Source organism: Oncorhynchus clarkii, chromosome 19, assembly GCF_045791955.1.
Source record: "Oncorhynchus clarkii lewisi isolate Uvic-CL-2024 chromosome 19, UVic_Ocla_1.0, whole genome shotgun sequence".
Taxonomy (NCBI): domain Eukaryota; kingdom Metazoa; phylum Chordata; class Actinopteri; order Salmoniformes; family Salmonidae; genus Oncorhynchus; species Oncorhynchus clarkii.
The window spans coordinates 42,231,884-42,298,829 of NC_092165.1; the positions used below are offsets into that span (position 1 = coordinate 42,231,884).

The 66,946-nt window shown below is 41.7% G+C and overlaps 4 protein-coding genes and 1 pseudogene across 5 annotated transcripts; 1 reads left to right on the plus strand and 4 right to left on the minus strand.

Moving 5' to 3' along the window:
* Nucleotides 1-14,774: 14,774 nt before the first annotated feature.
* LOC139374273 (prospero homeobox protein 1-like) lies at nucleotides 14,775-21,917 on the minus strand. The gene is made up of 4 exons (XM_071115305.1): nucleotides 20,366-21,917; nucleotides 18,543-18,652; nucleotides 17,275-17,469; nucleotides 14,775-14,942 (listed from the first exon to the last, which is right to left on the minus strand). Exons 1-4 carry the CDS (start codon nucleotides 21,915-21,917, stop codon nucleotides 14,775-14,777), a joined length of 2,025 nt encoding a protein of 674 aa, XP_070971406.1.
* A 3,827-nt stretch (nucleotides 21,918-25,744) lies between these two features.
* On the plus strand, nucleotides 25,745-39,617 carry LOC139375225 (dihydrolipoamide S-succinyltransferase). Of its 2 annotated transcripts, none has more exons than XM_071116821.1 (15): nucleotides 25,745-25,903; nucleotides 27,039-27,072; nucleotides 28,658-28,697; nucleotides 28,815-28,876; nucleotides 28,981-29,055; nucleotides 29,173-29,228; nucleotides 29,387-29,495; nucleotides 29,733-29,894; nucleotides 31,518-31,594; nucleotides 31,813-31,910; nucleotides 33,086-33,216; nucleotides 36,514-36,587; nucleotides 38,095-38,178; nucleotides 38,261-38,428; nucleotides 38,568-39,617. In XM_071116821.1, the coding sequence occupies exons 1-15, from the start codon at nucleotides 25,841-25,843 to the stop codon at nucleotides 38,700-38,702; spliced, it is 1,368 nt and encodes a 455-aa protein (XP_070972922.1). In that variant the 5' UTR covers nucleotides 25,745-25,840; the 3' UTR covers nucleotides 38,703-39,617. The 2 variants fall into 2 exon arrangements, with proteins under 2 accessions (XP_070972922.1, XP_070972921.1); XM_071116820.1 differs by having other exon boundaries at nucleotides 25,759-25,903; nucleotides 28,604-28,697.
* A 1,025-nt stretch (nucleotides 39,618-40,642) lies between these two features.
* LOC139375226 (ribosomal protein S6 kinase-like 1) lies at nucleotides 40,643-49,340 on the minus strand. The gene is made up of 12 exons (XM_071116822.1): nucleotides 49,270-49,340; nucleotides 48,326-48,448; nucleotides 47,852-48,025; nucleotides 46,958-47,082; nucleotides 46,454-46,546; nucleotides 46,149-46,196; nucleotides 45,312-45,444; nucleotides 43,559-45,076; nucleotides 43,352-43,441; nucleotides 43,108-43,190; nucleotides 41,073-41,168; nucleotides 40,643-40,920 (listed from the first exon to the last, which is right to left on the minus strand). The coding sequence occupies exons 3-12, from the start codon at nucleotides 47,985-47,987 to the stop codon at nucleotides 40,810-40,812; spliced, it is 2,433 nt and encodes an 810-aa protein (XP_070972923.1). The 5' UTR covers nucleotides 47,988-48,025; nucleotides 48,326-48,448; nucleotides 49,270-49,340; the 3' UTR covers nucleotides 40,643-40,809.
* A 923-nt stretch (nucleotides 49,341-50,263) lies between these two features.
* Nucleotides 50,264-52,005, minus strand: LOC139374274 (olfactomedin-4-like; annotated as a pseudogene).
* Nucleotides 52,006-55,428: 3,423 nt separating this feature from the next.
* LOC139374275 (leucine-rich repeat-containing protein 74A-like) lies at nucleotides 55,429-59,617 on the minus strand. The gene is made up of 13 exons (XM_071115306.1): nucleotides 59,479-59,617; nucleotides 59,172-59,347; nucleotides 58,609-58,716; nucleotides 58,285-58,378; nucleotides 58,130-58,179; nucleotides 57,950-58,031; nucleotides 57,724-57,809; nucleotides 57,417-57,611; nucleotides 57,236-57,331; nucleotides 57,010-57,153; nucleotides 56,676-56,780; nucleotides 56,431-56,516; nucleotides 55,429-56,102 (listed from the first exon to the last, which is right to left on the minus strand). The coding sequence occupies exons 1-13, from the start codon at nucleotides 59,585-59,587 to the stop codon at nucleotides 55,487-55,489; spliced, it is 1,947 nt and encodes a 648-aa protein (XP_070971407.1). The 5' UTR covers nucleotides 59,588-59,617; the 3' UTR covers nucleotides 55,429-55,486.
* Between the last annotated feature and the right edge of the window lie 7,329 nt (nucleotides 59,618-66,946).

The following is a 66,946-nucleotide window of genomic DNA, read 5'->3' on the forward strand; positions in this document are numbered from 1 at the left end:
ATGATTTTTAAGGTGATGAAATACATGCAGCTTCACATGATTTATTGTTTACCTCACAGTTAATATCTTATAATAGGGGAACATTTAAAAGTTTTGAGGACAGGCTCAGGTTCAGTATTGTGACTATAAGGACTATGGCACTTTCATTAACAACATGACTGTGTCACTATATTTAATATCAGATTGTTTAAATACGATAACACGTTAGGAGAATAATGCTGTATGCATGCTGTACTATCATATGTATAATCAACTGAAAATTCAAACGGCTTAAAGCTGGATCTTGCGCAATAGTCCCACCACCGCCTCTCTACAGCATGTTACTTCAAAGGTCCACTAGATGACACTGTTTCTCTACTGAGTCTTTATGTCATTTTGTAAGGCTTAGTGATGATAATTATGCTTTCATTTGATTTTCATGCTTGATCTTCAACATTGTATAACATTTTGAAACATTCCCCTTTCCATTCAATTTCTCTGTTTTTATATATATATACTCTATCGAAGTCTCAATAAAGATGTAGGCTACTATACCAGGTCATCACAATAACACAGTCCATGACAGTTCCAACATGTAAATGTAGGGGCATGTTTTCATTACATTGTTTCTCATAATTGCTTTTTGACTAGAGGGTGTTCTCATAATCAACAAACAAGAATAGCTATCCCCCCATTGTCCCCCGTCTCAAAAATCAATGCGAACTCTTATTAGTATTTGGGGAAACAAAACAGTATTTACATATCAAATCAAATCAAATTGTATTGGTCACATACACATATTTAGCAGATGTTATTACGGGAAATGCTTGTAAAGCCTGTTGACATTACACAAACAACACAACTATACCAAAATGTTATGGGTTTTTTTCTTACTTAGAATGTCTTTTGATTTTCCGTATAGATGCGGTAAAGGAGTCATTGGAACGCAGACCCTGGGGGATAGAAGATAGACACCATATTGGGACACATTCATCAAATCTGATCTAACAAAGTGGATATTCGTCAAATCTGATCTAACAAAGTGGATATTCGTCAAATCTGATCTAACAAAGTGGATATTCATCAAATCTGATCTAACAAAGTGGATATTCATCAAATCTGATCTAACAAAGTGGATATTCATCAAATCTGATCTAACAAAGTGGATATTCATCAAATCTGATCTAACAAAGTGGATATTCGTCAAATCTGATCTAACAAAGTGGATATTCATCAAATCTGATCTAACAAAGTGGATATTCGTCAAATCTGATCTAACAAAGTGGATATTCGTCAAATCTGATCTAACAAAGTGGATATTCGTCAAATCTGATCTAACAAAGTGGATATTCGTCAAATCTGATCTAACAAAGTGGATATTCATCAAATCTGATCTAACAAAGTGGATATTCATCAAATCTGATCTAACAAAGTGGATATTCGTCAAATCTGATCTAACAAAGTGGATATTCGTCAAATCTGATCTAACAAAGTGGATATTCGTCAAATCTGATCTAACAAAGTGGATATTCGTCAAATCTGATCTAACAAAGTGGATATTCGTCAAATCTGATCTAACAAAGTGGATATTCGTCAAATCTGATCTAACAAAGTGGATATTCATCAAATCTGATCTAACAAAGTGGATATTCATCAAATCTGATCTAACAAAGTGGATATTCATCAAATCTGATCTAACAAAGTGGATATTCATCAAATCTGATCTAACAAAGTGGATATTCATCAAATCTGATCTAACAAAGTGGATATTCATCAAATCTGATCTAACAAAGTGGATATTCATCAAATCTGATCTAACAAAGTGGATATTCATCAAATCTGATCTAACAAAGTGGATATTCATCAAATCCGTGATGTATTAAATACATAAAGGAAAAAATTCAACCCTTCACCATTACAATTTGTAGACATAGAAGAAAAGCCGAACCGATATCATTTGGGATGCCTTGAAGACGTACATTAGGGGAATGATAATCTCATACGGCAAAAGTAAAATCTGATTTAGAAAATAAATGAAGGATAAAGGATCTTAGAAAAAGTCCATACATTTCTGAACTTAAGCAGGAATACAAACTTTTACTTCTGAAGAGAGCCAATGACTACAGGTTAAACTCAAATAAAGTACAAATAAACCTGATAAATATCTCACAGCTCTCACAAAACAAATACATGCTAAACCAGTTATATATGTTTAAGATAAAGATACAAAAGCAGTAATTAGAAACAACAATGCAATTAATAATTTTTAAAAGCTTCTATGAAAATGTATATGAATTGGAATAAACAATGGTTGAATGGATCCTATAGCCTTCTTTGGCTCAACAACTCTGAAGCAACTATCAGCAGACAAAAAATAATCACTAAAAACAGATCACCCAAGTGTCACGCCCTGACCATAGAGAGCCCTTGTTTCTCTATGGTGTAGGTGGTCAGGGCGTGACTGGGGGTATTCTAGTTTATTATTTCTATGTGGTGTTCTAGTTTATTTTTCTACATTGGTGATTTGTATGATTCCCAATTAGAGGCAGCTGGTAATCGTTGTCTCTAATTGGGGATCATATTTAGGTAGCATTTTTCCCACCTGTGTTTGTGGGATATTATTTTGGTGTTTTGTGCATGTGCACCACGTAGTCATGTTTCGTTGTTAGTTTATTGATTGATTTGTTTTGTTCTTGCTAAGTTTCACTTTATAATAAATATGTGGAACTCAACATCCGCTGCGCCTTGGTCCGTCTCTCCTCACGTACGTGACACAAATAATAAATATTAGATACTGTTAAAACATTAGCAGGAGAAAAGCACCAGGAATTGACGGCTTTCCCATAGAATTTTATGTAATATTTTGGGACAAAGTAGCCCCCCTATTTACACAAATGACAAGACATGTCCCTCAATTCAGTACTCCTAGTTCCATGTATCAAACTGATTTTTCAGTTATATTAAAACCAGGAAAATCTGGAGTCCCCTGCTGATTAAAGACCCATAAGTTTAATAAATTGTGACGGTAAAATAATAACAAAGCTTATAAGTAATAGAATGGCAAAGGTCTTACCAGACTTGATTAAGTCCAGCAGGGTTTATAAAAATAGACACAAACAAATACAAGAACAATGTTTGAGTTGAATACAATACCCCAGAAAAACAAGATATAGATTTATCAAAAAATTTATTTTGATGCAGAAAAGGCTTTTGACATTCTTGAATGGCCCTTTCTATTCAAAACTTTGGAAGCTTTCTGTCACGGTCGTCCTCCTCTTCATCTGAAGAGGAGAGGCGAGATGGATCGGAAGACCAAAATGCGGCGTGGTAAGTGTCCATGGTAAATCTTTAATCAAGAAAGGACTGAACACTGAAAACTATACAAAACCAGTAAACAAAATAACAACCGTGAAGCTAATGCGAGCTGCGCTGAAACAAGCCGTCAACATAGACAATCACCCACAAACAAACAGTGCAACCCAGGCTACCTAAGTATGATTCTCAATCAGAGACAACTAATGACACCTGCCTCTGATTGAGAACCATACTAGGCCGAAACATAGAAATGCCCCAAAACATAGAAAAACAAACATAGACTGCCCACCCAACTCACGCCCTGACCATACTAAATAAATACAAAACAAAGGAAATAAAGGTCAGAACGTGACACTTTCAACTTTCCAGCTGCAATAATACATTTTCTAAAAATAGTGTATAAATGTTGTAAAGCTAATATACAAAAATAATACATTATCTGATGAATTTGCTTTTAGAAAAGGGGCACAATGCAGGGATATCCCCACTCCCCCCTCCTGTTTGTACTGGCAATTGAGCCGCTTGCAGAAAGAATTAGACAGGACACAAACGTAACAGGTAAACATGAATATAAACTAAACTTATTTGCCTGACATACCTGACCAACATTGAAAACTCAATGTCCCCTTTGCTAAAATATTTTCAGAATACTAAAATGATCTCAGGTTATAAAATTAAAGTAGAACGTTGTATTTATTTAGGAAAATCTGAAAATAATGGCAATAGGAAAAAGAAAATAATAACTCACGATGTACAGCAATCCTTTAAGTGGACCACAAAAAATATGAAATACTTAGGATGCTTAATAAGTGACAACAAAATACAAATATATAAATAACTTTATTCCATTACTCCACAATATGAAAGCAGATCTAATTAAATGGAACAATCTTCCCATAAATCTTACAGATGGAATAAACCTCTTTAGAATGTTGTATTTATTTCAGTAAATGCATTTACCCCACTGAAGACATTATTTAAAAAGTATAATAGGTGATGACAGACTTTATATGGGCAACTAAAATTCATAGAATAAAAAATAAAGTTATACATCTTCCCAAGTCTGGGGGTGGTTTTAACTTTCCAGACTTGGAATTGTATCAACTCTGCCCAACAATGCCCTATGCAGAAATTGCTCCGCCATTTCCTGGTTGCTAAAATTCTAATAGTTTGCCTAATATCACTTTATGTGACAAATCAAGCAGGTATAGTGTAGAGAATTATTGTACCATCTAAACCCATTTGAAATATATTTTCCACAACCAAATATATTGTATTTTCAGCTGTCTGAAGCTGGTGTAACTTAACACCGGAAAAAAAACACACAAAAAATTGAAGTCGATCAATCCGCTATCATTGACACAATGGAAAAATCAAATGATTTAATATTGAAATGGCATGGGTGACCAAGAAAAAGCAAATGGAATAAATCATTCGGTCAAGTCGGTCCTTCTCCTTGTTTGGGCGGCATTCGGCGGTTGACGTCACCGGCTTTCTAGCTACTGCCGATCCACTTTTCATTTTCCATTAGTTTTGTCTTTGTTTCACACACCTATTTTCAATCCCACAATCACTTGTTCATTATTTAACCCTTGGTTCCCCCATGATTTTTGTGAGTGATTGTTTATTTTGTATTTTCGGTCTGTCATGGTGTACGTGTATTTGTTACCTTGTATACTTTACATTTTTGAGTAAAGTACGATTGATTACTCATATCTGCTGTCCTACGCCTGACTCTCTACACCAGCTACACCTAGGACCCATTACAATTAGATTTTTCCATTGTGTCAATGAGGGTGGATTGATTGATTTCCAAGTTTTTAGTATGTGTTTTTTTAAGATTAGTGATGAGAAGAGAAACACCCAGCCCATTGTGTATCCTACTACACCCCCATATGTCATGTCTTAGTAGTTATTGTTGTTTTGGGGCTGTATCGCTTTGCTGTATTTGAGCACATTGCACAGTATTCTATTTTATTTATTTTTATTATTCCAAGATTTTTGGGTTTCTGTACAGCACTTTGAGATATCAGCTGATGTACGAAGGGCTATGTAAATACATTTGATTTGATTTGAACACCTTTTATTTATTAGGTTCAGAGGAAAGTAATATTGAATTGCGTGTGGGCATTCCTTGTCAAGTTACTACAGTAGTCAAAGTCGTTTTTTAACAGTAATACAGTTGATTGGTGATGATGACATGAACATGTGTTGGGGTTGACATCCAACAAGCATTATACTCTGATTTTTATCTGAACATAGTGTGAAATGCACATATAAAAAACAGCCTAAATGTACAGTGCCTTGCAAAAGTATTCAATCCAATCCAGTTGGCATTTTTCCCATAATTAATAACCTGTAATTTAAATTGATTTCATGTAACGGACATACACAAAATAGTCCAAATTGGTGAAGTGAAATGCAAAAAAATTACTTGTTTCGAAAAATTCAAAAAAAGTAAAAACAGAAAAGTGGTGCGTGCATATGTATTCATGTCACGACTTCTGCCCGAAGTCGAAGCCTCTCCTTGTTCGGGCGATGCTCGGCAGTCGACGTCACCGGTCTTCTAGCCATCATTTATCCATTTTTAATTTTCCATTGGTTTGGTCTTGTCTTCCTACACACCTGGTTTCAATCCCATTCATTAACTGTTGTGTATTTAACCCTCTGTTTCCCCTCATGTCTTTGTCAGAGATTTTTTGTTATTCAGTGTTGTTGTTTTTACAGTCAAAATCACAATAGAAAAATCGATGAACAGTGTGTGTAACTGTAGAAGAGGAGGGAGGTAAGGCAATAAATACGTCATATAGGCGAAATAATTTCAATTTAGGATTAACACTGGAGTGATAGACGTGCAGGTAGAGATACTGGAGTGCAAAAGAACAAGAGGATAAATAACAATATAAGGATGAGGTAGTTGGGTGTGCTATTTACAGATTGGCTGTGTGGAGATACAGTGATCTGTAAGCTGCTCTGACAGCTGATGCTTAAATTTAGAAAGGGAGATAGATATAAGACTCCAGCTTCAGTGATTTTTGCAATTAGTTCCAGTCAAAAAAAAGCGGCCAAAGGAAGTATTGGATTTGGGGATGACCAGTGAAATATACCTGCTGGAGCACGTGCTACGGGTGGGTGTTGCTATGGGGACCAGTGAGCTGAGATAAGGCGGGGCTTTACCTAGCAAAGACTTATAGATGACCTGGAGCCAGTGGGTCTGGCGACGAATATGTAGTGAGGGCCAGCCAACGATCATACAGGTCGCAGTGGTAGGTAGTATATGGGGCATTGGTGACAAAACGGACGGCACTGTGATATACTACATCCAGTTTGTGGAGTAGAGTGTTGGAGGCTATTTTGTAAATGACATCGCCGAAGTCAAGGATTGGTAGGATAGTCAGTTTTACGAGGGTATGTTTGGCAGCATGAGTGAAGGAGGCTTTGTTGCGAAATAGCAAGCCGATTCTAGATTTAATGTTGGATTGGAGATGCTTAATGTGAGTCTGGAAGGAGAGTTTACAGTCTAACCAGACACCTAGGTGTTTTCAGTTGTACACATATTCTAAGTCAGAACCAACCAGAGTAGTGATGCTAGTCGGGCGGGCGGGAGCGGGCAGCAATCGGTTGAAGAGCATGCATTTAGTTTACTAGCATTTAAAAGCAGTTGGATGCCACGGAAGGAGTGTTGTATGGTATTGAAGATGATTTGGAGGTTTATCAGCACAGTGGCCAAAGAAGGGTGGATCAGAGAATCACCAGCAGCAAGATCAACCTCATTGATATATACAGAGAAAAGAGTCAGCCCGAGAATTGAACCCTGTGGCACCCCCATAGAGACTGCCAGAGGTCCAGACAACAGGCCCTCCGATTTGACACACTGAACTCTATCTGAGAAGTAGTTGGTGAACCAGGCGAGGCAGTCCTTTGAGAAGCTAAGGATGTTGAGTCTGCCGATAAGATTGTGATGATTGAGTCGAAAGCCTTGGCCAGGTCAATGAAGACGGCTGTACAAGTACCGTTTTTTATTAATAGCAGTTATGATATCGTTTAGGACCTTGAACGTGGCTGAGGTGCACCCATGACCAGCTCGGAAACCAGATTGCATAGTGGAGAAGGTACGGTGGGATTCGAAATGGTCGGTGATCTGTTTGTTAACTTGGCTTTCGAAGGGCTGGATGGATATAGGTCTGTAACAGTTTGGGTCTAGAGTGTCTCCCCCTTTGAAGAGGGGGATGACCGCGGCAGCTTTCCAATCTTTGGGGATCTCAGACGATACGAAAGAGAAGTTGAACAAGCTAGTAATAGGGGTTGCAACAATTTTGGTAGATCATTTTAGAGAGGATCCAGATTGTCTAACCCAGACGATTTGTAGGGATCCAGTTTTTGCAGCTCTTTCAAAATATCAGCTGTCTGGATTTGGGTTAAGGAGAAGCAGGGGGGGGGGGGGGGGGTTGGGCAAGTTGCTGCAGGGGGTGCTGAGCTGTTGGCCGGGGTAGAGGTAGCCAGGTGGAAAGCATGGCTTGCCGTAGAAAAATGTTTATTGAAATGATCGATTATAGTAGATTTATCAGTGGTGACAGGGTTTCCTAGCCTCAGTTTAGTGAGCAGCTGGGAGGAGGAGCTGTTATTCTCCATGGACAGTGTCCCAAAACTTTTTGGAATTAGTGCTACAGGATGCAAATTTCTGTTTGAAAAAGCTAGCCTTAGCTTTCCTAACTGACTGAGTATATTGGTTCCTGACTTCCTTGAAAAGTTGCATATCATGGGCGCTATTCAATGCTAATGCGGAACGCCACAGGATGTTTTTGTGCTGGTCAAGGGCAGTCAAGTCTGGGGTGAACCAAGGGCTATATCTGTTCTTAGTTCTACATTTTTTTGAATGGGTTATGCTTATTTAAGATGGTGAGGAAAACACTTTTAAAGAATAACCAGACATCCTCTACTGATGGAATGAGGTCAATATCCTTCCAGGATACCCGGGCCAGGTTGATTAAAAAGGCCTGCTCGCTGAAGTGTTTTAGGGAGCGTTTGACAGTGAGGGTGATCGTTTGACCGCGGACCCATTACGCACGCAGGCAATGAGGCAGTGATCGCTGAGATCCTGGTTGAAGACAGCAGAGTTGTATTTAGACGGCAAGTTGGTCAGGATGATATCTAAGAGGGTGCCCATGGTTACGGATTTGGGGTTGCACCTTGTAGGTTCCTTGATAACTTGTGTGAGATTGAGGGCATCTAGTTTAAATTGTAGGATGGCCGGGGTGTTAAGCATGTCTTAGTTTAGGTCACCTAACAGTTTGAACTCTGAAGATTCACATATGATGTCCAAGGCACAGCTAGGGGCTGAAGGGGGTCTATAACAAGCGGCAACAGTGAGAGACTTGTTTTTGGAAAGGTGGATTTTTAAAAGTAGAAGCACAAATTGTTTGGACACAGACCTGGATACTACAACAAAACTCTGCAGGCTATCTCTGCGGTAGATTGCAGAGTAGATTCTAGATTATCGGAAAATGTTATAGTTAGGGATGGAAATGTCAGGATTTTTGGTGGCCAGGATTCAGACACAGCTAGGATATCCAGGTTGGCAGAGTGTGCTAAAGCAGTGAATAAATCAAACTTAGAGCGGAGACTTCAAATGTTAACATGCATAACCAATGCTTTTATGGTTACAGAAATCAACAAATGAGAGCGCCTGGGGAATGGGAGTGGTGCAGGGGGCTGCAGAACCTGGGTTAACTTCTACATCACCAGAGGAACAGGGGAGGAGTAGGATAAGCGTAAGGCTAAAGGCTATAAGAACTGGTCGTCTAGTGCGTTCGGAACAGAGAGTAAAAGGAACAGATTTCTGTGCGCGGAAGAATAGATTCAAGGCATAATGTACAGATGTATGGTAGGATGTGAGTACAGTGGAGATAAAACCTAGGCATTGAGTGACGATGGGAGAGGTTTTGTCTCTAGAGGCACCAGTTAGGCCAGGTGAGGTCACCGCATGTGTGGGGGGTGGAACAGAAGAGCTAGTTAAGGCATATTGGGCAGGGCTGGAGGCTCTACAGTGAAATAAGACAATAATCACTAACCAAAACAGCAATAGACAAGGCATATTGACATTAGGGGCATGTGTAGCTGAGTGATCATAGGGTCCAGTGAGTAGCAATATATGAGTCAGGGAGCTAATTCAGTAGTGCTACTACGCTAGGTGAGCTGGAGACAGGTCGATTCAGACAGCTAGCGGGCCGGGGCTAGCAGATGGGCATCCGGGGACGTCGCAACGGAAGAGCCTGTTGAAACCATCTTGGACGGTTACATCGGCAGACCAGCCATGATGGATCGGCGGTGCGCCGTGTCGACAGTAAATGGTCCAGGCCAATTGGCAAACGTGGTATTGTAGCCCAAGAATTGGCTGATGGACCTCTTCGGCCAGCTGGGAGATGGGCCTAGCTCGAGGCTAGCTCCAGGCTATCTGGTGCTTGCTTCAGGACAGAGACATTAGCCAGGAGTAGCCACTCGGATAGCAGCTAGCTAGCTGTGATGATCTGGTGTAAAGGTTCAGAGCTTCCAGTAGGAATCCGTAGATGTGGTAGAGAAAAAGCAGTACGATATGCTCTGGGTTGATATCGAGCTGTGCAGACTGGCAGGAATTGACCGGGCTGAGGCTGGCTGATGTCCGAGTTAACGGTGATGACCGCTAGCAGTGGATAACTGACTACTAGCTAGGAGCTAGTTAGCTGGCTAGCTTCTGGTGGGGGTTCCAGTTCTAATGTATAAAAATATCAGATCCATACCACATTGGGTGAGGTGGGTTGCAGGAGAGTATGTTCAGTCCGTAGATGGAAATTGAGAATATATACATACATAATATATACATATATAATACATATATTGAAAATATGTGAAATAATATGTGAAATATATACAAATAAAACTATATATACACGGGACAGGAAGGGACAAGACAAAAACAGACGTCTGACTGCTACACCATCTTGGATTCTGGTGCAACCAATTACTTTCAGAAGTCACATAATTAGTTAAATAAAGTCTACCTGTGTGAAATCTAAGTGTCACATGATCTGTCACATGATCTCAGTATATATACACCTGTTCTGAAAAGCCCCAGAGTCTGCAACACCACTCAGCAAGGGGCACCACCAAGCAAGTGGCACCATGAAGACCAAGGTGCTCTCCAAACATGTCAGGGACAAAGTTGTGGAGAAGTACAGATCAGGGTTGGGATATAAAAAATATACGAAACTTCGAACATCTAACGGAGCACCATTAAATCCATTATTTAAAAAATGGAAAGAACATGTCACCACAACAAACCTGCCAAGAGAGGGCCACCCACCAAAACTTATGGACCAGGCAAGGAGGGAATTAATCAGTGAGGCAACAAAGAGACCAAAGATAACCCTGAAGGAGCTGCAAAGCTCCACAGCAGAGATTGGAGTATCTGTCCATAGGACCACTTTAACCCGTACACTCCACAGAGCTGGGCTTTATGGAAGAGTGGCCAGAAAAAGCCATTGCTTAATGAAAAAAATAAGCAAGCATGTTTGGTGTTCGCCAAAATGCATGTGGGAGACTCCCCAAACATATGGAGAAGTGTAGTGGGGTGCAGGCGCAGGAGAGCAGAACTGGGTAATAACCGGAGATTTATTAAGCAAAACCAGCGGCATCCAGAACAACAAGATAAATGGGCACAAAAATAACCCGTCGTGCGCTCACGGGGAACGTGCACAAGCACTACAATAAACAATCCCACAAAAAGACATGGGGGAACAGAGGGTTAAATACACAACAAGCAAATGAGGGAATTGAAACCAGGTGTGTGGAAAAACCAGGCGATGGCTAGAAGACCAGAGACGCTGAGCGCCGAGCGCAGCCCGAACAAGGAGAGGACCCGACTTCGGAGGAAGTCGTGACAAGAAGTTACTCTAGATAGATAAGACTGAAATTGAGCTTTTTGGCCATCAAGGAGAAACGCTATGTCTGGTGCAAGCCCAAGACCTCTCATCACCCCGAGAACAACATCCCCACATTGAAGCATGGAGGTGGCAGCATCATGCTGTGGGTGTGTTTTTCATCGGCAGGGTACTGGGAAACTGGTCAGAATTGAAGGAATGATGGATGGAGCTAAATACAGGGAAATTCTTGAGGGAAACCTGCTTCAGTCTTCAAGAGATTTCAGACTGGGACGGAGGTTCACCTTCCAGCAGGACAATGACCCGAAGCATATTGCTAAAGCAGCACTTGAGTGGTTTAAGGGGAAACATTTAAATGTATTGGAATGGCCTAGTCAAAGCCCAGACCTCAATTCAATTGAGAATCTGTGGTATGACTTAAAGATTGCTGTACCCATCCAATTTGAAGGATCTGGAGATGTTTTGCCTTGAACAATGGGCAAAAATCCCAGTGTCTAGATGTGCCAAGCTTATAGAGACATACCCCAAGAGACTTGCAGCTGTAATTGCTGCAAAAGGTGGCTCTACAAAGTATTGACTTTGGTGGGGGGGAATAGCTATGCATGCTCAAGTTTTTGTTTTTTTGTTTCTTGTTTGTTTCACAATAATATTTAGCATCTTCAAAGTGGTAAGCATGTTGTGTAAATCAAATTATACAAATCCCCCAAAAATCTATTTTAATTCCAGGTTGTAAGTCAACAAAATAGGAAAAATGCAACGGGGGTGAATACTTTCACAAGCCACTGTAGTCTAATTTTGCTGGGGGGCAATGAGATGATTCAGGATCTTTTCCCCACAGCCTTTTCCCACAGCCCCCACGCGTTTCCATGGCAATTCCATTGTTTTGGTCGAGTTCGATTGACCTATTTACCTTCCTATTTCTATGTTGTCACAATGGGAGCTGTAGCATTGTAAACCCTGGGGGCAGTTGGACATTTGAGACAATTCTCTTTGTTTTATTTGATCATATCAGACATTACCAAGTCTTGTACTGAAAATTTGAAGACAAATTGACTTGAACAAAGCACTTTGGTTCAACCGGTGGCTTTTAAATTTAGTTTACATTTTAAGTAAATTTATGGAGGAAGATGATCTATTAAATGATTACCTCCGTTTGTATTCCCCAATCCTCCTTATGAAGCTAATGAAACAAATGTTTTAATTTCTTTAATGTTGTCATTTCAGATGCAATTGGTGCTTGGGTGTCTAGCAGGTTTTTCAATGAAATGTTTGTTTTGTGAATTGTCACATTAACATTAACATGAAACAGTTGACTTTAATAAAAAGCTTCAATTCTCAATCTATGCTAACTCCTTTTGGATTTTTAAAATTCCTATTTATTTATGTTTATAAGAAGTCAAAGCTGTGGCTACACCATGTTTATTCGTACATTTAAGGGTATTGTAATGATAGTCTTTTGATAGATTTATAATCAATCATCATGGCTGAATGTCATGGCAGGTTTGAAGTTGAAAGGCTTGGATTGAGCTAACAGCAGGCGGCTCTCTATCAGATAACAGGGAGAGGAACCACACCATTCATAGTTGTGGTGTCACAGTGTGTGTGAGCGTGTGTGTTTGTAAAGTGACTAACACGCTTTGAGCGGGCCGGTGCCTGGAAGAAAAAGTCAACGGGTTTGTGGAATTTTGCTTTGGTGGCACAACTCTGATATGAGGTCACATTGGGCATTACTCATTAGTAGGGAATGCATTGTGTCTGTTTTTAAGACAAGGCAGTTGTTCGCATCCGCGCTGCCCGCAGAATGAATGCAGGCCTTAGAAAGTTGACTTGTATTGGCTTCAGTGAACAATGTGAGCAACATAGTTTGTAGGACTTCAAACAGCTGTCTTTAATGACATGGATTAGAGGTACCTTAGTGGTTCAGAATTGAGGCAGAATATTTTATATGGGTTGTTACAAACATTAGTTCTTAAAATGTAAAATATATTTACTAAATGTTTGGTAATGCCTGAAACTAATTGTGAAATAATTCAACAAAATAAAATTGTGCTTGTTTACATTTAAGTAATTTTAGTAGACACTCTCACCCAGAGCAACTTACAATCAGTTATAACGAAACAAGACGTCACAAGATGAAGTTAAGTGCAGCTTTAATCTATCAATTGGACTATCAAATAACCACTCAAAATATGGTGTCTATGGAAGTAAGATGACAGTAGGCCATAGACTATAGCAATAGGCACACAAACATCTAAACAGCTTTTTTTGTACATGTACGTTTCTGGTCATTTGCAATATTTACATGTTATTAGGTTATTTATTTGGTCTTAAACACTTTAGAGTATCCAAATGTAATTGTAGCGTATTTACATTTACATAAGACACTTGATACGAATGAATCTTTGTCTCACCTTTAGAGACGATTAAATCCCATGTCCATTGAGGAAGCATAAGTAAAATATGTATAAAAAGTACAAATTTCTTAACACTTGTAAGTCTACCAGACCTAGCAAGTACACTATAGTACTGAAACACTGCCTTTAAATATCAGTAAATCTACAAACATGCAACTACATATTGTATTAATTGAATCCACATGGAAACACAACGACACAGTAATAACATGTGCACTCAGTCTTTAAAAAAATTCAGTAACACTTTACTTGACACCCACGGTCATAACCATGTCATAATATGTCATAACAGCTGACATAACTTGTCATAACCTGTTATAACATGGTCATAACACTGTCATGACACATATATTTCAACCTGTTGTGACACGTATTGCGTTATTTTATGGCTGGTTATGACACCTTCATAATAGTGTCAAAACCCACAACCTACCACACAAGGCAAAAACCTACCACACAAGGCAAAACATTCCATAACACCATAGCCTACGTGTCAACAGTATGTTTATGTTATATATATATATATATATATATTATTTTTTTTAATTGAACATATTGAATTATCATTGTAATTGCGCAAACATTGATGTCAGACATGCACCTACCCCAATGCTCTGTTGATGATGACTGGGCATGTACGTGATAGGCCTTTTTGGCTTATATGATTATGATGGTCATAATGCTTCATGACAGTGTCATAAAGTGTATTTTCCACAAGTTATTTAAAATATGATGAAAAAAAACATGACTAAAGAATTCATAATAACAACAGAATATTGAAGAAACAAACTTTCAAATAAAAGGAAACTTTTTGGCAGGAAAAAAAAAGATTTGAATACATGTGGGTTGTGACCCTCTTATGTAGGTGTCATAATCAGCAGTTGTGAGATATTATGACATGGTTATGACCTTGGTGTCAAGTATGTGTTACCAAAAACTCATAGGAGAGAGCTGAAGCAGTGTTATAATGTGTTTACTGAGACGGTAAAAAGTGTGTGCCATAAGTAGGTTCCTGCAGTGTATCATGTTTTTTCCAGAATTTCCTCACTAAAATCCAATTCATTGGCAACGGGTTAAAATCAGAATTTATTGTCATTGCATGACTTCAAAATGTGCTTCCTTCCTTGAGCATGGCTTTTGCTTGCTCTGTCTATAGGCAGGTGGATGATTTGAACTCATCTGGGACATCACTGTCCAGTTTACAGATGACCTTGTAGATTGCCTTCTTCCAAGAGGGGTCAGAATCTTTAGCAGTTGAAATGGCGTTGAAAAACTCCTGAAGAGTAATTTCAGAAACCTCAAGGAATCTCTCAGGAACCTGTTGGTAGAGGGATCAAACACAATGTTGTGCTTAAAGTCAAGTGTCATCATAATCACCTGCACTGGTAGCAACAAACATCTAAGCCAACAGCTTAGATGTTGTGAGTGGCAAACCACTTCAGTAGATGGTAAGTGTGTTGTCTCATTGATTTACATTACTGGTGCTCTGTGTAACGTCTGCTTCCAACTCACACTCTCAAACAAGTAGATCCCCTGAACGCAGCTCACTCTCCAGATCCCAATCACCTTAATTCTGATCACCTGTTCACACACCTGTATGTCATTTACACACACTATTTAGTTCAGTTCTTTGCACCCCATCATTGTGAGGTATTGTTTGTTTTGATACACAGTCTATTCTGAGCTCTGTTTATTTCCGTATTAGTCCTCCTGTGTATCGTAGTTTTTTGGCCATCCTCACTAACGACGCCTTTTTGCCTATTCCCTGCCTGTACTTTTGCCTATCAGATTTCCTGTCGTCAACCTCTTGCCTGATCTCCCTGACTATGTTATTAGCCTTTCCCTGCCTGTACTGTTACTGTTTTGGCATCCCTGTGTGTGACCTTCTGCCTGTCCCTGGACAAAGCTACCTGCCTCTTCCTGTGGTCCTTTGCTAATAAACACCTGCTGCGCCCTGCGCTTAAAACCAGCACTCTGTCTCCCATTGTCTCTGAACCAACACTGTGGAACCCAGACCTACGAGCATGTTTTTCAAAAATGGACAGCTCCTTGTTCTTTGTCCTCTCTGTCCGTTCCGAATCATTAGTCGTCTGTGGTGGGATTCTGCTTTGACTTTGTAGCCTTAAACTTAACTGTTCGGAAAGAGAGAAAGCACCAAGCCTTCCCAGGAATTGTACTCTGCTCTCAACAAAGATCATCAGATCGAGGCTTGGATGTTGGGACAAGGATCTATCCGGTGCAATTATTTCCCATAGACCAGCTAACAGTCAAGTTCTTGGCATAACTTGTTTTTTTTTGCCCTCATCTCCCAACACAAAGCATCCCTGGGTAAGGAATGTCTTGGTCCCAAGGTAAAGAAAATGGTCTCTGCTCTTTCCCACCAAACAGCTTTCTCCCTCTGAATTTAAAGCGTCTTTCTCAGCATTCCGCGTCAGTAGCAATCTGAGCCTCGATCAGGCATACTGGTCCTCTAATCCCGGGTTGTTTTAGTGGGATTCATGCGGCTTCCTCTTCCCACAGTTTGATAACACATCGCTCTAGAGTCTAGATAATGGCTGTGAAGCCACAGGTGCAGAGTGACACATGGGTCAGGGCAAGGACACGGTCATACGTGGCCGCAGCCACAAAGGTAGGAGTTAGCTGACCAGACCAGAATCACAGAGGTAGGAGATAGCTGACCAGACAAGAACCACAGAGGTAGGAGATAGCTGACCAGACCAGAATCACAGAGGTACTGTAGGAGATAGCTGACCAGACCAGAATCACAGAGGTAGGAGATAGCTGACCAGACAAGAACCACAGAGGTAGGAGTTAGCTGACCAGACCAGAATCACAGAGGTAGGAGATAGCTGACCAGACCAGAACCACAGAGGTACTGTAGGAGATAGCTGACCAGAACCACAGAGGTACTGTAGGAGATAGCTGACCAGACCAGAACCACAGAGGTAGGAGATAGCTGACCAGACCAGAACCACAGAGGTACTGTAGGAGATAGCTGACCAGACCAGAACCACAGAGGTAGGAGATAGCTGACTAGACCAGAACCACAGAGGTAGGAGATAGCTGACCAGACCAGAACCACAGAGGTACTGTAGGAGATAGCTGACCAGACCAGAACCACAGAGGTAGGAGATAGCTGACCAGACCAGAATCACAGAGGTAGGAGATAGCTGACCAGACCAGAACCACAGAGGTACTGTAGGAGATAGCTGACGAGACCAGAACCACAGAGGTAGGAGGTAGCTGACCAGACCAGGAACATTTAACACCTATGTGTTCTCTGATATGCTAATGACGGTGTATTACATTTATATTACATCACACACACAATATATCACATTCATGCCAAAACAACTGTATTTTTTAGCTCACTTTAATACAAATTGTAGTTTCCAATTGTTTCTCTCAGGACAAAAAACACAGAATTGGCTGTATAAACTGAGGAGTGTTGATGAAAGCAGAATGAACACACTGTTCCCATACATAAACATAATTCACTCAATTTACTTTGGAAAGGGAGGGTGTTAATGTAATATCTAATGATTTAAAGGTCATGGAAAAACATTGACAAGCTTATATACAGTATATAGTTACATTGGATACCAGGGGAGGAGCTGACCATATGGTAAGATACAAATATTTTGACTTACCTGGAAGTCATTGGCTTTGTTGTAGTGCATGTTGAGGGCTCTGAACAGCTCAGAGTCTCTGCTGATGGACATGTCTTTCACATCCCTGACCCCGTCCACTATGGCCTGGCGGGCAAACTTCTCCATTTGGATGTAGTAAAACTCCCGGAAGTTACTGAACCACTTGATGAGCTGAGAGGTGATGCAGCGATTGAACTGGGGACACAAGGTCAACAACAAGTTTGAGAAGATGGCCTGATTTTGTCATTATCAACCAAGTCATGATCAACTTGATATCAAGATGTTTGGGGGGAAAAACGGTCATATTTATTTTTCATTATTGACTTGTAAAACCTTTCACAAGACAATAAATGTATGTATGGATTGTGTGTTTAGCCTTGGTCTGTCATTTTATTCTACGTTAATTACTCTGATCTTTTCCCACCAACTTACTGAATGAAAAAAACATCTGTCAAAGCCATGTATTTCTAATCTCAGTCTTGACATTAGCCTTCTTATTCTATCTGTTCATCCAGAAAAAAAGAAAGAACAACACCCAAGGGCTGGGCAGGCATGAAAGACCTTTCTTTTCTCTGGTGTTTTCGGACGGTGAGAAAGCCGCAGAGCAGCATAAGGACAGAAGGAAGCTTCCCTCTCAATGACTCTGCCTGATAGGATTGATACAGACACCCGGATTAGAACTGTCTTTTGTTCAGTGCCACTTCCCACCACAGGGTCGTGGGCAAGGAGGAGACGCAGTGGGCTGCTGGCTGCAGGTCTCCCCCATGACCTTAGGGGTCAGACAGAGTAGTGAGGAGGCCTGGGCCAGACACGGACAGGCTCCAGTAGGACATGTCCCGGCCATGGTGGAAGGAGAGGAAACATGAGAGGAGACACACAGGGCACACAGACATACGGAATACCGTGGTTAGGCCCAGAGCTCACCTCACAGCCTGCCTGCCTGCATTTTAAAAACCTGCCCTGTGTTGAGGCCAAATGACAGTGGCTTTATTACAGAGGCTTTTGTCACTCCATTTGCTGACTGGAGTGGCTTTTAAAATAAATAATGCCTCTCTATCTCCCTGGCCTATGCCCCAGGACATGCTACTGGCTTAACAGCTTTGTTTTTCTAAACCGTGTGTTCTTTTGTTTCCTTCCTCCAACCCACTTCTCATTCTGCCCCAAAAATACACCCACAAGTATTCTATAGGCAAATATGGTGAACGTAGAACAAACTATTCATTCTAGCAGGAAATACTATCATGTTAAATGATAATGTGATTGCTTACCTTGACATCTGGAAAGAAGGTTTTCAGCACATTGGAGCTGGGGTAACGGGTGTAGAAGAACATCAGCTTAGCTTTCTTCAGATGGTTGGGGGTTAGGCCTTGCTGGATGTGTCAATGTGTTAAGTACTTTCAGTCAATCACAATACAGTTCAAATTCAGTGTTCAAAGTGTTAATGGACTAGAATACTAGGTTGCTTCTGTCTCCAGTTAAAATGGATGACACTAAATAACAGCTCTGCGGTAACCAGGATGTCAACAATGACCCTACAACAATATTCATTCGATTAGGGATTTTAATTAGTGACCGGGGCTCTGTTGCAGCTATTTCATTAAACTAATCAAATGTTTAACATTTAAAAACACATTTTTGTCACTGCATTGGTATTTTCATTAATTCTATTTTATATCATCCCTCTGAACATTAAAAGATGAGTAGTTTGGGAGGAACAACTTAGTCTTATTAAATGAAATACATCATGTAACAAATAAAATGTCTCATATTTCAACGCTATTTTTCTATGCATCTAGATCTTTAGAGGTCTTTCTCTCTGTAGCCCACAGCCACACCGTAGGTAATCCTTTTCAGCAGGTCACAGCACACCATACATTTATTAGGGAATCCTACCTTGAAATAAGGAAGTTGGAATGAAAGATTGATGAGAAATTGTTCAAAGAGAACCATAGCTCTTTACACAGTAAAGATAAAACATATCCTGAGAGAGAGCTGATAATATTCTTCTCCAGATACTTACAACCAAGGACAATGACCACTTCGGAGCTTGTTAAGGATCTTCACATAACTTTGAGTTGTTCAGTAGCTTACATGCATATCACACAGGAGCTGCCTTACAACAGTTTACCTGTGATGTCTCTATAACATATTTGATTTTTGAAAAATGATCCCCAAAAAATTGAAAAATGACCCAAATTTGTTTTATGTAATAGTGATTATGGACATAATTATTATTACGCTGCTTATGATAATGTTATTATATTAATAATTATCATTATAGTTATCATAATCATTCATTGAAATAAAATGCAGAGTGATGTGGTTGAAAATATTCTCACTGGATTATATTTCTTGGATTGCTTGTCTCTTATTTTGCAAAAAAATTATTTATAAAATGTACTCATTCATGTACTTTATAAATCTATATATTTGTTTAATGGCTGTGTATGTCTGCTCAAGAAGACAAGTGTTCTGCTAGGGAGGCACTTCTGCTTTCCACAGGCACTCAGCTCTGACCTTTCAGATACACCCCTATCACACTGATGATAGAGAAATATATTCTGTACCTTTTCAAGTCTGAAAAAACACTGTTTCCTGGACAGAAACTGATGCTTTCTCTGCCTTTGAAAATTGGCTTTTGTTCCTGACAATTCTTATCAAAGCATTGTATTCCTTTTTATTTGTCTTTTTCTAGACTTAAAGTCATTACTCTGCTCAGATTAAAGAAGATGCTATCATTTTCTGTGTGGTTAGCAAGATCAAAGAAAAGAAACATTTCCTTGAAGTCTGTTTTACTGGAATTGCTTGTGCTGCAATGAACCTCCACAAGTCTTTGTTCAACTGGGAAGGCAAAACACAGGGAGTTTGAATACTGAGGTACTGGATACTAAGGTATATATCAGATAACAAAATATTACTAAACATTTAGGTTTCAGTGTGTATGTAATCCTCTATAGGTTATCTTAGTGGGGAAAAATATAATACCATTTTATTCATACAGCCATTAATTATATCAAATCCTACGCAATTATAGACGTTAACTGGGACACTATGAGAGTAAGAGATTTTTCAGGCCAGTAAAAGGATATATTGAGAGACATGTAGGAGTTTCTCTCTGCTATGCTCTGCAGGTCCCCACACTCCATCTTGACATGAGGGAGACACAGACTGTCCACGGTCACTGGACCCAGGCCTGATGGGTGATGGTGGTGGGCCAGGTGGCTGGATGTCACTTTGGACCTCATAGACCAGGGTAAGTCCACCGAGTTTGGTGAGGTTCTGTCCATGGATGGGGGCATGCATGGGAGACCTCCGAAGTTAGTGTGGGGCCCGTATTTGAGGAGGTGTTCCAGCATTTGACTGTCATGGAGAGGTGTGCTGTAGTTGAACTGGAATGGAGACTGGTGTAAGGGATAGGGCCTCTTCACCGTCGGGGTAACTGAGCTAAGCTGGCTCAGGGGCGGCTTACGGACCACTAGAGACAGAGCTTCGGTCTGATCCTTAGGACTGCAAGCCTCACTTCTCTCATAGTGCTCTAGAGCCTGGGGTTTGACTGGCTCCTCAGTGTGTGATTGCTCCTGGTTACAGGGTACCTGGTTCTTCCTCTCAGCTCCCATAATGACGTGCTCCGGGGTGTGACACATGCGCTGATGAGATGACTGGTTGAGCCCTGTGGAGGAGAGTTTCTTGAACACCCTATCTACACTCTCACTCATCGCTTTGGAGAGCTCATGCTTCAGAGTCTCCTGTAGGTTCTTGCCTCCCCTTTGATGTGTCAGATAACTTCTGTCTGTCTTCACTCTGTCCTTACAGCCCCCTTTACCACTGTCATGCTTCCTCTCTAACTCCTCATCCATGTTTATACGGAACATGAACCCAGACTCTTTGCTTGGTGTGGTGTCATCATTTTCAGGAGGGCTGGCTGTGCCTGTGTCATCTCTGTCTTCGTGCACAGCGTCATCCTGGTTATAAACCTGTAAGAACTTATCCTGGAGCTGTCTCAGGATTCTCTGCATGCTCTGGAGCTGCACCTTCAGTTTGTGGCACTCTTCATCCTTACTGCTGCTGCTGCTACTGCTGCCTCTGTTAGCTGGAGCTGCCGCATTGAGACTGTGCTCCTGATGCTGGGGGAGCATCTGTTTACGTTTGTTCTCCCTGTAGGCCTCTCTAGCCTCCCTGGTGTCTGACTCAGCCCTTTCACTGTCCCCATGGAGCCTGCTGTTGGGAGACCCCGCCATGCTGCGGATGATGTTCTCCACACGGGCACGCTTGGCCTGGAGGTGATCACTCAGGGGCCTGTCCTCCTCAGGGCTGACCCTGGTCAAGAGGTGCCTGCCTGGGGATGCAGACTCTGCCGCGCTGTCCTTGGATGAGACACTGCTCTGGTCCTCCTGACTGGAGTCAGCCATTGTGGAGCTGGACACCGTCGATGTGGGTAGGTAGAAATGGCTTTCGTCCAGAGCCTTCTTGTTGTGTATGGTTTTGCGCAGGAGGTGAGAGATGATGGATCCATTGGAGTATGAAATTAGAGGCTCATCGTACATGTTTCTACGGAAGCAGGGGATCATGAGCCCAGCCTTGTTATCCTCCAGACCACCGTCACTGGGGTTGTGCATGTTCTGGTCAGGGAGGCTCAGGTTCATGCTCACTGTGCAACCTTTTTACTAGCTGTGTCAGGACACCTTGGAGTGAGTCAGTATGAGATGACTGGACCTCTCACTGCTCTAGAAAAAGTCAGGGGAAAAAGGAATATACCGTGAATCTCTCATTCTGTACACTATCTATAGTACAGTATATATGTGAACAGTATAGCACACTTAACAATATTTTTGATTCATATGGTTGTGTTTTGGGGAAAGTAGAAAGTTAAACATACAAAACATAGACCAGAGGACTTGCACCAGAACACTTCGACTACTAAATGTTAGTAGACAGCTCTCCCTCATTTCTCTACTACATACCACTTAGATTCAATCAACTCTGTTGAATATAATGTATGTAATCATGGTGGGAAACAATAATCTCCTCCCACCATTATGCTTATGACACCTGAGTTAGGAGCTTAAAGTAGTGATGTCCACCAACACATTTTTATTTATTTAAATCAGATAAAATATAATGCAATAGCCTCACATTTTTAGAACATGACATTTAATCCGGGATCTTATAATGGCTACCTCAGCTAACAAAGTTGTTATTACATATTTATAGCATGGAATATCAAACGACCCGTCGCTCATTATATGAAGACCCTCAGATTTATAAGTGAAATCTCTAAGATCTCAAGGCACAGGGGAGTGCACACTAGTGTCTCCCTTTCATCTTGGGTTGGAGATAGTCAATATGAATGATACAAAGAATAGCAGTTTTATACTCATGAAAGGTATTCTTTAATCAGTATATGAAAGGCAAGAAAAGATTCTGAAAAACCACACAAAGGTTCAATGTACAGGTAACTGCCAAAATAATGGAAACACTTGAGTAAATGAGGGATACAAAGTACATTAAAAGCAGGTTCTTCCACACAGGTGCGGTTCCGGAGTTAATTAAGAAATGAACATCCCTTAGGTTCATGTATAAAAATACTGTCCAGGCCCTTATTTTGGCCATTATTTTGGCTACCATGGCTATGCCCCCATATGATGACAATGTTTCCATCCACAGGGCATGAGTGGTCACTGAAAGGTTTAATGAGCATGAAGATGATGTAAACCATATGCTATGGCCTTGTCAGTCATCAGATCTCAACCCAATTGAACACTTATGGGAGATTCTGGAGTGGCGCCTGAGACAGCGTTTTCCACCACCATCAACAAAACACCAAATGATGGAATTTCTCATGGAAGAATGGTCTTGCATCCCCCCAATATAGTTCCAGACACTTGTAGAATCTATGCCACGGTGCATTGAAGCTGTTCTGGCTCATGGTGTCCCAACACCCTATTAAGTCACTTTATGTTGGTGTTTCCTTTATTTTGGCAGTTATCTGTATATTATTAAGAGAAAAATAAAGGGATTAATATTTTAATCTCTCAGTTGCGTTAAATTGTAGTTTCTTAGTAAGTGGATTTTATTCCGATGTGTGGACCATGTATGCACTGTTTTAAAATCTCTATAAAAACAATAGGTTAAGTTGGCTCGTAAAAAATGTATCCTGGTGAAAACATGCATGGATCGAATTCACCTTTGACTACAAATTACAAATGACAGAATTTCAGTCTATAAAAACAAAACAACTAATTTGTGAGAGATCCACATTTTATACATTTCTATTTCACCTATTCCTCACACCATAAACCTCTACTTTTATATAAGTCCAAAATAACCATAAGCCTCGAGCGAAGAACATGAACCATTTTTTACAATAACAATTTATGAGAAGACAAAACAACAACAAAAGTTGTAAAAAGAGGCATCCTCAATAAATACAGTGAAGTCATTCATATTCCACATACAGCACCTATCTCAGGTGTCATAATTTACAGCACATTCCATATTGTATACCTGGTATATGACTGAAGAGCAGATAGTCTCTACACTTGATTTACAGTTTAAATAAGGATTATTTCATCATTATTTCATCTAATTTATTTGATGGAAACCCTCCTTGCAACTTTTAGTAAAGCGAGCCTAATTAATATATAGTAAGGTAACGCTATCTAATATGTCGTATTCTTTAGGCAACTCATGATGAAAGGTATATTATGAAGTACTTTTCTTTTGATCAATCCTTAACGAGGCAAGATATTCTACCATAATACCAAACAGCCTATACATCAATCTGCATAGAAATGACGAAACAATCCAAAAAACTGTAATCAATATAATCAATATGAATATATTTTCACAAGACAAGCATTACAAACTGTTACAGTGCAGCTTGTATCTGTCATGAAAAGTATATGTACTTATTGATGATGAGCTAAGTTGAGAGTTCTTGTCCATCAAATGTTTGATAAGTTAGTCTAACATCACCTTAAAATACCAAATAAACGTGCCTTTATTCACTGAATTATTGATAGAAACAAAAAAAACGTACAGATTTCAACATTGAAATCATAAGCAGCCAAGTTATTTGGACGTGGACAATGCTGTCCATTATTGACATCAACTAAGGTCAACCAACAATCAATCATAGCCATTAGTTTTGAAAATGCGGATGCATCTGAGTTATTTAGACTTGGTTGTCTTCATGAGCATGTGCCAAAGTAAAATAACACAGAGCATGTGAACCTTACCTGTTACGTTGAGTCGGGTCGGGTCGGGTTATACGCCGAGTGAAGAGATGAGAAGAGTGCGGGAGCGACTGTCATTGTATCAAACAAAACAGAGGCGTGGCCTCGGAGTTGACTCAAACAACTGGGAAAGTGAAGAGACAAATATATAAAGGATTGTCATTCAAAAGAACTCCTCAATACAAATGAGTTGAGCTCATATTAGTTGCATTTAGATTAAAAAAAAATATATATAAAAAAAATTACAACAAATCTATGGATTGGCATAATAGGCCAATATTTCAGAGCGATGAGTTAGTACAATTTGCAAGAAAACTGATTATGGAATTTGAAAACAATATAGGCTACAATTTGTGGTGAACTCATAGTTTGTTTTAGGCACTAACTTTATTGAGTGTAGACTAGAATAAATCACATTGTCAACGATTCGATTGGCCTACCATACGTAAAATGTATATACGCATTACTGTAAATCGCTTTGGATAAAAGCGTCTGCTAAAAGGCATATGTCATGTTACCATTTAAAAAAAGTTATATTACACATTAATAAACTGTCATAAAAATACACATGTATAATAATAGTATTATGAATTATATTTAGCCAGTCCTAGATGAGTAAATATAAAACATACATTAAGCTATTTTATTGTAGATCATTCATTCCCACTCATGCCACTAGCTTTTCCACAGTGAATCCTCTTTGGGGTAGCCTTTGATCACTCCCCACTTTAGCTGGTTCCTCCCAGTCCCACACTGCTTCCGCTGGATCTAGCAATTTTGGGTTTCCACTAGTTACCTTAACCGGTCTGGTTAAGGTTAGCGTTAGGTTTAATAAAATCATAAGATAATTACCCTGCGAAACATTACCTAAAGAAACTAAAAAAACACATGCACATTAACTGTGCTTTTTGTGTTGAGCATCCAGAAACAGTTTTGCATTTATTTTGGCATTGTCTACATCTAAAGAAATTATGGCAAGATATTTATAGTTTTATAAATTCACAAATAAAAAAATAATTTCCCATGTTTTCTATAAGGAATTCGAGCAGTACTTTAAGACCATTATACATTATTTCAATAAGAAAGCTGATAAAACAATCAGTACGTGCGTATCTTTTACGGTATTTGTATAACCTGTAATTTGTTGTATGTTATCATTGTCTGTTTGTATGCTTATTGTATGTATCCTGTTGTTTCTGAAGAAATCACAAGAAACATTTTTAAAATAGGCGGGGTTCATGACTCTGTGACTGTGGTAACTAGTGACGACCCAACTTGGCCTGCTGAAGGAGATTCCCTTCCGCGGACAGGTTTCTGTCACTTCAGCCGCCATGTTATCCCACTCCCGGTGTGTCACCCGGAATGTTAGCCGTTTTATCGCTGTCATTAGTCAGGTAAATATTACACCATTGGCAAGCTTGAGTGTTTTCTGTGATCGCATGCGTAGATTCATCCATGCTGCTGCCAATGCTAACGTTAGCTCGCTAGCTAGAGAGTGGCGCCGCCGGTGCGATCAGTAGGCCGTGGTAGGCCTTCTTCGCATTGTCAAACCAAGGACAGCCTGACACCCTGTTTGGTTCAAACCTATTTTGAATTCTAAAGTAGTCTCCCCCATGTAGCAAACGTTAATCTGATTTGTTAGCTGACATGTTGGTTTTACGCGCTAATTTGTTCGTTAGTCAACCAGTGGTTTATTTAGCTAGCGTGTGTCTTGGAAACAATCTGAGGTCATTTGAGAGTTTTGGCTAGCACACATACCTGTAACTATTTGTGTAACGTTAATGATAAAGACTATTGTACGTGGCCTAGCAAGTTAGTTATATTTATCTTGAACTATGTCATCTTTTATTGAGATTAACTTTACATTGCACATGATGTTCGAATTCCCTCTTCAAAGTTCCATCACCCCTCAATTGACTGTCCAATCTTAGTATAAGATAAACAGACCGGTTTGAAGTTGAACTTTCACACACAGATAGCCCTCTATTCAGTTTATTTTCACTTGGTCATATATTAAATTATAGTAGTATGATAATGTAGTTGACCCTATGTCTACATTTGACTGTCAGACTGTTCATGTGGACAGGGGTGCAACTTTAACGTTAGAAATTGGGGAGAGACATAAATTATATATTTTTTATCCAGTCGGATTAACACGCCAAACAGTCTGCTTGGAGGCGTCCGCATGGTCCTAAAGCAAACTGTTGACTCGTTTTGTGTCACATTCCCAATGATAAAACTGGGGGGGCGGCATGTCCCCAATGAAAGTTGCAACCCTGCATGTGGACGTTTTAAAAACATGGTCCTTGGTAACAAATACCTGTTGATTTTATGCATATTCAGTCCCTTGTTTTGGAAGAGGGGAATACAGCAAGTGGCATATGATATGAGCAATCTGGGTACTTCCAACTTTTTAAAACTATGTGAATTGTACTGTAAACCACCTGAACAACATCACATCATGATATTATTTATTGTTTAATAAACACTTTATATTGATAGCTAACAGGTTGCTGTTTTCTATGACAGGGAAACAATGTATTGGCACGGCAGGCTTTGTCAGGTGAGTGTGTTTTGAAACCGCATTTAGAAGTTCAGACCTCTTGACTTTTTCCAAATTTTGTTACATTACAGCCTTATTCAAAAATGTATGAAATTGTTTTCCTCCCTCAATCTACCCACAATAACCCATAATGACAAAGCAAAAATAGATTTTTTTTTAAATGTTTGCAAATTTATATAAATTAAAAAGATGAAATATGACATTTACATAACTATTCAGATCCTTTACTCAGTACTTTGTTAAAACACTTTTGGCAGCGATTACAGCCTCGAGTCTTATTGGGTATGATGCTACAAGCTTGGCAGACCTGTATTTGGGGAGTTTCTCCCATTCTTCTCTGCAGATCCTCTCAAGCTGTCAGGTTGGATGGGGAGCATTGTTGCACAGCTATTTTCAGGTCTCTCCAGAGATGTTCGATCGGGTTCAAGTCCTGGCTCTGGCTAGGCCACTCAAGGACATCGAGACTTGTCCCAAAGCCACTCCTGCGTTGTCTTGGCTGTGTGTTTAGGGTCGTTGTCCTGTTGGAAGGTGAACCTTCGCCCCAATCTGAGGTCCTGAGTGCTCTGGAGCAGGTTTTCATCAAGGATCTCGCTGTACTTTGCTCTGTTCACCTACTTCCCCGTAGGGATGGTACCAGGTTTCCTCCAGACATGATGCTTGGCATTCAGGCCAAAGGGTTCAATCTTGGTTTCATCAGACAAGAGAATCTAGTTTCTCTTGGTCTGAGAGTCCTTGGTCTGGGTGCCTTTTGGCAAACTTCAAAGCAGGCTGTCATGTGCCTTTTACTGAGGAGTGGCTTCTGTCTGACCACTCTACAATATAGGCCTGATTGGTGGAGTGCTGTAGAGATGGTTGTCCTTCTAGAGCTCTGTCAGAGTGACCATTGGGTTCTTGGTCACCTCCCTGACCAAGGCCCTTCTCCCCCGATTGCTCAGTTTGGCTGGGCAGCCAGCTCTAGGAAGAGTCTTGGTGGTTCCAAATTTCTTCCATTTTAAGAATGATGGAGGCCACTGTGTTCTTGGGGACCTTCAATGCTCGACATTTTTGGTAGCCTTCCCCAGATCCCTGCCTCGACACAATCCTGTCTACTGACAATTCCTTCGAGCTCATGGCTTGATTTTTGCTCTGTGGGACCTTTTTATATAGTCAGGTGTGTGCCTTTCCAAATCATGTCCAATCAATTGAATTTACCACAGGTGGACTCCAATCAAGTTGTAGAAACATCAAGGATGATCAATGGAAACAGGATGCACCTGAGCTCAATTTCGAGTCTCATAGCAAAGGGTCTGAATACTTGTGTAAATAAAGTATATGTTTTTTATTTTTAATACGTTTGCAAAATAATCTACAAACCTTTTTTCGTGTTGTCATTATGGGGTATTGTGTGTAGATTGCTGAGAAAAAAACATATTTAACCCATTTTAGAACAAGGCTGTAACTTAACAAAATGAGGAAAAAGTCAAGGGGTCTGAATGCTTTCCGAAGGCACTGTAAATCACAGTAGTTCAATCCAGCTCTTGCCTGTATGAAGTCGTTTTAGATTCTGCACGAGAAGGGAGTGATTTACTGTTGTCATCTGCTCCAGGACTGTCCGCTAGCCGTAGTGTCACAGTCAACAACCCAGCGTAAGTATTATCAATGCACCATTGACCTCCGTCTTCTCATTAGAGCATGGCTTCACCTGTGTTTTAGCCTCGTTATGTGCAGTTGCACTTTCTATATTGACACCTTTTTATGTGTAGGAAATGCGGAGCCAGGTCCAGCGTCTTCCAAATCAGATACTTCAAGACGTCTTCAGCTTGCAGTATGTATCGGCTTCGACTTCTCCCTTTTGACCCTTGTGATCTAAGCAGTAATGTGTATAATACTACAGGAGTTGTATGGAGTCAATATTGTGTGGTCTTCTAGGGAATGAAGTTATCACAGTAAAGACACCTGCGTTTGCGGAGTCAGTCACAGAGGGGGATGTGAGGTGGGAGAAAGGTAAAGTAACTTAGGCTTATTTTATTTGTGTCTGTTCTTTGTGCTCATTTAGATGTCGGTTGCAGCCGGGTAGATATTTCTCTGTTAGCCACGCTAAATGTAACCTTCTCCTTGCAGCGGTTGGTGACTCTGTCAAAGAGGATGAGGTGGTTTGTGAGATTGAGACGGACAAGGTACCGCTCTGGGAGTCTATTGTTCCTTTGAAATGCCATTTTTACAACCTCCTTATATATTAATAGACTAATACGGTTGACTGTGTTTTGTTAATAACAGATACATGGATAGTTTGTTGTGTCATGCATGGTCTGCAATGGTTTGTCTTGCTCCACAGACATCAGTGCAGGTGCCGTCTCCTGCTGCTGGGGTGATTGAGGAGCTACTGGTCCCTGATGGGGAGAAGGTCGAGGGAGGACAGGCTCTCTTCAAACTCCGGAAAGGAGGTCAGTACCATTGAGTTTACCAGGTGTATCATCGGCACATCCTCCACTGTTCTGACCTGATTGTAGCATGTTAATGTTGGAGGGCCCAATACATTTGTTGTTGTCTAAATTCCATCAATTCAAGACACATGGTAGATGTTGTTTACAGAGGTATTAGATCATATTTATCTACACTGCAAACACATTGTCTAGTGTTAATCTTGCCTGATGCATATTCTTATAACTTTCTCTCTTCAGCTGTTGCTGCCCAAGCTGCAGAGGCCCCAGCAGCAGTAGCAGCTCCTCCACCCCCTGCTGCTGCCACACCTCCATCCTTTGCTGCCTCTTCAGTGGGCCCCATCCCCACCACAATGCCACCCGTGCCACCCGTGCCAGGAGCTGCCATCTCTGCCACACCAGGTTAATCAATCAATCACATTCATGTATAAAGCCATTTTTACATCAGCAGATGTTACAAAGTGCTTATACAGAAACCCAGCCTAAAACCACAAAGAGTAAGCAATCCAGATGTAGAAGCACGTTTGCTAGGAAAAACTCCCTAGAAAGGCAGAAACCTAGAGAGGAACCAGGCTCTGGGGGGTGGCCAGTCCTCTTCTGGCTGTGCCGGGTGGATATTATAAGAGTACATGTCCGTTAAGGCCAGATCATTCTTCAAGATGTTCAAACATTGTTAAGAGGAGAGAAAAGAGAACAAGAGGAGAATTAGAGGGAGCATACTTGCATTCACACAGGACACCAGATAAGACAGGATAATTACACCAGATAGCACAGACCCTAGCCCCCCCGCACAGACTATTGCAGCGTAGATGCAGGAGACTGAGACAGCTGGGGTCGGTAGACATTGTGGCCCCGTCTGACGATACCCCCGGACAGGGCCAACCAGGCAGGATATAACCTCACCCACTTTGCCAAAGCACAGCCCCCACATCACTATTGGGATATCAGCAGACCACCAAATTACTACCCTGAGACGAGGCTGAGTATAGGCCACAAAAATCTTCCCTACCGCACGAGCCCAAGGGGCCCAAAACATGATAGGAAAATCAGGTCTTAGGACCTACTGAAGAGCTGATTCTTCAGTACAGACTTAAAGGTTGAGACTGAGTCTGTATCTCTCAGATAGGCAGATAATTTCATAAAAATGGAGCTCTATAGGAGAAAACCCTGCCTCCAGCTGCTTGCTTAGATATTCCAGGGACAATAAGGAGGCCTGTGTCTTGTGATCGCCGTAGCATACCTTGTAGTTATGTACGGCAGGACCAAATCAGAGAGATTGGTAGGAGCAAGTCCATGTAATGCTTTGTAGGTTTGCAGTGAAACCTTGAAATCAGACCTAGCCTTAACAGGAAGCCAGTGTAGAGAGGCTAGCACTGGAGTAATATGATCACATTTTTTGGTTCTAGTCAAGATTCTAGCAGCCGTATTTAGCACTAACTGAAATATATTTAGTGCTTTATCTGGGAAGCCTGAGAGTAGAGCATTGCAGTAGTCTAACCTAGAAGTGACAAAAAAGCATGGAATAGCTTTTATTTGCACAAAAAGTTTCAGATTTTTGCAATGTTGCGAAGATGGGAAAAAAGCAGCCCTTGAAAAATTATTGAAATGTTCGTCAAATGATTAGATCAGGGTCCAGAGTAACTTTGCGGTCCTTCACTGTTTTATTTGAGATGGCTGTACAACCATCAATATTCATTGTTTAGATCAAACAGCAGACCTCTTTGTTTCCTGGGACCTAGAACGAGCATCTCTGTATTGGCAAGGTTTTTAAAAGTAAAATAATTCCCACCATCCATTTCCTTATGTCTGAAACACAGGCCTACAGGGTAGGCAATTTTGGGGCTTAGTCTGTCAACTCAGTGGACTCAATGTCATGAGAGGTATTTAGCCTGACCTGTGTGCACTGTTGATTATGGAAATTGAATAAATCACTTAGCCCTTGCCTGTTGACAGTGACAATTGCTAATGGCTAAATGGAGGTGGCGTGGCACTAACAGCTCCTGTTCCCCTGTCTGTCTGACACAGTTTCAGCCATCAAACCCACTGCTGCCCCAGCCGCTGTTGCAGATGGAAGGGGGATACCAGCCAGGACAGAGCACAGGGTGAGGGATCATAATCACGAAATACTGCAGTAAAGCACCCATGTTATTCACAATAGCTCAGACTGGAGGTGGAGTTGGTAGAGTAAGCAAAAAATAATAATCAACTATCTGCTAGTCTGCATAGCTGTTGTGGCATTGTTTTAAATTTTTTCTTCAGAGAAAATATTTAGAGAAATTCTTAAAATAGTTTTTCTTTTTTTGTTTTCTTTCAATCTCAGGTGAAGATGAACCGTATGCGTCTGAGAATCGCCCAGAGACTGAAGGAAGCCCAGAACACCTGCGCTATGTTGACAACATTTAATGAGGTCGACATGAGGTAGGAAATAACAGAATAGATTGCCCTATATCCCTATTAACATTATTAGATAGGAAGTCCTTCTTAAGGGAGATGATTACTCAACCACCACATTTTTAACATTAGCAATACACTTTCCGTGAAACAGATTCACTTATATTAATGTATACATTTTATATTAGGGATTATATGTTATCTGGACATTTAAATCCTGTATCTAAAATAAATGTCTGGATAAAGTAAGGTCAAAAGTAAAGAAATGCTATACTTCTCTATGTTATTCAAGCTGAGGCCATACAGACAATGGTTATAGATTGGATCTGCTCAACAGGAAAACCTTTTTGCAACCTGATCCCCTCTTAAACGATGGAATGTAAATATTTGGTCCTAATGTTGGTGAAAACAAAGATAAGATTTGTTAAAACGGGGGCTTTATTAATTTACAAGGAAATGTTAGTGCTCATGTTTGCCCCCCTGTGCTGAAGATGAAACTTTGAGGATTTCTTTTCTGTGTAAATGTGGGGTGTCAGCTTTCAGCTATTCAGGGGTTTCTGTGCATCTTAATTGAATTGGCATTGATGATCTGGAGGAAGACTTCCAGGCCTGGGCTCATCTGGAGCCGAAGGAGCAGCCAGAGCAGGAGGCCAGAGCATCTACTGGGGCCCACAGAGACCTGCGCTCTGAGTGGACGAGCTGCCTCAACCGATATGGGCTTTTATGACAGGCCAATAAGATTTAGAGGGTTTGGAAAGTGAAGATTTTTATCGCTTCTTCTCTCCTTTCTCGGAGAGTGCGTGTCTTGGGAGGGGCTAATGCCGTTAGCGGAGAAACCCTAGAGTTTAAACCGGGTTAGAGACAGGAAAACAAACAATTAAAAAGTGAGATATAAGAGTCCTTTTTCATCATACAGAAGAGAAATGAGCAATGGTGTAACATTAGCAGCCCAGTGTCAATGGCACTCAATCACCATGACCTGGAGAAGCAGAACTTTGACAGAAACATATGTATTGGTTTTTAAGATTGGTTGAAAAGATTGAGAGAGTAGTGCATGTTTGTGCTGTCAATCAATATCAGAGATGTCTATGAAAAATGTATTTTAGTATGGTCAATTACGTAACATTTTCCTGAAAATAAGTACATATACTGGGTGTTGGTTAGGACAGCAGCATTCTGACTGGTCTAGTTTCTGTCCATAGCAACATCAGTGAGATGAGGAAAGCCTACAAAGACACTTTCCTGAAGAAACACAACATCAAGCTGGGCTTCATGTCTGCATTTGTCAAGGCTTCAGCATATGCTCTGATGGACCAACCTTCCGTCAACGGAGGTATGCTCTCCTTTACCCAAAGTCACATCCATCTTAATAAGGCAAAAAAAACATACGTTTTGCCTCTTTCATAGACAACCTTCAGAACCACAGTGTATCTATATACTCCACCAAGGCCTCTCTGGCCTATTTAAACTAACCATAGCCACGTAGGTTTGATCTTCACTGCTAACCCATTAGTATCTAAAATTGTCTGTGGGTTTCCCCACCCACAGACAGAAAGAACACTATATGCTTCAAGGAAGTGAATCATAGAAGCTAAATCAATTTTTAAAAGTCATTGGAACCTCTTAAATGTAATGGCAAAATGTTAGATTTTCGCCTAAATAGACATACCCAAAAGTAACTGCTATTCATGTGTAATTACATGATTCTGACATGCAAACATTTGGAAAGAAGACATCTGGGAGATTGTGAGGAAATGATCAGAAGATAGGAGTTACATAGTTCAGAATTCACAAGATCAAGCACACACAATCTTTTTTTTTTAATGTTGAAAGTCATATTTCATTGACCGACGACTATACGTGCGTTATTGATCCCCAGAGCTGGAAACACATCAGATGGCTTCCACAACATGTGCTCACTATCAGGGGGAAAATGGGATTGATAGACCTAACAACTAGAAATGGGCAGATGTTTTAGTAAGTGGTGTCAGGTGTGGTCATGGGACGTTTCCGAGTGTCCTTTACCCCACCAGACTTGCCACCAGGGGTCTTTTCACAGTCCCCAAATCCAGAACAAATTCAAGAAAACATTTGGTATTATATAGAGCCATTGTTGCGTGGCACTCCGTTCCATCTCATATTGCTCAAATAAACAGCAAACCTGGTTTCAAAAAACAGATAAAGCAACACCTCACAACACCTCTCCCCTATTTGATCTAGATAGTTTGTGTGTATGCATTGATATGTAGGCTAAGTGTGCCTTTTTAAAACCTTTACGTAGTTCTGTTCTTGTCTATTAATGTTCTTTCTGTATTTTGTGTGGAAGAAAGAGTAGAGCTTTTGCGATAGGAGATCCCAATAAAATTCCAAATACCAAACCTCTCCAAAGTGGCATATGCCTGTAAATTAGATAAATCCAGTGCTATAACATTTATTTGCAATCCCTAAATGTTATTTGTTCAGTATAAAACACAATTTCTACCATATCAACCTCACTCAAACATTGTTGTGGTATTAAGGGGTATCCAGGGTACATTCCAGTGTCCTTTCAACCTCTCCAAAGTGTCTGAATATGGTAATTGCACTGTTTTTGCACCCTGGATGTGCCTAGTGCCTGTTCACTATAGAAACAACATTTCTACAACATCAACCTCTCTCAAACATTGTGGTGGTGTCGGGGGACATCATACAGGAGGTATCCAAGTGTTTTTAGTTTTTTTTTTCAACCTCAAGTGCCTGAATGTTTAGCCTAGGCATATCCAATGTATTGGTCCCACATACAAATGAACTGTTTACAAAAACAATATAAAAGCAACAGATACACATACAAAAAATATAAAAATGTCTTACACACGCATCCTTCACTAAAAAAGGTTTAAAAAAAATAAATAATAGAAATAAGCTGAACTATTTACAAATGGTGTTTGTTTTATATCCCAGGTGTAGATGATTAGATTTCACTTTCAGCCCAGCTTGTGCATGTCGTGATAGTCTTTGAAGCAGTCCCTCTCTGCCAGGAAACAAAAAATGAACTGGCATTTCGGACAGGAGATCTGGCATTTCACTCCCCCCTGTGTTTTGCTTGCAGTTCTTCCTTTTTTATTTTGGCATGTGTGTTGGATAGTGGCGCTCACCTTGAGTGGGGGGGTCTTGTGATGGTTGCGAGGTTGCTTTGGGCCTCCAATTCAGCCATTTCCATCACCAGCTGCTCTCAGAAGGCCAACTGGTAGAGAGGAGCTTGACCTTTTGCTTTGGCCATCTGCTTGTGGAGAAAGAAAGCATTTACTGTAGCAATGTCCACAAAATGGTCAAAAAAATAGTATTATACCACTTTTTGGTCTTGTGGAGGGCGGGGTAGTAGGCTACTACCAAGCTTATCAGAGTATCAGATAGGTCGACACCCCCCATGCTGGCATTGTAGTCCTTCACAGGAATAGGGACATTCTTCCTTTTTCACCCTCCTTGAGACATGGCTGTTATTGAATGCCTTATGCTGTGTGGTGAGCATGGTTACTTCCCTAGTGTCCTTCCATTTCACAAAAAGCAGCTTGTTCCAATGTATGGTCCACCTCTCCACTGTCTTTGTCATGTCGTTTACCTTGGTCTTGGGGAAACTGATTCTGTTAGGGGCTTGTGGCAACATTGGTCCTATTTTCTTTTACAAGTGGTCTATGAAAAGTGGATGTAGAACCATCAGACGAGGTGATTGACATACCAGTGGGGGGAGAAGACCTTGACTGGCAGGGGCGCTTGATGGGGAAAGGTGGCTCCCAAATGTCATCATCCAAATAAAATAAAGATATATATTGTTGTAAGGCACAAATAATTGCAGTTGACAAAATGTACAAAACAACATTACTGTAAAGTAAAAACAAAGCCTAAACTTTCTGTACAGTGACTCACATAGGTGTGAAGCACACACACAATGCAAACAGTAACATTTTGGAGACAAAGGCAGAGGTGAGAACCACAAAGCAACAATAGCCATGAGAGTTTAGTGGCCTCTCCAAAGTTACAAGGATGAAACTTAGAACAGCATACAGTGAACTAATATGAAACATAGACAATAACTACTTTGTAATTCTATAAGATGAATTTACTTGTTACATAGGCCTATGTCAACTAAATCCAGTGCACCAAAAGCAGACTACTTGTAAAAAACATAATACATATAGTCAATTAGCTATTATAAAGTCATGAAAATAATTTCCTTACCGATCTAAAAGTGGATCCAATCCTTCTAGAAAGCAATCTTCATCAGCCGTGTCAAAATACTCATTGTCCAAATCGCTCCCCTGATCTGAGTCCGACCAGTATTTTATTCAAAGCTTTTATTCAAAGCTCCCCCCCCTTGAGAACAAATTTTATGCTAAAGCGATGGAATCTGTTTACAATGTAATGTAGCGTGCTCGGTGTGTCTCGTCTCTGAGATTGGTAGCAATAGTTCGCATTACGGATAAAAGGTTCTAGACCAGGGGTGGGCAAACCTTTTGGCTTGAGGGCCACATCGGGATTTTGAATTTCATCGGAGGGCTGCATTTTATAGGGACTATAAAGGGACTTTACATTTAAGAGGTTAATACAGTATTTAAACTTTGAAAACCTATTTTCATAACTTTTCTCTTTTTAGTAATTGATGACACCACCAAAGAGGTTGTGTACAGGGACTACGTGGACATCAGTGTGGCTGTAGCAACACCAAAGGTAATGCCTATGGTTGGCTACTCACTGTTAACACATTTACAACAGGGCTAATGCAGCTGAAGTCTGAAGTTTACATACACTTAGGTTGGAGTCATTAAAACTAATTTTTCAACCACTCCACAAATTTCTTGTTAACGAACTATAGTTTTGGCAAGTCGGTTAGGACATCTACTTTGTGCATGACACAAGTAGTTTTTCCAACAACTGTTTGCAAACAGATTTCACTTATAACTCACTGTATCACAATTCCAGTGGGTCAGAAGTTTACATACACTAAGTTGACTGTGCCTTTAAACAGCTTGGAAAATTCCAGAAAATTGTGGTGACTTTAGAAGATTCTGATAGGCTAATTGACATCATTTCAGTCAATTGGAGGTGTACTTGTGGATGTATTTCAAGGCCTACCTTCAAACTCAGTGCCTCTTTGTTGACATCATGGGAAAATCAAAAGAAATCAGCCAAAATCTCAGAAAAAATTATTGTAGACCTCCACAAGTCTGGTTCATCCATGGGTGCAATTTCCAAACGCCTGAAGGTACCACGTTCATCTGTACAAACAATAGTCCGCTCAGGAAGGAGACGCGTTCTGTCTGCTAGAGATGAACGTACTTTGGTGCAAAAAGTACAAATCAATCCCAGAACAACAGCAAAGGACCTTGTGAAGATGCTGGAGGAAACGGGTACAAAAGTATCTATATCCACAGTAAAACGAGTCCTATATCGACATAACCTGAAAGGCCGCTCAGCAAGGAAGAAGCCACTGCTCCAAAACCGCCATAAAAAGCCAGACTACGGTTTGCAACTGCACATGGGGACAAAGATTGTACTTTTTGGAGAAATGTCCTCTGGTCTGATGAAACAAAACTAAAACTGTTTGGCCATAATGACCATCGTTATGTTTGGAGGAAAACGGGGGATGCTTGCAAGCCGAGGAACACCATCCCAACCGTGAAGCACGGGGGTGGCAGCATCATGTTGTGGGGGTGCTTTGCTGCAGGAGGGACTGGTGCATTTCACAAAATAGATGGCATCATGAGGAAGGACAATTACGTGGATATATTGAAGCAACATCTCAAGACATCAGTCAGGAAGTTAATGCTTGGTCGCAAATGGGTCTTCCAAATGAACAATAACTCCAAGCATACTTCCAAAGTTGTGGCAAAATGGCTTAAGGACAACAAAGTCAAGGTATTGGAGTGGCCATCACAAAGCCCTGACCTCAATCCTATAGAAAATTTGTACATGTAAACTTCTGACCCACTGGGAATATGATGAAAGAAATAAAAGCTGAAATAAATCATTCTCTCTACTATTATTCTGACATTTCACATTCTTAAAATAGTGGTGATCCTAACTGAACTAAGACAGGGACTTTTTACTAGGATTAAATGTCAGGAATTGTGAAAAACTGAGTTTAAATGTATTTGGCTAAGGTGTATGTAAACTTCCGACTTCAACTGTGTTCATGAACCGAAGCTCTGAATATCTCATTCGTCCTGTCTCCCAGGGCCTGGTTGTGCCTGTGATCCGTGGGGTGGAGGGAATGAACTTCGCTGACATTGAGAAGACCATCAACGAGCTGGGGGAGAAAGTAGGATGACAAGGATATGTGCTGTTTCGCTGTACTATATTTTTTGACTGTTGTGCATTTTCTAAGTTGATGTTGTTTGCAGGCCCGTAAAAATGAGCTGGCCGTGGAAGACATGGATGGCGGCACCTTCACCATCAGCAACGGTGGCGTATTTGGATCAATGTTTGGCACGCCTATCATCAACCCTCCGCAGTCTGCCATCCTTGGCATGCATGGCATCTTCGACAGGCCAGTGGCCATCGGGGGCAAGGTGAGTGTTGGCTCTGTTCTGTAGACTTTGAATTACTCCATATAATATAGACTCACATCTCAGAAGACCCCCTAATCAGATGTGGTATAGGGACAGGAAGCAGTATTTGTTTGTCTCTGAAGCTCCTCCTCTGCTGCAGGTGGAGATCCGCCCCATGATGTACGTGGCTCTGACATATGACCATCGGCTCATCGATGGCAGAGAGGCAGTCACCTTCCTGCGTAAGATCAAGGCAGTGGTAGAAGACCCCAGAGTGCTGCTTCTGGACATGTGAGCCAGCCTCTCGGCAGTCACAACAAACCACCCTTCACACCCAGTGGCTATACCCTTCCTCCTGATGATGTTTATTGTTGAATAACTAGACAAAGTGATACTTGAAAAGAGCGAAAGGTGCATTGGACTTATTGCATGGCCTGAAATGATGAAAGAGTTTATGCTAAATGTTCTGTATGTCTGGGGCAGGGGTTTCACTAAAACGGGTCTCTGGAGATGGAGAGGGTGTTGTACAACGCAAAGCACCATTTGCCATTTTCTACCTACAATAAATATTTGTCAGATAATTGTAATATAAATGACCAAAAAAAACGTATGTATTGTTCATTTATTTTTTCTGAGAAAAGAACAATTGCTAAACACTATAGCCTAAGATGTGGTACATGGGACAGGTTTTTATCTGTTGTTACACTGAAATCACAGTGGGTCCTTAAAGCATGAAAAAAAAAATCTGATTCACACACACCCTAAGAAAAGTATCTTTATGTTGTGTAAAATGTTTTAACAAAATCTTAACTATCCTTTGTTTACTGTTTACAAAGATACTTGCCTTTTTTACAGAATGCTCTCAAAATGACTGACGATGACAATAATTCAGAAACCAGGTGACTGGTATGGTTTAAAATAGCTATCGCCAGGGCTTGGAAGCTAAAAGAAATAGAGAAGTTTGAAAGATGCATGCCAGTGGCCACATCACAAGTCCGTTTTAATTTCTCATGCACAAGTCAGTGGATAGACTGAGCTGTGGTAAATGTTTAGTTATGAAGGCTATGTACAGATGACCAAGCAAAAATACGAGGCTTTGCTTCTTTTTTATTAACTTCAAAGTATTTGACAATGAAAAAATGTTTCATGCTTGGTTTGTAAGGATATTCATGGATTCACTGAACAAAAATATAAACGCAACATGCAAGAATTTACAGAGTTACAGTTCATTCTTTACCCCTACCACCTACATGTACAAATTACCTCGACTAACCTGTATCCCCGCACGTTGACTCGGTACCCCCTGTATATAGCCTCGTTATTGTTACTTATTACATTTCTTACTTCTTGAACTGCATTGTTGGTCAAGGGCTTGTAAGTAAGTATTTCACTGTAAGGTCTACCTACACCTGTTGTATTCAGCGCATGTGACAAATAACATTTGATATAAGGAAATAAATTCAGCATCTGGTGTGTCCACCATTTGCCTCATGCAGCACAACACATCTCCTTCACACAGAGCTCTCGATTCTGCAAACCCACAGTTTCCTCATGTGGCTACTCTCAGACGATCCCGCAGGTGAAGAAGAATGTGTAGGTCCTGAACTGGTGTGGTTACACGTGGTTGTGAGGCTGGCTGGTTGCACAGCAAAGTTCTCTAAAATGACGTTGGAGGCGGCTTACGGAAGAGAAATTAACATTACATGCAACAGCTCTCGTGGACATTCCTGCAGTCAGCATGGCAATTGCACGCTCCCTCAAAACTTGTGACATCTGTGGCAACACATTTTAGAGTAGCCTTTTATTGTCCCCAGCACAAGGTGCACCTGTGTAATGATCATGCTGTTTAATCAGCTTCTTGATATGTCACACCTGTCAGGTGGATGGATTATCTTGGCAAAGGAGAAATGCTCACTAACAGGAATGTAAAAAAAACATTAACAAAAGTTGAGAGAAATACATTTGTGTGTATGGAACATTTCTGGGGTCTTATTTCAGCTCATGAAACATGGGACCAACACTTTGTTGCATTTATATTTTTGTTCAGTATATTAACAGAAATATTGCTTGTCATTTTTATGACAGAAGTACCCCAAAAGTCAGCTGATAAAGAGTACACTTTAAACTTTAAAACATCTTGCCCTACCATATGTCAAAAGGACAGGTGAGGTTTACACTAGCCTCTATCATTCAAACATGGAGGTTGGTTGTTGCAGGGTTGACATGTGTCTGCTGCTCTGAATTATACTTCTAATCAATCTATCTTTCTTTGGGAAGTAAGATGCTCAGGAAGTAGCACCAGAGCTGGGGCTTCAACTATTTTAGCCACAAGGGGGCAGTGGCTGCCCAGAACAGTTCAGGCTGCATTTAGGCCAGAGACACACAGGTAGTCTGTTGGCATGTTAACTTGACAGTGCCTTCCAGGAGACACCATTGAAGAAGGGGTGACACTTGATGTCACTCACACCACCGCCTCCAGAGCCCAAACGATAACCAGGATCAAACTGCAGCAGCTGTGGAACATGTAATTGTCACTCATTCAGAAATACATGAGTTTGTACAATGTTTATGGCTCTGTGTTTCTGTGGTAGCAGGCTAGAGTTGATATGTTTACGGTAGCTAAAGTACAGGCCACATGGGTGTGTAAGGGGGATGCAGTTCTAACCTCAGTGAGCAGGGAGGCGGCTGCTGTACTCAGGTGGTCTGGGATCAGGAGCTGGGTGTGAGAATGCACCCCGGCTGGGTGGAACTGCCACAGGGGCTGGAGGCACAGGCATACAGTTTCATAAAACAACCATGCCTTGATCATGGTACCAACCATGGGAGCAACTTTGGTTTTAGAACTGGGGGGCACATATACACTGCTCAAAAAAATAAGGGGTTCACTAAAATAACACATCCTAGATCTGAATAAATGAAATATTCTTATTAAATAATTTTTTCTTTACATAGTTGAATGTGCTGACAACAAAATGACACAAATTATCAATGGAAATCAAATGTATCAACCCATGGAGGTCTGGATTTGGAGTCACACTAAAAATTAAAGTGGAAAACCACACTACAGGCTGATCCAACTTTGATGTAATGTCCTTAAAACAAGTCAAAATGAGGCTCGGTAATGTGTGTGGCCTCCACGTGCCTGTATGACCTCCCTACAACGCCTGGGCATGCTCCTGATGAGGTGGCGGATGGTCTCCTGAGGGATCTCCTCCCAGACCTGAACTAAAGCATCCGCCAACTCCTGGACAGTATGTTGGTGGATGGAGCGAGACATGATGTCCCAGATGTGCTCAATTGGATTCAGGTCTGGGGAACGGGCGGGCCAGTCCATAGCATCAATGCCTTCCTCTTGCACAAACTGCTGACACACTCCCGCCACATGAGGTCTAGTATTGTCTTGCATTAGGAGGAACCCAGGGCCAACCGCACCAGCATATGGTCTCACAAGGGGTCTGAGGATCTCATCTCGGTACCTAATGGCAGTCAGGCTACCTCAGGCGAGCACATGGAGGGCTGTGCAGCCCCCCAAATAAATGCCACCCCACACCATGACTGTCCCACCACCAAACCGGTCATGCTGGAGGATGTTGCAGACAGCAGAACGTTCTCCACGGCGTCTCCAGACTGTCACGTCTGTCACATGTGCTCAGTGTGAACCTGCTTTCATCTGTGAAGAGCACAGGGCGCCAGTGGCGAATTTGCCAATCTTGGTGTTCTCTGGCAAATGCCAAACGTCCTGCACGGTGTTGGGCTGTAAGCACAACCTGTGGACGTCGGGCCCTCATACCACCCTCATGGAGTCTGTCAGACACTTGCACATTTGTGGCCTGCTGGAGGTCTTTTTGCAGGGCTCTGGCAGTGCTCCTCCTGCTCCTCCTTGCACAAAGGCGGAGGTAGCGGTCCTGCTGCTGGGTTGTTGCCCTCCTACGGCCTCCTCCACGTCTCCTGATGTACTGGACTGTCTCCTGGTAGCGCCTCCATGCTCTGGACACTACGCTGACAGACACAGCAAACCTTCTTGCCACAGCTCGCATTGATGTGCCATCCTGGATGAGCTGCACTACCTGAGCCACTTGTGTGGGTTGTAGACTCCGTCTCATGCTACCACTAGAATGAAAGCACCGCCAGCATTCAAAAGTGACCAAAACATCAGCCAGGAAGCATAGGAACTGAGAAGTGGTCTGTTGTTATCACCTGCAGAACCACTCCTTTATTGGGGGTGTCTTGCTAATTGCCTATAATTTCCACCTGTTGTCTATTCCATTTGCACAACAGCATGTGAAATTTATTGTCAATCAGTGTTGCTTCCTAAGTGGACAGTTTGATTTCACAGAAGTGTGATTGACTTGGAGTTACATTGTGTTGTTTAAGTGTTCCCTTAATTTTTTTGAGCAATGTATATCATTTATACCCCCCCCCCCCCCCCGCTCGGAGGCGTCCGCATGGTCCTAAAGCACACCGTTGCCTAGCTTTGTATAACTTTCCAATTATAAAAACCGGGGGAAACAAACAAGCAATTTCCGAATATTGGGAGGGGAACATGTCCCCAGTGAAAGTTGCGCCCCTGGTACCAACAACAGATATGGGACATACATTATCAACAGGCCCAGTGGGCAGCAGTGTCAATATATACAGGTTTGGATTTACTACAGCACAGGGAAAGAAACAGAGACCATGGAAAATAGAGTGTTGTTTACCATTCCAGTAAGAAGTTCAATCAGCAATGCCCCCAGACTCCACCAGTCACAAGCCTCTGTGATTTTGGACACACCTCCAATCTCTGTTGGCCAACAACAGAACTTGTTCTTTACAGATTTATTGTTGGATCAAGCTAAATGTCTGATTCTTACCACTAGATCACACTTTATATCTAAGGTATGAACCCTATGTGTAACGGTTGTAACATGTGACTGAAGTTTATTGAATAAACAGTGTTTTCACCTGGGGCACAGTACATCTGGTCCATAGCTTTAGAGTTGATTTCTGACTGAACTTCACTCCACTGGCCAAAGAATGTCAGGCAGACCTTTCCTAGTGAGAAACATGAAATTATGTCACAATCAAAGTTAGTTGAGTTTTCAAGACTCATGCCAAAAACAGACTAACTTGGTAAGGGGTGTCATTGTTGAAGTGATTTAGGTGACTAACCATTACTCGTGAGCAGGATATTCTTTGGGTTGAGGTCTCGGCACACCACACCTTGCTGGTGAAGACTTTCCAGGGCCAGAAGGATCTGAGCCCCCAACAGACGCACCTCTGCCTCAGGCAGCCCCCAGCTACTTTGCCTGGCCCTGTCTCTCCCTCTGGAGGCCTTGGCTGGGAACTTGGGTAGGTGGCACCAGCCATCGACCTCAATGATTTGATCCTCATCCTGTCCATCCGATTCCTCTGACTTTAGGAAAGCATCCATGTCCCCCTTCCGGCACTGTGGGGAGGCCCCTGTGGGGTCAGGGGTGTTGGGGTAACATAGTGATCCTTTCTCTCTGGGGAGGTCCTTACTCACAGGGCTCAGCAGCTCCCAACCCTCCTCCACCTCCTCCCCTGGCTCTCTGCCAGGAGGCCCCACCTGATACTTCACTCCTGTGAGGGCCAGAGAAGTGCCTGGCTGGGTCCCCAGCTGTGTCCCAGTACTGTGACAGTGAGGGACTGAGGGGGGGTGAGAGTTCCCTGAGGATGTCCTCATGAGCTTCAGCTTGTCTACTGTAGAGGGACACACAGCTCTGCCAGGCTGGGAAGTCTCTGTGTCCCTGGTTACTGAATTCACCATGCTCTCCTCAATGTGATGGTTTACCTTCTCCTTCCCTCTACCCTGGTGTGTGTCTGTCACCATGCTCACAGTGTTCTCAAGTTCTCTACCTGAAACACTGTCTAGGTGAGAGCCATTGGAGGTCAAAGTTGCTCTCTCACTAACCTGACTTTGATTATGGAGGGGTAATTGCAATGTATTGGGAACGTAACTTTTCTGTGAATATAAACTGATAGTAGGATTCTTGAAGTTCACTGTTGACCCTGTACCACCAGAAGAAGTCTGAGTTGTTTGAGGTACAGATTTACCTGCAGCTATATCTGAGTCAGTACGAGTCCCTGCATAGGGGGCTGGACTTTCACAGTTACGAGTCAGATCAGCCTTCCACACAATATTGAAATTCAAACTGGATTCAATTTTTTCTGTTCCAGTGGCCTTCCTAGAGGGCTCAGAGGTGACATCAGGGGCCTGATCGATACACGGATGACCACAGAGAGCAGGTTTGTCCTGAGTTTTAGAGTGCAAACACTGACTGAGGCCTGCTGGATGAATATGGGGCCTGGTGTCTGACCTAGATAAGGAGGGCTGTGTCGCCGGAGTGTGTGGCACTGCAGACCTGGAGTTGTTCTGCAGGCAGCCTGTCTCCTCGCAGTAGGAGTGGGTCCTACAGCTTTCTAGACGATGCTGAGCCTCGAGCCAGAATGCCGGGGAGTCTGTGTCTGAACTCTCCTCGTTCTCCGTCTCCAGGAGAGAGGTTTTCTCTGTGCCCCCTCTGTCATTCTGCTGGTAGTCTGAGCTGATGGTAGGGGAGGTGTAGCTGTTCTTCAGTTTGATCCTGTGCTGGCTGGGACTGGAGCATTCTGGGTGCTCTTTGGCTCGGTCGTTCCTGACCTTGTGCAGTTTGGAGAAAAGCTTCCCACCTACAGATCATAGAAAAGTCAACACATCAGACAATAGTTGTTTTTCTTCATTTGAATTCAGCTATCTTTTCTACTCTCTATGGCATCCTTGACCCAAAATGGCTGAAAAGTGCAGACATCAGCAAAAAATGAAAACTGTTGGTCCACTGCCTTTGCATGGCTATAGGCTAGATAAGAGCATCAGCTAAATCTCCCATACTGCAGGGCTGGCAGGCAGAGCCTGTGTTCAGCTCACCTTGAACATGCTCCAGATGCAGGTACACAGCATCCTCACTGACATAGTACCTCAGCAGCTTCACCATGAAGGGGACGCCCTGGGGGATGATAGTGGGCTGGCCCCGGCTCTCCCAGCTCGACTTGGGCAGGCTCTGTGACGACACAGCTCAACAGATCAACACACATATTACTATGCTGTTATTACCTTTGTCAAAATACAACTTATCACTACTGTACTACACATTATTTTCAGGCTAGTCTTAATAAGTTTATTGTTAATTGATCGAAAAACGAATCTTTCTACAAAAGTTGGCCCTACCAGTGCCTAGAAAGCATTTTTTCTGAGACCTACACCGTAGCCAACCCTGCAACAGTATGTTCCAATAGCAACTCTCTGGTTACAGAGATGGGAGGTGCATTTGCACTAAGAGGGTCAAAGTAGAGGGCTTTTAGCCAGATCAATGGAGAAGGATACTCATGGAGACAAGGCTGATAATATTCCTATCAACTGGGCTGCCCTGGCTGGCTGGCAGGGATCCAGACAGTACAACAGCCATCTGTGCACTGGATATGCATCTACACAGATAGACATTTTACATTTAGCAGACACTCTTATCCAGAGCAACTTGTAGGAGTAATTAGGGGTTAGTGCTTGCTCAAGGGCACAAAGACAGATTTTCCACCAAGTCGGCTTGGGGATTCAAACCAGCAACCTTTCAGTTACTGGCCCAACGCTCTCAACCACTAGGCTACCTGCACTGCTAGATAGCTGCACTACATGTGTACTCTGTCATTCTGCCCTGCCACCCTCCCTCCTGACATACTGTATTGGCAGTGCTGAGGCATAAGTACTTACTTTAACAACAAAGTTCTCCTTGGTAATCAGGCTTTGGACAATCAAGACCTTGGGGAGAAGACATACATTTTATGTTAGTTTAAATAGAGCTGAGAGTAAATTGAGTAGGATGTTAGTAGATGGTTATGACTGTTTTGGGACAAGTTCATATTTGGAAAGGTAAGCATCATGGTTCACTGGATCTATAAGACATGGTTAATAAAGGGTTAACTACAGCCAGGACGTCTGTTCAAGAGATTATCATCAGCTGGAACAAACAGTTCATGTATACTGGTTGAGAGCAGCGAGTGTAAAAACCTCCCTACCTTATCGATGATCCCCACCACTTTACACATCTCCAGATCCTCCACTGGGGAGCTCAGGTGTCTGATTGGCCGGAATCTCAGACTACTGTAACCCTGGTGATAAAAAGAGATTAATGCACAGATGTCAGCAATGTGGACACGTGTTTGTGTTGAATTCACATCTGAAAGTGCTTCTACTCTGGGATTAGTTACAATCTTAGGACATATATTAGAATGTTACATAAGAGAGAGGGGAAGTGAGAGCGCCCAGCGGCCCAGTGCGAGCCACCCTGGCAGATCGTGTAACAGAGGGGATGTTGTGCTGCTCTGTAGCCAACCTCCAGAGACTGTTAGCAGCACAGACTGGTTGCTCTGATGATGTGACTCAGACTTTCCCAGAAGGAAATGATTCAGAGAGGTGGACATATAAATAGCATGTCAACCAACTCTTCAATAAACAGGCTAGACATATAAATCAATACAGGACTGAAAAGGAGGGTTTACTGTAAAAAGTAATCTTCTTACCCCTAAGTGAGAGTTCCCCTTCCCCAGGTTGTCCTGCAGGTGGGAGATAAAGATTTCCTCGGCCCTCTTTAGATACTGAGTAGTCTTCCTCTTCACTGCCTCCCGACGCTCCTTGTTAGGGTCCACTGGAAGACAGACCAACCTCAGATTTCTCTCCCCCTCACACAGAGAGGGACTGAAACCTCACTTCACTAAACTGAAATCAACTCACAGGGATTGACATTAAGGGTTGCCCTATTGCCCGGGGCAAGTGAACTGAGCAGTTGCGCAACTTGAGCCTGCTCTGAGGTTGCCCTATTGGCCAGGTGATAAAAAAATAAAAAGTAAAACAACCAAACTGTAAAGAATTCCAGTAGCCTAAAACTGATCTTTCTCATTCCTCCACATTGTTTATCCTAAGTGGATTTATGGTATTTATGCCAGTCAGAGAAGCTGAGCCTGCTCTTAATTGTATTTTTTACTGAACTATCGAATTCAAAGAATTCCAGTCCTACAAGTGATCATAATCTACGGGCAACCAAAAAATACTCCTGACTTGCCGTATGGGCAAGTGCCTTTCAGACTTTAATGTCAATCCCTGACTCATATAATTCAAAAGCTTCTGTTTGACCTACCTCACTAAAACAGCAGAGGAAAGAGAGCGGAGTAAAATTCAGCAAGCTTTACCAGTATGGAAATCTCTCCTCTGACTTTGGCTTTCTGAATTCCTGTTTTTCCTAGCAATGGTTTAATTCTGCTTTTCAATGGATGAATCATGGACCGACAAATCCACATGTTCCTGTTTCATTCCATGTGACTTGTTCTCACTGTGTTGACTAGCTGATCTACTCAATATCACCTTAACCAGAACCCTGCATGTTGACAGAATACAGTACAGTAGATTTACCGCTGTACCTTGTACTCCATTGAGCAGCAGGTCAACGCCGTTCTTGTAGTAGCTGAAGGCAGCCTCATAGTCTTCACTGACTTCCCTGTCCAGAGCCATGCGGATCTGCTTGGCTGCCTCCACCAGGTAGTCTCTCTTGGCCATGGCTGTCCTGGCTCGACCCTGTGGAGGTCCAGATGGGCCTAGCAGCCGCACAACAGACCCGGTTAAAGGAGTGTACTGTATGTAAATCACACTGATCTGTATGTTCTAGGAGGGATCATTTAACGACTAGGAAGTTGCTAAGAATAATCCCTATGCTGGCAGTGAATGATTGATCAAATATCCAGAGGTGGTAACTGCCGAAAACCGAGAGTCACTTGTCTGAGAAAAACATGACAGCAAAGCACGAGACAGAGAGTAGTGTGATCAATAACAGACTGTTTCTCTCCCCTTCTCCATGCTAGCGTCTGATCATAAACGTGTGGAGTAAGTTGTCTCACATTTGCTCCCTGGTCCTATCAGCAGTGGGACTCATCACTGGCAGCAGTCAGTCGGCTCACTGGGGGGTTATCCTCCTCCACTTGAAGGTTAAAGTCTTTGTTGACGAGCATGACGATACGAACCTGGGTAATCAAGAGAGTTTGGTTCAACTTCAGCAGAGCACTGGAAGTGATTGAGTGTGCTGCTCCTGTATTATTGGTGATGAATGAACAGACACTGTCAGTGCTGCCGGGGTGGCCGAGGATCGAACGATGACTCAGAGTGCTTAACTGCCTGATGTCCACTCACTCATGTCAGACTAAATACATATAGGAAAGCTGTGGGCAGATCCCTGTTGTCAGGGGACTTATAAATGCTAATGTATTGCAATCAGAGAAGCTCTTAGAATACCACAAATGTGCACTATGAAAATGTGCTGATGCCTTACTACAGTACCATTGTGACATGGGGTTAGCGTTGTATACACACCCACACACATACACTCATTATCATCCCTCATACAGTCTGAGGAGGGGAAGTCAAGCCAAGTAGCACTGCAGCACCCTAGTGTGTCTGTCGTTGAGAATCCACACAACAAAAACATGCAGTCAGCCTCCTGCAGTATTCCCATGATACATGCACCGACATCCTTGATACCAATGACAAACATATCATGTGATAATAGAGACAAGATTCACAATGGAATAATCACATTTGTTTGTCTCGAATGGATAATTGCTTGCATCACACACATCATGGTCGCCACACGACAGACAGGGATGCTATAGCATATAATAAGCCACTGTCATGAAACACAGCCATCTGCAGTCTCTCTTGATCCTCCCTCACACTGCTATTTAAGCATCTCTGATCTGGCCCTCCTTAGAGGGGGAGGCAGGCTAGATAGATCTAGAAATCAGTGCTGCTACACACACACAAACACCACTACATATATTCTACCTACCTGATGTGATCAGAGCATGCCCTGGACCCACCGCTCCAGTAGCAGCCTGCGTCCTCAGCAGCCTCCCTCCCTTCACGGACCTCAGGAAAAGGAGGAGAGAGCTCAGCGAGGCTGCCTATTGGCTTGCGATGATGTCACTAAGGGTACCATTAGCCATAAGGCCTTCACTTCCCCTCTCATCCTGACAGATGCAAGATTTAAAAAGACAGTGCTATTTTTGTCGTGTTGTGTCTCCAAACCTCTTTTTCAATATGTTACAGTATGCTATAGTGTAATTTTGTATGAAAATGTGGATGAGTCAATGGATTTGTACAACAATTACCTGAAACCGTATGAATAAAATAATGTGCCTGGTTCATTGTTGTATATGCAGTGGGTGGCTGCTATGTGGGCTCACCCTGCCTGGTTAGTCTAATCAGCTCTGACTTGGTCCTCAGTACCAGTGGGAGCCTGCTTCTCACTGGAGCACAAAGAACAGACCCAGGGGAGGGCTTGCTTACAGAGGAGCCGGGTGGAAGCTCCAGCCTGAGCCAAAGGAGGGGAGGAAAGGAGAGGCCCAGCCCATCAGCCCTAAGCTAGGGTGGGAGGGGTCTGATATCATACTGGGGATGAGTCATATTGAGGTGCTAGTTATACAGATTGACTCAAATTCGACTGAAAATTAAGGGGTGGGATACTGCACCCCATTACTCTTTCTCATTGGACTGCCTATGTAATGGGAGGGAATCTGACACAGTGGCTGGGTAATTTTAGTAATGATAATAATGCACATTTTATTTTTCAATCCAATTTCAAATGAACCAAAATAGAACACATACAGTTATTTCAATGCTTCAGTTTGATATTATTTCAGGAATTCAAGAGACATGATTTTAGAATGCATGTCAATGCATCAGGCAAAGTAATGAATATCTATCTATTCAGCAAAGCCCCATGCTGTCAGAAAGTCATATTAGTCGCATCAATCAAGATACGATTAGACCAGAGGGGGAATCTAGTCTTTGATAAACTTGACACTATAGGACACATAGTAGCCCTTGTTGTACATGTAGATTTTCTGATCAATAGGGTTGTAGTGCAGGTTTAAATATGCATCCTGGAACTTCTCAAATGGAATGCGGAGGTAGTTATCCTGCTCCGTTTTGGTGTTATAGGAGTAGAATATCTCCTCGGTGTGAACATCGACTGGTCTAGTAGCATAGAGAACACCACACACCATGAAGGTATTACCTACCAATGATTTGTACACACCGGTACTCCATACATCCTCTATACCAAATTCATCCTCGTTTACTTTGGCAATGACCATTTTACGGCTGAGAAACTGTATGAGAACGTTGCACTGGCCTTTTCAATTACTCTGTAGTCATATTTGGATGTGGTCAAATTCAGTTTAGCCATGCTGAATGGCCTGTTTTTCTGGTAATACAGGGTGTTACCATGAACAATGTAATTGTTGCCAGTACCCTGCCATCCATTTGGTAAGATATGTTGTTTAAATGAATTCCTTAAAACCAGATTTTGATAGTTGGAATAAAGATAAAATGTGTTCACTGAGGCACTGCTATAGGCACCATACAAATACATTGATTCAAAGCCACGATTGGGTTTTGAGTCTTTCCCCCACCCCCCAAATCTGTAGCCTTCATTCAGGTTTGCATTCAGTTGGCTGACCACTGGCTTCCCTACACTGGCGATGCCTTTGTGGTTGCAGGAGCCTGGGGGGAAATATAAATAGCTATTAATAATATGTATGACAAACAAATCCACAAACTACTGCTTTGATGTAATGATACAATGTCAACAATGCTACCATAACAGAGGCTCCTTACCAATATCTGGGTTTATGCCCTCCTCTTGGTTCTTCTGGCACTCCTCCAGCTTCTTCTGCAGTTTTCCAAACTCAATACGGATCTACTCCAGGTTACTCTTGTCATTGCTCTCCAACTGGTTCACAATCAGGCTCATGTTGCGAATCTATGGATGCATGTGTACTAAGGACAAATACGTATTTAGTTCCACACAGCAACATTCCTCTTGCTCCTGCATCATATTGCCTGTCACTTATTTATTATGCCACTGCCAGTCATTAATAGATAGACAAATATATCGGAATGACTATCACACATTTACCTCTGTGTACAGGCTGTCGAACACAGGCGAGGAGGAGTTGAGGGAATCCTTCAGCTGTGTCACCAACAATTCAAACTCTCTCAGCTCGATCCTGAGAAGCTCGAAGTCCAGTCGGATGTACTGGTCAGGGCCGCTCTCCACAATCTCAACTCTCATAGTCAGGTTCCTCAGCTCAGCCAAAAAGATCACCAGCTTTCCCTTGGAACTGTCCAGCTGCAAGAGAGACACAGGTAGTAGTCCTGGTGTAAGATATCTAGTAGGCTATACTGTGAATGAGGTCTCAGTTAAATATACACATGCATCTCCTCCGAGGTTTACAAGACGTTCCATTTACTGGAGTAGGCAACGTTTAACATCACTTTAAAACCTGGTGTGTAAATGCAATATGATTGTAATCCTGTTCAGGGGGCTTACACCTCATGGTGTTCAGTACAGTACCTTATTTGTCTGGATTCCCACTTCCAGCATCAGATCCTTGGTGACTTGCTGCATGTGTTCCACACGGTCGGCAGGGAAGGTGGTGTCAGGTAGAAACGCATGACAAAGGCATTTCCCCGACTCCGCTACAGATGCAGTCACATTGCCAGAGTCCCAGTCCTCCATTGGCTGGAGGAAAATACAAGATCAGAGTAAACTTCACAGAGGTACTTCACAATGGTAGTAAACTGGCAGTCTATTTGGAAGTATCTCTAGCTGTTAAGTTTTAGTGGAAGGAGAAAATGAAAGTCCCTTACCAGCCAAGGCAAAGGAAAGTCAGGAGCAGTAGAAATGGAGCCATCTTGTCTCAAGTGTTGTTCTGGTGAGTCTCCTTGTCTGTTCGCTCTGTATTTTTAAAAGACCCTCCGATCAGCTCATCAGAAACATCTTACTTCTTCCCAAAGTTACTGCTGTTGCATAATAGACTCCCTTCAATTCTTGACACAATATATGCACACATCCTTTTTTGATAAAATACTCAAATACAATTGTCTGAAACCTGTCTCTTATCCTTTTATTGATCACAATGATAATGTGGACATAGAGTTCATGAGAAACAGGCCATATGGACATATGATGACGTCATGTTATAGATGGTACCTGATATTATCAACCGCGTAACCTTACTATCAGTCATCAGCAATGTGGCAGGATATCATATGTTGACATAAGCATATGATAGTATAATAAAGAATTTTCCTCCCTATTCCAATTATATAGCCTAGCAAGTTCCAGCACACAAATATTACTTTATTTCCCCTCATGGGACTTAGATTGTATGTTGGTAAGAAGTATAGTACTGGTTTAAGTGTTTGATTCTGCCCTAGTTTTTCCATAAACCACATTTTAGTAGTTAATTCACTCAAGCAGAGTTCCATAGTCCGATCAATACTGTTATGCATGTTTGAATAATAATACATTGCTGATATAATAAATGGCTTTTGTAAATGATTCTTTAATTTACAGGAAATGATGGCCAAAGCGGATTGGGTCTATCGTAGAACAAGGAACATTTGTTTTTTCAAGACTTTGCTGTAGTCTACACATGTAAACTTTAAAATTAAATTGAACACGTTTTATTTTCTATGTGGTTAGATATCAATAATGAGCAGACTAAGTATACTCAGGAATGAAGGGGGTTATTGTTAAGAATGAATTAACAATGTGCTGCATATTGAGAGAGATTATCCCCTAATACAGTATCACAATATCCCGCTATAATGTTGGGGACACAGTTTGTTACCTACAGTACATGAAGATGAACAAAGTCTACAGCCCAAAACTACGTTTCCTCTAAGTTTGGAACTGAATTTGCTATCAGCATAAGGGACTGTTGTCAGCATGGAAAAAAACATTTAAAGTATTTGATATAAGACATAGTCAGGCTTATTAGCCACAACTGACCTTCATTTGGCTGATACACATCATTATATAAGTACTAATACACCTCATTATATGAAGATCTGGTTGTGGTGCCTATCACAATCCTTCAGTTTGAGCTGTATCTTGATGTACTCACGACGGGTCACCAGCAGCAGGTTCTCATCGTACCACTCCAGCTGGGTCAGGACCACCAGCATGGAGGAGATCTGACAGAGAACACAGATGAGCAACCACAAGACCAAAAGTTTTAAATCGTACAAAAGAGAAATATCTCAAGAGAAAAGTCGACATGGTCATTGACCATAGCTGTATCATGACCATATGAGTTGTTAGGAACAGTCTTGGGTAGAGTCCTGGTACTAAATGGTATCTTAAACAAAAGAGTTCATAGTATTGAGCTAAGGCACATCAATTCAACAACTAACCCGATACATTTAAAGATAATCATACCATCGAATTTAGCTGGGTAAGAATAAGGTTTGCATGAAACGTGGCCATGTATACTGGAATAATATTTATTTTGTGTAATACATGGTCTCTATGTAATTATTATTATTAATACCTATTATGAATATTTCCAATAAAAATATACAGTGGGGCAAAAAAGTATTTAGTCAGCCACCAATTGTGCAAGTTCTCCCACTTAAAAAGATGATAGAGGCCTGTAATTCTCATCATAGGTACACTTCAACTATGACAGACAAAATGAGAAAAACAAATCCAGAAAATCACATTGTAGAATTTTTAATGAATTTATTTGCAAATGATGGTGGAAAATAAGTATTTGGTCAATAACAAAAGCTTATCTCAATACTTTGTTATATAACCTGTGTTGGCAATGACAGAGGTCAAATGTTTTCTGTAAGTCTTCACAAGGTTTTCACACACTGTTGCTGGTATTTTGGCCCATTCCTCCATGCAGATCTCCTCTAGAGCAGTGATGTTTTGGGGCTGTTGCTGGGCAACACGGACTTTCAACTCCCTCCAAAGATTTTCTATGGGGTTGAGATTTGGAGACTGGTTAGGCCACTCCAGGACCTTGAAATGCTTCTTACGAAGCCACTCCTTCGTTGCCCGGGCGGTGTGTTTGGGATCATTGTCATGCTGAAAGACCCAGCATGATGGAAGGAGGTTTTCACTCAAAATCTCACGATACATGGCCCCATTCATTCTCCTTTACACGGATCAGTCGTCCTGGTCCCTTTGCCGAAAAACAGCCACAAAGCATGATGTTTCCACCCCCATGCTTCACAGTAGGTATGGTATTCTTTGGATGCAACTCTGCATTCTTTGTCCTCCAAACACGACGAGTTCAGTTTTTACCAAAAAGTTATATTTTGGTTTCATCTGACCATATGACATTCTCCCAATCTTCTTCTGGATCATCCAAATGCTCTCTAGCAAACTTCAGACGGGCCTGGACATGTACTGGCTTAAGCAGGCGGACACGCCTGGCACTGCAGGATTTGAGTCCCTGGCGGCGTAGTGTGTTACTGATGTTAGGCTTTGTTCCTTTGGTCCCAGCTCTCTGCAGGTCATTCACTAGGTCCCCCAGTGTGGTTCTGGGATTTTTGCTCACCGTTCTTGTGATCATTTTGACCCCACGGGGTGAGATCTTGCGTGTAGCCCCAGATCGAGGGAGATGAACAGTGGTCTTGTATGTCTTCCATTTCATAATAATTGCTCCCACAGTTGATTTCTTCAAACCAAGCTGCTTACCTATTGCAGATTCAGTCTTCCCAGCCTGGTGCAGGTTTACAATTTTGTTTCTGGTGTCCTTTGACAGCTCTTTGGTCTTGGCCATAGTGGAGTTTGGAGTGTGACTGTTTGAGGTTGTGGACAGGTGTCTTTTATACTGATAACAAGTTCAAACAGGTGCCATTAATACAGGTAACGAGTGGAGGACAGAGGAGCCTCTTAAAGAAGTAGTTACATGTCTGTGAGAGCCAGAAATCTTGCTTGTTTGTAGGTGACCAAATACTTATTTTCCACCATAATTTGCAAATAAATTCATTAAAAATCTTACAATGTGATTTTCTGGATTTTTCTTTCTAATTTTGTCTGTCATAGTTGAAGTGTACCTATGATGAAAAGTACAGGCCTCTCTCATCTTTTTAAGTGGGAGAACTTGCACAATTGGTGGCTGACTAAATACTTTTTTGCCCCACTGTATAACGATGGGTCAGTGGAGCGGTTACTGCATAGTAAGACACAGCAGCAGCAGTCACTTTGATGATTGTGTTTGATTCTGTTCATGTGGAGTTTTATCCACGCGTTTCTTTTTTTTCTTCACTTTGGTGGTTTTGGTTTTAGTGTCTGGCTGCTTGGAGTTCAGTGCTGGACTGGACCTGGTCAGGTGGTTGGCATTGGGGCTCAGCTTGGTGTGGTCAACATCAGGGTTGGAGTCAGAGAGCATCCCCTGGGCCGAGGAGGGTTTGGATTGGGGGTATCGTTGGGAGTCATCTATCAGGTTGGGCTGGGAGTAGGAGCGCATGGTGGGGGAACTGGTGGGCCGTTGGTGGGTGCTGCCCCCTAGCATGGGGAGGTGGATGTGCTCACTGCTCAGGTTTGTGACAGAGTAGCGGCTGCTGTTGGACATGACAATGTGGTGCCAGGAGCTGAGTGGGGTGGCAGAGAAGTGCTGGGGGCCACTGGAGTCCTCCTTGGTGCCCCCTGGGGACATAACCATGGAGCTGCGGGGGGTGTTGGCCTCCACGGCGCTCTGGAAGGTCTTCAGGATGCGCTCGCTCTTCTGCTTCTCTTTCTTCTGACGGGACTCCACCTTACGCAGCTGCCGCCGGTGGTCCCGCATCATCTGCTTCCTGGTGTCGGCCAGGCCCCTGAGGAGAAACCAAAGAATGTATTTAATGTGAAGATTCACTTAAACTCATTTCATTTCAAGTCAGATGTAAACTGGACTTTCTCAGCTTTTGAATGGGGAAAACATTGGCATGGCACTACAAGCAATTACACATAGATAAGACTGCCCTACTTCAAAACTCTGACCATACAGATCTGCTCATGTTTTGTTTGTAGGGTAAACAGGTGTAGACAGTTTATGACTAGTTTCTGTTCAGTTCTCAGGTTATTGCTGATGTTAGGTGTTTTCTTTACACACCCATAATAGTCTCCCCACTCTGGCAGTTTGTTCTTATGATAAAAGCCCACCTGTAGTCTACCATCCCTGTCCTTTCACGATCCAGTCTCTGAATCAACTCCTCAATCTGGTATCGATCCAAGGGGATGTTGGATTGCTGTAATGGTTACATAAGACATAAGAGTAAACAAATAAAGACTATGAGCTAGCTGGCCACTAACTTCAATATAAAGTACATCTTGGAGCATTGGAAATGCTTTAGCGCAACAGACCTAGCAAATGTCAGGGACTATGGAATGAGCAATTAGTTTGAGACCTGCACAGCCTTCCTGAAGTCTGCCACAGGCACTCGCATTGTCCCATCTTTATCGATTTTCCGAAAGAAGTCCCAAAGACGCAGCTTCCGTTCATCCAGATAATCCTTCAAAGAAAAGAATAGAGCAGTTGCGACAGGGTTTTTCGTCTTAAAATTCCTCCCCATTTCAAATCTTGCACTGTCTTTAAAAACAGACAAAATAAGTCCTAGTTTGTAGAATTAGCCGTAAACAAAAAAAAATACAATGCTCTGGTATGCAGTGATATCACTTGTGATTACCACTTTTCTACATGACTAAAATTGTTTTATGAGTAACAGTATCCTACCACAGTACCTGGATTACTTTCATTGGGTCAAGGCGTTTGGGTGGTTTCTTAGCAATAAAGCCCCCGACCCCTGCATACTGCACCTCTAGAGAGGGATGCTCCTGGCATGTCAGATCCAGCAGCTGCACAAAGTTCTCATTCACCAACACATTCTACACACAAACACAAAATATTCAGTTCAAATGCAGGGACCAAAACACTTCCGTACATCAAGAAGAGAACAACAACGCTCACGGATATGTTGATCTCCTCTAGAGCAGTTTTGGGGGTGTTCTTGACCACAGTAACAAGAGCCAGCGCCCCCTCCACTGTCAGAGAGTTATAAGCCAGCTGCGGGGACACAAAACATAGAAAGTCACCCTAGTTTCATACCACACAGGTCAATGGGTGTGTGCCCTGTCCATCAAGCACCTACCATCAGTGCTCTGAGAGTGTCGTTGGCCTCCAGCCCCTTGCACAGCATGCCCACCCCCTCGTTGGTGATGCGGTTGTTGTTGAGGTCCAGGTACACCAGAGTGTTGTTGAATTTCAGTGCCTCTCCTAAAGCCAAGGCCCCCTCATTCCCAAAGCCATTCCAGGACAGGTCCAGGTGTTTCAGGGTCACATTCACCTATGTGAATTGTAGGTATTTTCATCACATACTGTTTTACTCTTCTTTCTTTTTTTTTTTTACAAACTTACACCTTAAATGTGCGAATTGGGTTGAGTATGTTTATCCAAACCTTGAGGCCGGCACAGAAAGCCACAGCTCCTTTCATTCTCAGATGGTTCCAGCTCAAGTCTAGTACCTCCAGAGCTTCATTGTTTGCTGTAGGATTACGTCAGTGACAGCAGATGCAAAACACTCACATTGTGCATGATTCTAACCCTAATGACTCCCTTTGCCTGTATACTCCATGAGACTGCTCAGACGTAATGATGTGAGATACAAAGTGAAAAGGTCTCTACCTAACATCTGGCCCAGATGCTCCCCACCTCTCCCACAGAACTGATTGTGGCTCAAGTCCAGCTCCTTCACTCTGTAGTTGCTCTAAAGGGAGAGATATTGCAAGTAGCTAGCTATAGACTCCAATGACAGTAATATCATCAATGTGCCTGCATGTTTGAATGTAATTTATTTTCACTTACTGCCAGGGCATCTGCAAAACTTTTAGCATCGTCCTCTATGAATCCATTCCCTGTGAAGAAATTGTTTATATAAAAAGATTCAGAAATAGAGTAGAGAAATATAGTATCTAACAGACCATTATTTTTGTTTCCATTTTCAAATCTGTGTGTACTACCTGAAAGTTTGATGGATTTGATGGAAATGTTATCGAGCAACATTTTTGTAATGCACTCAGCCCCTTCAGACTGTAGGTGATTGTTGGACAAATCCTACGGGACAAACAGTGGGCATGTTAACACAGAGCTATAATTCCATCATGAAAGCATGACCCGCAAGACTCTTATGCCCTCTTGTGGCAGATTCAAATCAAATCAAGGATTGTGGGACATATCATGTCATACATATCCCACTTCTGAATAAACATGTTATAGAGATACCAGATACAATGACTTTACCTTCTTACAAAGAGCTGCCTAAAGACCATCTCATACAAACTTACCAGATGCTGAATGGTGAAATTTGCCTTTAACATCTCTAGAAGGTATCTGGCTCCCTCAGCCAGCAGGTAGTTGTCTGCCAACTCCAGATTGGTGATGTGCATGTCAGTCTGAGAAGAAACATTGGAACATAAAGAGCGTTCCTTGAACAAAAAGAGCGTTCCTTGAACATATAGAGCGCTCCTTGAACACATAGAGCGCTCCTTGAACACATAGAGCGCTCCTTGAACACATAGAGCGCTCCTTGAACACATAGAGCGCTCCTTGAACACATAGAGCGCTCCTTGAACACATAGAGCGCTCCTTGAACACATAGAGCGCTCCTTGAACACAACGAGCGCTCCTTGAACACAACGAGCGCTCCTTGAACACAACGAGCGCTCCTTGAACACAACGAGCGTTCCTTGAACACAAAGAGCGTTCCTTGAACACAAAGAGCGTTCCTTGAACACAAAGAGCGTTCCTTGAACACAAAGAGCGTTCCTTGAACACAAAGAGCGTTCCTTGAACATATAGAGCGTTCCTTGAAGTGGATATTGTGTTAATAGACGTCCACCAGACTTACCACCAGGGCGATGGCTAGTGCCTTGCCCCCTGGAGGTCCCAGGCCATGGTGGTTGAGGTTCATGGTGGAGGTGCCCAGGTTCCGGAGGAAGTAGGAGACAGGAACCACCCCAACCAGCTTGCAGGCCTGCAGGTATATCTCAGCAGTCGATGTGTCTTTACTGGTCTTTTTCACCTCTAACAATGACAACCATCAGTGTGAGACATGCATCAAACAAATCAACTTACAATACAAACAATGATACATTGTAATAACAGTGAGCTGATGTGTTATTATCCATAAAACATCAATATAATAGCCTACTCACCATCAACCTCCAGGTCTGTATCCCACTTATCCTCCAGGTCTAGGTCTTCTGCAGAGGATTGACTGTCATTATCTGCTAGGCAGAGGGACTTGAGAGATAGGACAGACATCTTCTCTGTCCTAACAGTCACATACTCCCTGTCTAAAACATGTTTGTTGAATTTGTATTTTACTTCCCGTTATGACTTTGGCTCTTCCCACATTATGCACTGGTATCTGTGAGGGCTGAGCAACTGTTGTTGCAACAGTGAAATCAAATACCCACCTGAGTTGTCCCAAACTGTAATTCAATCCTAAGGAGACCATTGTGTGTCATAAATAATTCACCACTCACAGGGAAAGGCTAAGAGAAGGCCTATTGAGTGTTTACCTACAACGCACAAACAAAATGCTGCATTCCTAGTTCCAGACCATGACAATCTTCTACAAATATTCCTACATGAGCAGCTTTCTTGTTGTTGAACTCATTTTATTTGTTGTCACTGTCATCTTTAAATCTACAGTAAAATGATAAATCGGGCACTGAGGTGGTTGCAGCAGTCACGATTAGTTCTACCTGGAATCCTTGGGATGTTTTTATCCTAAACCATACCCTTACCTAACCATTTCAAAAATGTCAATTTGGGACGTCGCAATGATTCCATTTAGCAAGGACATTGCATTGAGGTATGATTATTGAAGGAATTTAAAGACAATCATAGCTAGCAGACCAGATAATTTAGCGACGTTGTCGCTATTGGTATCGACTTTTTATTGGTAAATGATTCTAGTGACAAAATCATCTACTTTTCAGACTGTCTTTGGCGTTTATATGATTTTGATATCATTTAGCGACTTTTTCCATTCTATTCTGCCGCAAACAGAAGTGACAGCAACAGTCAACACACAGGCATAAAAGGGAGGAATGTTCGGCGGGAGAGGGGGCAAAACGCTAGGAAAGGGGACTGCATGTGTGCCGCAACAAGGCAAAATGATGCTGTGACGTCGTCGCGGCAATGGCAAAAACGTAATATACCGACAAATCAAGGAGCCAATAGCGGAACTCTGGAATATAGTTGACAACATTGGAGCAGTCATTAGAGGAGAACATGTTCAGGAGCCTGACATTTTACGAATTTTACTCGCTAACACGGCGTAGAAACTGTGTTTTAGGTAAACCACATGCATTTCAGTGTCATATTGACACTGGTTTGCCTAATAAGGAATTTTAAAGGATTTATACTTTTATTTTGGGTACTTCAGTATATTTTAGTAATTACATTTACTATTGATACTTAAGTATATTTAAAACCAAATAATTTAACTTTTTCCTCAAGCAGTATTTTACTGGGTGACTTTCACTTGAGTCATTTTCTATTAAGATATCTTTACTTTTGCTCTAGTATGACGATTGGGTACTTTTCCCACCACTGCTTCTATGGAAAATGGCTTGTTGTTGTCATCAATTGTAAGTTACTTGTGTTTTGTTTCCTCTGTGTGGCAGATATCAGGTCAAGAGGATGTGTCCTACAATATCCATGATAGGAGGGTGTTTGCCCCCCTTTGGCCATGCACCGTGGGCATCGATGACAACTGCCAGTACACAACAACCCAGAGTCCAGAACCAGGTACGTTTGTGTTAGTCTGTTTGGACCATGTCAGGGTGGATTGTCGGTTATGAATACTACAGATGGCATATATAGATGTGGCAGGCAAGTATATAGAGGGATTTCAAGCTCCCATTATGACAATGGGTCGATTCCTCTTCTCACAGACAGCGTGTCTCCATTTAAGTGTTGTGTGATCTGACTCTGGACTTTATATTTGTTATCCCTGTGTAGGGAACCTGCAGTACAACCATGACTTCCTCCGTCAGCTGCATTTCTGTAAGGCTGCTTGTATCGGGCCACACGACCTGGAGCTCATCCCAAGGGTCACTGACAACACACATGGTAACACACACACACACACACACTACTACTAAAAGACTTAATCTCAACAGTACTCACGGCAGGTGAGACTCCAGTTGTGTAGAGAACAGTTAAAGTGGAACTGACCACATTTGAACTACTTTACCGATATGATTGTCTGTTTCATATCAGTCAAAAATATAAAATTCCCTAAAGTGAACCCTTATAACAAAGGGGGCATAAGCTTGATCTATACATTATTCAACTCGCACAATCTGGATTTCCTGAACTCTCTTAAGAACCAATGGGAAGAGGATTTAGGTGAACAACTTTCAGACTAAACTTGGCAGAGTATGCTTCAGAGAATACATTCTTCATCTATATGTGTAAGACATACTGTAATTCAATTTAAAATAGTTAATCGGCTGCATTGGTCAAACCAAAATTATCCAAGATTAGACCATAAATATATCCCACTTGTGATTGATGTAAGCAGGCTCCTGCTACTTTATTACACATGTTTTGGACATGCCTGCAATTGACAGATTTCTGGATATCAATGAGACCTTTTCTAAGATACTGGAGAGACCTATAGAATCTTCTTACTTTTTTTTCTCCATTATTCGGAGGGCACGACAGGAGGCCCCTCTAAACAGTTCTATGGAGTGGCATGACAGGGGGGCCCTCTATAAACAGTTCTATGGGCAAAATGCTGGCATTTAATACTCTTCTAGCTAGACGTCTTATACTATTTAAGTAGAAGGATCGGATTCCTCCTACTTTAACCATTGGATAAAGGAAGTTAAGCAACATCTCAAGCTAGAGAAAATATGCCACTCCTTTAGGGGATCTGCAATTACATTTTATAATATCTGGCAACCTTTCCTATCCTTTGTAGAAGACATGGACCCAGCTAATTTCACAACTCCATAAACCAAACCAAATTAGAAATTGTATCGTTATTTTTACTCTTTCACTTTTTGATTTATAATAGCTTTGTATTTTATTTATTTTTTTACTAATTGATTATATTACTCATTGTATATAATACCTGCTTTAAATCTGGTTTTGGGGTGGGTTTGATTTGGTAGGTGATCCATGTGTGTTCTGCCCTCTACCTGTTCGGTCTGTATAATCATAAAAAACTTTCTGAAAAATAATATATCACACACACAAGGTTGAAGTCGGAAGTTTACATACACTTAGGTTGGAGTCATTAAAAAAACTTGTTTTTCAAACACTCCACAAATTTCTTGTTAACAAACTATAGTTTTGGCAAGTCGGTTAGGACATCTACTTTGTGCATGACACAAGTCATTTTTCCAACAATTGTTTACAGACAGATTATTTCACTGTATCACAATTCCAGTGGGTCAGAAGTTGACATACAATAAGTTGATGAAACAGCATGGACAATTCCAGAAAATGATAAATGGCTATAGAAGCTTCTGATAGGCTAATTGACATCATTTGAGTCAATTGGAGGTGTACCTGTGGATGTATTTCAAGGCCTACCTTCAAACTCAGTGCCCCTTTACTTGACACCATGGGAAAATCAAAAGAAATCAGCCAAGACCTCAGAAAAAAAAATTGTAGATCTCTACAAGTCTGGTTCATCCTTGGGAGCAATTTCCAAATGCCTGAAGGTATCACGTTCATCTGTACAAACAATAGTATGCAAGTATAAACACCATGGGACCATGCAGCCGTCATACCACTCATGAAGGAGACTCGTTCTGTCTCCTAGAGATGAACGTACTTTGGTGCGAAAAGTGCACATCAATCCCAGAACAACAGCAAAGGACCTTGTGAAGATGCTGGAGGAAACCAGTACAAACGTATCTATATCCACAAGTCCTATCGATATAACCTGAAAGGCCGCTCAGCAAGGAAGAAGCGACTGCTCCAAAACCGCCATAAAAAAGCTAGACTACGGTTTGCAACTGCACATGGGGACAAAGACCATACTTTTTGGAGAAATGTCCTCTGGTCTGATGAAACGAAAATAGAACTGTTTGGCCATAATAACCATCATTATGTTTGGAGGAAAAAGAGGGAGGCTTGCAAGCCGAAGAACACATCCCAACCGTTAAGCATGGGGGTGGCAGCATCATGTTGTGGGGGTGGCAGCATCATGTTGTGGGGGTGCTTTGCTGCAGGAGGGACTGGTGCACGTCACAAAATAGATGGCATCATGAGGTGGGAAAATGATGTGGATATATTGAAGCAACATCAAGACATCAGTCAGGACAATGACCCCAAGCATACTTCCAAAGTTGTGGCAAAATGGCTTAAGGACAACAAAGTCAAGGTATTGGAGTGGCCATCACAAAGCCCTGACCTCAATCCTATAGAAAATCTGTGGGGAGAACTGAAAAAGCGTGTTTGAGTAGTTACACCAGCTCTGTCAGGAGGAATGGGCCAAAATTCACCTAATTTATTGTGCGAAGCTTGTGGAAGGCTACCCAAAACATTTGACCCAAGTTTAAATTGTTTAAGGCAATGCTACCAAATACTCATTGAGTGTATGTAAACTTCTGACCCACTGGGAATGTGATGAAAGAAATAAAAGCTAAAATAAATAATTTTCTCAACTATTATTCTGACATTTCACATTCTTAAGTGGACAGGACAGGGAATTTTTACTAGGATTAAATGTCAGGAATTGTTTTTAAATGTATTTGGCTAAGATGTATGTAAACTTCCGACTTTTTTAATTTATTATATATATATATATATATATATATATATATACACACACACATCTCCCAGTTTATGCTTGAAAACCAACATTATAAGAGGTTTAAAAATAGGATATATTTGACTCAAAGTTACATGAACTACAGTAGGGCATTGTTCGCAAAATAAATGGATGCAGTTCAATGCATGATTAATATAATTCACCAATACATTTCTTGGTAGTCCAAAAAATATTCCTATCAGGTTTTAAATCACAGCTGGCCTGGTACGTTGTTTGCTGCCTCCACCTATTCAGGATGCACAATTTCAGTTTCAATGTATAAATATTTTGAACAAAAATTGACGACCAAGGTAACAAGGCTGGGAATGTCAAACCACCGCGATGCGCTGCACTACAAGTCACAAGCGAGCATAAATGAGTCATCTACTTTATGAAATTACAGCCTGATGCGCGCACGTCGGTGAATTCAATTTCAGTTGCTCTGCTTTCTTGTGTCCCGTTTACAGCGCACAGCGACCGAGGTAAAGTATGTTTCAGGGTTGGATATTCGCCTGTTGTTTACCTCACGTCCACCAACAGCAGTTAGGGACCGTCAACATAGTGACAAATTACATTTTTCAAATTTCAATAGCTCTTTAACCATTACTCCAAACACTTTCAAAACTGGTTGTAGCTAACCCGATGGCACAGACACACATCGCACACCCTTTAGTTTGTGCATTTTTATCAAAATGTAGAATTTCAATAGGTCCTTTGTCATGTGACCTAGCGACTTCAAACAAGGTTCAGAATGTCCACTCAGTGGGCCTACACATTACACACCCTTTAGTTTGTCCATTTTTATCTAACAAGATTTTAAAATGATTTTTCCAAATGTAGAATTTCAATAGCTCCTTGGTCATGTGACCTAGTGACTTCAAACAAGGTTCAGAATGTCCACTCAGTAGACCTACACATTGCACACCCTTTAGTTTGTCCATTTTCATCTCACATGGTTTTACATGAATTTTTCAACATTTAGAATTTCAATAACTCTTTGGTCATGTGACCTAATGTCCCACTGACTACCCTTTTATATTGCACACTCTTGTTTGTATCTTCTATATTGTTGTACATTATTATTAGTTTGACAATTAGGGGGTTCAGTCGAGTGTTGTGTTTACCCTTTTCTTTAATATTTATCTACAATAATTGGTAGTTCTAAGTACTTATTTTCCCTTTTTTTCTCCCCCCATGGTATTTAACAGTGGTACACAATAGGAGAGAGACATATCTCCTTTCATCGTTAATATCAACGATAAAGGAAAAGGGCAAAGTACTAGAGTCATGTTATTACTTGTCCAAAGCAGGGATGGAGAGTGAGCTGGTGAGGTGGGCTGCAGTGGGTTTGCTGGTCAATACATATACTGAACAGGGATGGAGAGTGAGCTAGTGAGGTGGGCTGCAGTGGGTTTGCTGGTCAATACATATACTGAACATGTAACCACAGTAATGCTGGCCAGTAAATCAATTAATAAAAATGTAATATAGACAAATTAAATAGAAATTGTAGACTAATCTTTTCCAACAAGTCAACAGACACTTAACTTCAATTAAGTATGAAACATTTCACAGTGTTAACTTTCTCTTTATCCCTGGTTAATGTACATGTCAGAGCCTCTTCAGTGTGGATGGGGTATAGCATACATTTTCAACAACAGACTGCACTTCCAGTTTGTGTTCTTTACTCTGTGTAACACGTTATAATTAATATCAAATATCAATGCAGTATGACAAATTAGCTATCCCATTGTGTTATATCATAAATTGTCTTACATGCCGTCACTGTTGTCAAAAGATTATAAACATGTTAAATGAAGTTACTAACCCAGTCAGTCTTTGGGCCACATCCAGGTTCTTTATCAGTGGCACACATGAAGCAGTTGTTGGCTTTGTTGAACTCTGAAATCATAGGCATGAACTGAACATATGGCTGTCCCACACAACTGCATAAACATAAACAATTGACATTTACTTTGAATTAGATGTCATTACATACCAGACATTTTAGGATATCCTCAGCCATTTCTTTTCGCAGTTGCTCCATGTGTTTTTGAAGGTTCCATATCAATTTGGGAGGGGATGTTGGGGAAGTTCTGTGCAACTTCCTTGGCTATCTACAGTCGTGGCCAAAAGTTTTGAGAATGACACAAATATTAATTTCCACAAAGTTTGCTGCTTCAGTGTCTTTAGATATTTTTGTCAGATGTTACTATGGAATACTGAAGTACTCAAAGGCTTTTGACAATTACATGAAGTTGATGCAAAGAGTCAATATTTTCATGACCTCTGCAACTAACCCTGGCATGCTGTCAATTCACTTCTGGGCCACACACTGATGGCAGCCCATTCTTGCATAATCAATGCTTGGAGTTTGTCAGAATTTGTGGGTTTTTGTTTGTCCATCCGCCTCTTGAGGATTTACCACAAGTTCTCAATGGGATTAAGGTCTGGGGAGCTTCCTGGCCATTGACCCAAAAACATAAAAAAAATAGTTTTTGACCTAATTGTCACATAACAGCTAACCTTTCATTATTGAAAATATAAATATCAAACCTGCATTACAAAGACCCCATAGCTGAAGAAGCCCTGCTGCATGGTGGGAGTTATTTCCCCTCCTTTCCATTTCACGATGGCAACACCCACCCGTAGCACGCGCTCCAACAGTTGTATCTCACTGATCATCCCTAAAGCCAACACCTCAATTGGCCGCCTTTCGTTCCGGTTCTCTGCTGCCTGTGACTGGAACAAATTGCAAAAAGTCAACAACTTCAGCAATTTTATCTCCCTTACCAACTTCAAACATCTGCTATCTGAGCAGCTAACCGATCGCTGCAGCT

Coding starts and splice junctions, on each gene's coding strand:
- LOC139374273 (XM_071115305.1), bottom strand. CDS start 21,917: ATGAACCTGAGCCTCCCTGACCAGAACATGCACAACCCCAGTGACGGT. Junction 18,653..20,365: donor AAACTCCTACATGTCTCTCA/ATATATCCTTTT, acceptor TAACACATTGAC/ACATCCAGCAAGGCCTAACC. Junction 14,943..17,274: donor ACAAAGCCAATGACTTCCAG/GTAAGTCAAAAT, acceptor CTCTACCAACAG/GTTCCTGAGAGATTCCTTGA.
- LOC139375225 (XM_071116820.1), top strand. CDS start 25,841: ATGTTATCCCACTCCCGGTGTGTCACCCGGAATGTTAGCCGTTTTATC. Junction 28,698..28,814: donor GTCACAGTCAACAACCCAGC/GTAAGTATTATC, acceptor TTTTATGTGTAG/GAAATGCGGAGCCAGGTCCA. Junction 29,895..31,517: donor TGCCATCTCTGCCACACCAG/GTTAATCAATCA, acceptor TGTCTGACACAG/TTTCAGCCATCAAACCCACT.
- LOC139375226 (XM_071116822.1), bottom strand. CDS start 47,987: ATGGCCAAGAGAGACTACCTGGTGGAGGCAGCCAAGCAGATCCGCATG. Junction 45,077..45,311: donor GCATCTGGAGCATGTTCAAG/GTGAGCTGAACA, acceptor TATGATCTGTAG/GTGGGAAGCTTTTCTCCAAA. Junction 40,921..41,072: donor CCGCCTCCCTGCTCACTGAG/GTTAGAACTGCA, acceptor CATGTTCCACAG/CTGCTGCAGTTTGATCCTGG.
- LOC139374275 (XM_071115306.1), bottom strand. CDS start 59,587: ATGTCTGTCCTATCTCTCAAGTCCCTCTGCCTAGCAGATAATGACAGT. Junction 59,348..59,478: donor TACAGACCTGGAGGTTGATG/GTGAGTAGGCTA, acceptor TGTCATTGTTAG/AGGTGAAAAAGACCAGTAAA. Junction 56,103..56,430: donor ACAGGGATGGTAGACTACAG/GTGGGCTTTTAT, acceptor GTTTCTCCTCAG/GGGCCTGGCCGACACCAGGA.